Consider the following 72,089-nt stretch of genomic DNA (forward strand, 5'->3'; position numbering starts at 1 on the left):
CCAAGCCTTTAATGCAGCCATCTTCAGCTCCTGCTCGTTTCAGGGGATTGTCTCCTTAAGTTTTCTCTTCGGCATATGGAAGGTCTGCTCAATAGGATTTGACTGGCTTGGCCATTCAAGAATTTTAAATTGTTTAGCTTTGAAAAACTCCTGTGTGGCCTTAGTATATTTGAGATCATTATCTTGTTGTAGGATGCTTTCTTTCTCTTTAATTCGTGATTCAGGCCTTTAACATTCCAGCTCACAAAGTTAACTGTCCCATCATGGAGACATTGATTCTGAATTTTTGATGTCATTTTGTAGTCTTAACTGGAAGTGAGACAGCTTGAACCTTAATTTCCAATTTTCCCACGAGTTATTGCCATGCAGCCTACTGTTATGTTGGTAATTATAATTATAAGGATTCAAAGGATAGATTAGATATAGCTTCCCCTTATCCCCCCCCCCCATTTTGCCTCCCCACGTGAGGCTGGACCCCACTTCACAAAGTCCCATTCTTCTGACATACCTAGAGACAGAGCACATCCAAAACAAAAACAAGCCCCCTAGCAGTGGTGTTTGAGGATTAAAAAATAGAGATATCTATTGCCAATAAAGTCTAAATACTATAAGCATAAAATATATTCTTCAACAGTCTTGAAATATTAAGATAGTAAACCCAAGGAATGGTGTTTAAAAAATGGCCCTGGATAAGCATAGTAAACCCTAATGCAATAATAACAATAACAATAAACCAAGGGTATGATGTTAAACAGTCTCCTTTAGAATAGTAATAAAAAAAAAAACTACACTAATTTCTTCCACACATACGCATATAATTGTAATTATAACATAAACAGAAAGTGGCTGAGAAGAGAAAAGGATGTATAATTATGGTACCAGTATCATTGCAAGCAGATCAGACAGCAGGTAATATCTTCTTGCCTTGCCATGACAGGATGCGACTCATGATTGTATTTCAAAAAAGTGTTGGGATCAGCTTTCTTAACTCCTTTTCTGCTTCCTCTCTAGTGGTGAAGATGTAATATTTGTCTTGACTATCCACTTTCAGTTTGACAGGATACAAGAGGCTGTATCTGATATCGGCTTTCCGTAACCGCTGTTATATGTTGTAAAAAGCGGCACATTTAGCAGCTGTTGAGGGTGAGAAATTAGGGAAAATACGAATGTGGTTATTTTCTTTTTTTTTTTTAATATTTTTATTTTATTAATTTTCATTGTAATCATTCCATACAAACAGATCAATTTATAACCCAACAAATTTGAAGACTAATCAAACCCCACCCCTGAGAAGGAGAGCTTAGCTAAAGGAAAATTGCTTTAGGCTTTTTAATAAGGCAACATTAAACAAAAGAAAGGGAGAAGTAAATATCTATGTAAATAAGAGATGGAGAAGGGAGTTAAATGCAATAATAGTTATTTCTCTTATTCTAAAATAATATTGATTAAATCCTGCCATGTTTTGAAAAAATGTTGTACAGATCCTCTAACTGAAAATTTGATTTTTTCCAATTTCAAATAATATAAAACATCGGTTTCCCACTGACTTATAAGAGGAGAATTAGGATTCTTCCAATTTAACAAAATAAGTCTGAGTGCCAAAAGTGTAGTGAATGCAATCACAGTTTGCTTGTCCTTCTCCACTTCAAGTCCATCTGGAAGAACACCGAACACAGCTGTTAATGGGTTAGGAGGGAGTGTAATACCAAGGCTGTCTGAGAGGCACTTAAAAATTTTTGTCCAAAATGATGTTAGTTTAGTGCAGGCCCAAAACATGTGACCCAGTGAGGCAGGAGCTTGGTTGCAGCGCTCGCAGGTTGGATCCTGCCCTGGAAACATTTTGGACAGTTTTAAGCGAGACAGATGGGCTCGATATATAATTTTTAGTTGAATAATTCTATGCTTTGCGCATATAGAACTCGAGTGAATTCTCTGCTTTGCTACCTTCCACTCCTTTTCTGATATATTGATTAAGAGATCTTCTTCCCAATGTCCTCTTGGATCTTTGAAAGGTAGGGACTCTAATAAGATTTTATATATTGTGGAAATAGTGTTTGTTTCCTCGAAATTGAGCAGTATTTTTTCCAGCATTGTGGAGGGTGCAAGGTGGGGGAAATCGGGCAATTTCTGTTTAACAAAATTTCTAATTTGAAGATAGTAAAAGAAATGTGTAGCTGGGAGGTTGAATTTTGAACGTAATTGTTCAAAAGATGTAAATATGTTGTCTATATAAAGATCTTAGAGCATTTTAATCCCAAAACTTTTCCAGGTATTAAAAACTGGATATACTTGCGAAGGTTGAAAGAGGTGGTTCTCTTGCTGAGGTGCCACTGATAAAAGATTTTCCATCTTAAAATGCTTCCTAATTTGGTTCCATATTCTGAGTGAGTAAAGCACAATTGGGTTATTAGTATATTTACGATAACTTTCATTTATTGGAGAGCAGAGCAGGGAATATAAAGAAGTACTACAGGATTTTACTTCTATTGCGGACCAAGCCTGTGTATGTTCATTTACTTGTGTCCAGGTTTTTATGGCTTGTATGTTTGCTGCCCAGTAATAAAACTGAAAATTAGGTAAAGCCATGCCACCTTCTGCCTGAGGTCTTTGTAGAGTCGCTCTTCGGATACGTGGGTGTTTTGAGTTCCAAATGAATGAGGTTATTATTGAATCTAACTGTTTAAAAAATGATTTATTGATATATATTGAAATGTTTTGAAATAAAAAGAGAAGTTTAGGAAGGATATTCATCTTAACAATGTTAATTCTTCCGGCTAGAGTGAGATGAAGGGTTGACCATCTATGCAAGTCTTGCTTAATTTTTTCCATACAGACGCCAAAATTTTGTTGATAAAGAGCTTTATGTTTACTTGTGATATTTACCCCTAGGTATTTAAACTGATCTGCTATGGTAAAAGGTAGGGTGTCTAATCCAATATTATATGCTTGTGAATTCACTGGAAACAGTATACTTTTATTCAGATTAATTCTAAGACCAGATATCTTTTGAAATTCTGTTAGTGCTGTTAAAACAGCGGGGACAGTGTTTTCTGGGTCTGTGGAATGTGGTTATTTTCAAATATAATCTCTTGTTTCTGTCTGAGAAGTGACATTATGTTAAGCTTAAATTGTATCTCTCGAAGCAAACAATTAGAGTCCTAGGTTTAGAGGTATTTGATCCACGTATGCGATAAGCTGCTGCTATCTTGGTATCTGATTTAAAGTCCTCTCCAATTGTATTTGAGAATAGTTCAGCTGCGAATTTCACTGGGTTTGGACTTTCACGATTCTCAGGTAGACCTTCGATTCTAATATTATTCCTTCTGCATCCATCTTCCAGAGCAGCAAGTCTGTCTCCGAGTTTTTTGCATTCGGAATTCGCAGCTGTAGTTTTTCCATCAGCGGTAGATGCCAAATATACAGCTGTTTCAATTCGAGTCATGAATGTCTGCTTAACGTCTCTCAGCTGATCGGCAAGTGCTGTCAGTTTGGACGCATTTTCCTGAATGTGTTCCTCAATTTTTCCCAGCATACCTTTAAAGGCTGCATCAAAGCAATTATATACACGTTTTTCCAAGTCTTTATTATCCTGCTGCAGCTCCTGGATCTCCATCTGCAGCTTCTTGTTTGTCTTCTCGCTTTCTTTCTTTATATTTTTCTGAATGTCTTTCTTGAGCTCTTTTATGGTCGTGACCATTGTTGCGATCATTACCTTCAGTTCAGACAGATCATTTCAGCTTTCGTGCACCGGGGGTGAAGTGACAATCCCCGTTACAGCCAATGTTCCTGGCTCTCGAGGAGTAGGTGAAAACGCGGACTGCAAGGCCTTTTCCAGTTTCAAGTGATTTTATCAAATTGGCGAGCTAAAGTGACCTGCATCACTTGCACATTCGCTCCCATTTTTGCTCTCAACTGGAGACGATGCAGCGGACCGTGGTCCTGAGGAGTCTGGGCTTTCGCCTGTCTGTTCCAGGTCGGTCTCTGAAAGGCCTTACCTTAAACTTGAACTTGGACTTGCCTGTCTAGGCTTGGATGTAGCTTTAGGTTTCTTTTCCGTTTCTGTCTGAGCCCCTTCCTTTCCGCTCATGTTTATATATGCTTGCATATACTGTAATAGAACCCTCTGGTTGGGTAAATGCAGGATACCTCGGGATAATAAGAAATAATAGAAAAATTAACAACGCTGCTAACAGAGCTCCGCTTCAGACATCCATCTCCCGCAACAGAGGAGACCACTCCCATTTTGTTGTAAGATGAAGCACAGTCCAATGAGTTTGGAGGCACTTACTGGAACTTGAGCAGATCAGATGTTTCTATACACCTCAGACTTCATTGTGCATCTGCTGTCAGTAGTCCCAGCATTGATGAATATAAGTGTTCCAGGACCTGTGGCAGCCATACATGCCCACGCATAACACCCCCACCACCATGTTTAACAGATGAGGTGGTTCCTTCTTGTCTCCAAACTTTGCTTTTGCCATCACTCTGATGCAGGTTCATCTTTGATCTGTCAATAAGACCTTTTTCCAGAATTCTGCAAGCTCTTCTAAGTATTTTTTTCACAAACTATAATCTGCCCATCCTGTTTTTGTGGCTAACTAGTGGTTTGCATCTGCAGGGTGGCCTCTGTATTTCTGGTCATGAAGTCTCTGCTGATAGTCGACACTTTCACATCTGCTTCCTGAAGAATGTTTCTGATCTCTCGGATAGGCTTTTGGGGCCTTTTCTTATCCTTAGTGAGGATTTTTCTGTCATGAGCAGCGGAGGTCTTCCTTGGCCTACCAGTCTCTTTGTTCTTAATGATATTCCAGATAATTGATTAAGGTAATTCTAAGATTCTACTGATGTGTTAAATCATTTTATTCTTGTTTTTCAGTCTCATAATAGCTTCTTTAACTTTCATAGGCACAGCCCTTGTGCTCATGTTGTGCTCAACAATGGCAACTACAGATTCCAAAGGGGGTACAAAGTAGAAAAAGTGTTGTCATTTCTATTGAAATGAAAATCTGCAATGTGTACTTTAATCACATCTGAATTGTTTGATTTGTAATTTTTAAACTGTGGAGACGAAAGAACCAAGGAAAAATGCACCCCAAACATTATGGAGAGCAAAGATACATTTTTTTACAATTTTTTTTCCTGTACATTGATAAGAAAATTTTACTATGATATTATACACTCATAATAACTTTGTAAAATTGTGATGGTGAAAACTGTGAATAAGACAATAAAAATAGATTTGTTCACATTTTAAAGATGAGTTGTAACTATTAACCCTCTGTTCAGTTATTTGATTTAGTAATATGTCTATCAATCAATCCATATTCATTATGTGAAAGAGCCAATTATAATTTCAACACAAAGAGCTTTTGAAGACCAACTATATTAAAATACACAGCAAAAGAAGATCACAAGATAATGTGATTAAAGAAGAATGAATAAATGATTGATCAAACAAGTGTGTGAGTCATGTAATTTTTATTACAGGTAGAGGCGAACAGAGTGAGCACAAAGCAATTACATTATGATTATAGTACAACATGAAACAATAAATTGCATAGACTTAATTGCAGAATGTAAAAGGAACAGGACACTCACTACAAGAGCAAGGATAAGGACAGCCGAGAAAAATGAGGCTCCACAAGTTAAACAATGTCATTTTCAGAAGTTAGGCATGAAATCAGATTAGTGAACAAATAGTGTTAGCAATTATTCTCTAATTAACCGGAACAGTTTTATTTAATTAATATGCCACAAACCACAGTGTCATGTAGTTGATGTGGAAGCTGTGACCGTTTTTAAAATGATCTGGCAAAGCTACTGGTCCAACTTAGCTGTAAGTTAACCTAATGACATTGATGGATGAAATGGTCTCTCATTCTTATCTTCTCCCTGTGTGTGCCAAAGAACTGATTGAAGAGAGTTGAAAATGATTTAAATACAGTATTTAGAAATTGACTAAATAAAGAGCAGAGAGTTCATGTTTGACTTCTCTTTTGTCTTATGGAACAGTTTAAAAAGCTATTGGTTATCATTTCGCTTCCTTGATATGACATTTTTGCTAAAGAATATTCGATAGGTTTTTAAAGATATAGAAGCATTGGCATCCGCTTCTCCAAATAAATCAATATGTTATTCAGTCAAAATGGAGAAGATCCTATCCAATCACACTACTCTATACATTAATCTGTCAGTTCTGTGTATTTCCATTGCTTGATATCCTTAGAACTTGAAGAAAAGATCTGACGATTTCTCTTTTGAAGACTCTTGGAATACATTCGATCTAATTAAATTTATTCTTGTATGGGGCTCATCATAGACTACAGGCATAGAGCACTCATGCTTAATTACAACTATAAAACAATAGCAATACATTTTAAAATTATATGGTATTTACTGTACATACATAAATATATAAATTGGGTTAGGCAAACAGTGAAATAGCAATGAATCCTGAAACCAAAATTAATTCTCATATGAACTGATATAAAATAATGGATTAAATAAATCTGATTCATTCTTCACTTTTTCTAGCTGAAATGTACCCTTGAATCAGTTGGAAGAAGAACTAGACCTCCAGTCCTCGTCCACGTTTTTTTTTCATTACAAGCAAGAATGCAAAAAGGGGGATTACTTGTACAATAATCACATTAAATATAAGTAACAGACATTTCCATACTAACCCACATTTAAGGTACAAAGGAAATTGCAGCAGTGCTAGTTTTCTTGTTTCATCCTCCGTCTTCCATGTTTGCCTCATTGCACTCTTAAAAAATTCTTTACTGAGTTGTGTAGTTTCTTGTAGAACAATTACTTGACAATGCCACATTTCATTATGGATTGAGGATTACTTGTGTTCTGTTCTGTGTATTGTATTGTATTTATCCCCTTTTTTTTTGTTTTGACACCCACTGCATGCCCGACCTACCTGGAAAGGGGACTCTCTTTGAACTGCCTTTTCCAAGGTTTCTTCCATTTTTTGTTCCCTACAAGGGTTTTTTTGGGGAGTTTTTCCTTCTCTTCTTAGAGAGTCAAGGCTGGGGGTTGTCAAGAGGCAGGGCCTGTTAAAGCCCATTGTGGCACTTCTTGTGTAATTTTGGGCTATACAAAAATAAATTGTATTGTGGGAAGGCTTCTTTGCATATGAAGTTGGCTCTTTGTGCTTTGAAATACCTCTTAATATGTACTGTAGAAAAAAACAAAAACACTGAAATCTAGTGTTTCATAGTTGTTGAGTCCACTGTGTTCCTGGGAACTCTCAAAGCTTCAGAAATAGTTTATCCCCCTGCCCAAATCTATGCCTCATTATAAGTTGATCACAAAGGTCTACTAAAGTTCCTTGGACTTCTTAGTTTTTGTCCCGAAATGCAGTGTGATTTGTAGGACCTTATATAGGGTGGCTCATGAAAAACTGTCCCACTTCCACCGAGACAACCGCATTACGTGGTGAAGAGAAAAATTATCAAATTTGGTACTCACATTTACTGGAGATGCTGAAAGTGATCTTGTGCATCAATACATCTCTATGCCCGTTTCTGGTGGCAGACAAGACGGGAGTCATTTTGGCAGAGATGGGCCACTTTTTTGTGGCCCACCCTGTATATGCAGCTGTGTGTCTTTCAACACTTTGTCCAATCAATTCAGTTTGTCACAGGTGGACTCCAATCACGTTCTAGACAAGTCTCAAGGAGATCCATCTGACCACAATTTGCACTGATACAGCAAAATGTCTGAATACTTTTATGAATGAGAGAAACACAAAATACAACAAGTGCAATGGTCCTCAATTCAATGAGGAGTATGCAAAATTAAAACAGTCAGGAACTCCGGAGAAATTAAATGTAAAATAACACCAACATCACTTTTCTTCTTCCATATGTGCACATAGAAACTTCTTTTGGTTTCTGTTAAGGGTTCCTTGCCATTCTATTCTTTTTTTTTTCCTTTGTAAAGTGGAAAGAACTAATGCTGCGTTCACATGCTATTGGACTTTACTCTGTATAGAACTTACTATTTTTCATATTTAGAAAACTGTATATGTATTTAATTCAAAGTGTAGAAAAGGAAAACCAGCAAGGAACATTAGACCCCTGACTGTACATTTATGTCGGCCATACCATTTTAACAATGGACTTGCCACCATGCAGGCAACAGAATAATTAAGTAATATTTGCTATCAATTGTTGTGTGTACCTTCAGCCCTTTCCTCTGTATTTGCGTGTGTGTGAACGTCTCTTCTCTGCTGTTCAGGTTCCCATAAAGCTTGCTTCTCAGATTCTCATTATTTTCGAGGTATCTTCCTTGCCTCCTATCCAGTTTTATCCTTTCAGTGTTTGAAGGCGGCTTTCTCTGTGTGCCTCTTACACCTTTACTAACGTCTCTTCACTGACACCATCTCTCTCAAGCGTGTTGTTATAAAGTCTACTTCTCAGACTCTGTTATTATTATCGAGGCCTCTTTCTCACATCCTGTGCGGTTTTATAATTACTGTCTTTGAAGACAATGCTCTCAGCGTGCCTCTTATGCCTTTATTCCTTTTCATGCACTTCCTCTTTTGATTGCGTCACCAAAGCCAAACTAACCAATCACACCAACACCAAACTGACCAATCAGATTGCTCAGAGGGACTTCATATACAAGCCTTAGTGTTTTATTATAGAGTAGATAATATGTAACTGATTTCACAACTATATACGTTTTACATAAGGTTATTATCATTGCAGTTCATTTTCTATGAAATCTGCAATGTTTATCTCTTTTTTTGTACTTGTTAAATAGCACAAAATTATCGCTGAAGAAATTCCCTTTTCTTTGGTCTTTCTCGCAAATCTCTTTATAAGTTTCAACTGGTCCAGAATTCAGCTGCCCCCATCATTACTAGAACCTCCTCTATTCACCATATCACTCTCGTCTTGCAGCAGCTTCATTGGCTTCCAGTTAAGTTCCGCATTAAATTCAAAATTCTTCTGTTAACTTTTAAGGCTATCCACAACCTTGCCCCTCCATATCTGTCTGACCTCCTCCATGTTGCCATTCCCTCCCGCACCCTTAGATCCTCTTCCTCCATCCACTTGACTGTCTTCTTCGTCCATCTTACCACTATGGGGAGCAGAGCATTCAGTTGCTCTGCTCCCCAGCTCTGGAACTCACTACCATCTGAGCTTAGAAATATTGAATCATTTTCACATCTAAACTTAAAACTCGTTTGTTTAAGACTGCTTTATCTCTTTGATTACAATTGCTCTGTCTGATTTTAATTTTTGTATTTTAGTTTTGTTTATAATCTGTGTTTTATCTATTGTTCATTGTCCTTGAGTGTTTAGAAAGGTGCCTACAAATAAATAAAATGTATTGTTATTATTATTATTAAATGCCTGTCTCACATCTCTAGTGTCCTGGATATAAATCCTAGTCCTGTTCACCATCTGTGTGGGGTGTGCAATGTCTGGCCATGTCTACATGGGTTTACCCACCACAACCTCAACAACATGAATGTTCAGAGAAAGTAATAATTCCAAAATGGTGCAGAGTGGAAGTGTATGTGAGCGGACCCTGCAAGGCACTGCTGCCCTCTCTAGAGTTGGCTTGTTTCTTGCACCGCAGTATAGCCAGGATTGGCTCCCACAACACTGAAGCAGATCTGAAAATAATACATAAAATACCAATGCATCTTTAAACAATTTGAGCATATTGGCTTTCAAAATAAGCTGGCGCCTCATTTCTAACATAAATTAACATTAATGTGAAAGGCTTTAAAAGCTTGAGCAGACAGCCTCAAAATCCCATCATGTTGTTCTTAAGAATGAAAGGAAGGCATATTTTGTTATTGTTATGCCAAAGCATTTTTAGTTATATCAATAAATCAATGTGCACTTTATGTACAGTAATATCCAAATGATTTCTATATAATGTGGAATTTATAACCAGCCAGAACACTATTACAAATGCAATAGCAACCCAAAAGCAGGAGTGTATTCATGTGGGTCACCATCTTAATACATGGGCAGGTGTAGCAGATGGATTCATACACCATTGATAATTAGCACGCAGCTGCTGCTCCGCCACTGTGTCTCATGCAATGTTTGTTCAAATCTGATAGCATCTCCCTGGTGTTTAGTTGCGTGTTAATGTGACTGATGTCCTTTTTCATGTGCAGAATATGAGCATTGTATCAGGATATTAGATGTCGGCTCAGTTTCTTTTCAGAATAATATCATTCATTCTTTTTACATTTATCATTGCCAAGGATGTTTACGATATTGTCTTTAATATAATATGCACTTTTAAAAAATTATTTTTAACACAATAAGTAGCCAAAACGGGAATGTGATGCTGCCTAAGTGGAGAAATCCACATTATAAACTGAAATGTGATTATAAAAGCAGCAAAAATAAAGTCAAACATCACATTTAAAACCTGATATTCTAAAGCAGGGATGTCAGTCTCCAGGCCTGGTGGGCAGCAGTGGCTGCAGGTTTTCATTCTAACCCTTTTCCTAATCTGTGGCCAGATTTCACTGCTAATAAACATTCTTTTCCTTTCATTTTCTTAGGATTTAGTCCTCTGAACTGATTATTTTCTTCATTAAATGACAGCCAAACAAAACTGGCACATGAAACGAGTCGACAGATCCAGCTAAACTGGTGGCTTCAAACTTCAACCAGTTTCTTAATGAGAAGCCCACTCTTGCTGTTAATTAAAGAGAGGTTAATAGTACGTGCTAATACAGCGCATTGCCGCACCCACCACATGACATACCAACTCAGGATCCCAGATTAGGACCCGAGTGCAGCCGTGCAGTGGGTGACACCTCTACACCCCACTAGTTCAGATGGAATGGAACCAGGTTTATGGTGGCTGGAGTGCCAATTCTGCCACCAATCCCCAGGTGTTTCCCTGCAGTTTGGAGGGCCTATATGCAGGGCTGGATGCAGATTAACGTCATACCCAAGACGGAGCAATTGCAGGTTAAGAGCATTACTCAAGGGCCCAATGAAGTAGAGTCACTTTTGCCGTTTGTGGGATTTGAACCGGCAACCTTCCGATTGCCAGTGCAGATTCCAAGCCTTAGATCCACCACTCCATCATGTTAGTTAAACCCGTTATTTAATTCCATGGCTTGTTGTTGCTCTCATTCAGCCACAGCATACAATTCCAAAACTATTGATTTTCTGTTTTTTCTAAGAACACCATCAAAATGTTTCGGTGACCTGAGAGATTGACTTTTCTTTATTTTCAGATACTGTGTGATGGGCACAGATGAGCTGGTGATGTGGCAGCTTGTTTTGTGACTCATTATTGTTTGGCTCAGTCAAGTTAATTAAAGCTAAGGCAAAAGAAGTTAATTACCAGGAAAAAAAACTGGTCACTAATTAAGAAGATGGTCACAATAAAAACCTGCAGCCACTGTGGCCCTCCAGGACCAAAGTTCAACACCACTGCTCTAAAGTGTTCCTTAATGAACCTAAAACAGGTTTGACTAAACTTCCATCCATCCATCCATTTTCCAACCCGCTGAATCCGAACACAGGGTCACGGGGTTGACTAAACTTGCAGTTCTTTTTATATTCTTTCATTTTCATGAATTCTGTTGCAATTACACCATAAGACATCGTACATCCCCAGCCCTGGCCAATCCATTTTCTGCGTCATGTGGAAGGCATGGAGCCTATCCTGTCAGCATCAGGCACAGGCAACTGTGTTCATGATACTTGTCAATGGATGGGCCCACTTGTGAACAAACCCACGATAACACGGACACAGGGCCGTTTTAGAGTTAATAAATAGTTTAAGCAGCATGTCTTTGGGGATGGCAGAGGAAACCTGGAGCAGTGTTTCATAACCAATGGGTCACAACCCAAATGTGGGTCACTGGGCATCCTAGGTGGGTCATCAGCTTAAGTATAAAAACAAATAATAATAAAGCAGCCATCACTTTAATGTTCAGTTCTGGACCCAGTTAAAGGGATATATTACTCCTGCTTACTGAGGAATTGAAAGCCAGTGACAAGGAAAGTTTCTGAAATGCCCAATAGCATTTACTCTGAACTCTGCCAGTTCCATATGAACAATACAACATTTATCCCAAAAACTTAAACCAAACTGAAATGCTAAAACAACACAAACAACATTGTATGTCTGGTATAGTCAAAAATCATACAAGGAATGCCTAAATGGTTTTTTCTAAGCCCTGTCTTTTGACTTCAACTACTACTGCTTCTACTACTACTGATTCTACTACTATTACTACTATTTACCTCTGCTACTACTACTTCAACTACTACTACTGCTGCTAAAACTTCCACTACTACTACTACTTTTACTACTACTACTTCTACTACTACTGCTACTACTACCACTAAATTTGAACTTTAGCCCACTTTGTTTAAGGTTACAGAATGGTATAGTAAGGCCAGTTTCAACCCTGTTTTTAGCCAATGGAGGGCACTTGCAGATAATACAGGTGTTTTGTCTATGTAGAGTAATATATTACATTACTCTACTTTCTCTTTTTGTATTATTAATATGTAGCCTTTGTCAAAACACCTCAAATCTCACAGACTTACAACTGTTTATAAAGTATTATAGTATATAACTTCTCCCCACCTTCCCTTATACATTTATAACCTCAGGCAATTAGGTGTAGTAAAGACAAGCAGGAGTTAAGTTACAATTTAAACAATGTATTATTGATAATATTCAAAAATAATGACAATATGCAAAGTACATTTGAATATTGACAACCATACAACCTGATAAATGCTGATGTGTAGTTTCAGGTGGCACACAGACTTGTTAGTTACTTAAAATGTCTCTAGTTAAGGCATCATTTGTGTTCAGCTTTCTTCAGAACAGACCACATGCCTGTCTCAATATGACTGCCTTGCTGTGCTCTTCATTGTGTTGTGCTTTTCTGTTCATGGAGTGACAGAGAGATGCTTCTTCATTGATGTTTGTAAAAGGGTGGGGGGGGGGGGTGGGGGGGTTAAAAGCAAGCAAATTTATAGATTTTATTTCCAACCCCTAGAGCCAATATGGTGTCATGGTACTTAAAGGCTTCTGATACAAGCCAATTCCAAACAGCCAAACTTTAGACCAATGGGGCACAGTATACCTTCACACCTGCCCCCAAAACCATTTGTTAAGATGAAGCTTGCCAGCTAGGCAGTCTGGCTTTCCTGTGGGGGTTGACTGAGAGAGTCCTGCAGAGAATCACTTGCCAAACTTGTCTGAGGCACTTCCCCAAGCCCTGTCATTAAAATTACAAATAGACTCAGTCCTAAAAGGGGGTACGGGTTCTTAACCATCTAACCATTGCTGTTCTTATCAATGACATACATTAGTCTTATAAGTTACAAATAAAGATATACAAAATATTTATCAACTTATATGCAAAATATGACAACACAACAACAGGGCTGCACAAGCCTTGAATTTAAGTAAGCAGTAGTAAGAAGGAACTACTGTTAATATTGAGCAAAGAATAGTATGTTGGATTCCATGGGATGGGCGGCTTTTCTGGACTCCTTCTGTTGTACAAGTACCTGGGGCGAACAGACAGAGTGCAACTCCAGATCTTTGACAGCTGTTCTTGTGGTTTACCAAGTTATTGCCCATAACTTGACCTGGAATAGTGTTGAGTATGGAGTGGGTCAGGAAGTGAGGGTTTGGTGAAAGCTAATCTGTCAGGAGGCGGTAAGAGGCCAGAATGTGGAGAGAAGTGTGTGTACTTGATATTGTGGGACTTGGATCTGCCATTCCACATAATAGTTAAAACCAATAACTGTACAGGTAGAGCATGTGGGGACACTGGTTGTTTAACCTTGTCTGCTGTAGTTTGTGTTCAGCCTTTTCTGTTTAACATTACCTTTATTAAATCCCTCATATTTCTGTACTTTCCATCTCTTTGGCACTGCTTAGAAGTGTTTGCCATTGTCGATAAGAGGCACACACAGAGGTACCCCCTGGATTTTCAAAATCCAACTTACCTTTATTGAAATCAGACCTTCTTCACCTCTATAAGACCTTATGACTAAAAATATTTAAGTCAAAAACAAATGGCCCAGTTTGCTTTCTGAAACAAAACATGATCAAGGAATAAATGAAACTGGGCACCTCCTCAAAGATCACAGCTAACACCACAATCTGAGTGTACACTCTGATGAACTTTAAGCTGTCCCACATAACTAAGGCATAGGCAGTGTTACCTTTGACAATAAGAACAGTTGCCTTCAGTGCAAGAAGATCATTAATCTTCTTCATGCCTTCCTTCCATCATAAAATTTAGCTCCTCATGGATAAAGTGAATCTCATTTTTTTATACTCTAATCATTATAGCATTTTGGCTCCTTATTTTCACTTAATTTGCTATGGTAGTCATTATTTGAAGAAAAAGTTTAACGGTGTCTTTTGCAAGGTTAATGGGATATTGAAGTAATTGGGTTGTCCCGGAACAAAATTAGTGTTATTTGCTTTTCTGGTCACAATAATATGGTAAAGTCAATCACAAGAGTCTGAAGTAAGAATGTATTGATCTTAATATATTCTGAAGGCGACAAACTAACGTATAACAGGAAAGCCTGCTATAATTATTGACTTCTTGCTATCCCATCATAGGCTCAGCTGTCTGCTTATAAGCCTAAGGTCACTGCAGAAGAATATGAAATACTGTTCAGTGCCTGCAGAGTGAAATAAAAATAATAAATGACTGGATCATCGTTAATCCTCCAGTCAGGAAGTGCTGTACAATAAAAGTAATGTTATTTGGTTTCAACTTCTGGCAATATGGTGCAGATGTGTCCAAATTCTTAACCGGTAATAGAAAAGAAAGATAAAACAAACATTCCATCATTTTATGGAAACTCCAAAAAGTTAAGTGACACGCCAGTAGGGGCTCTACCTGCAATGTTGTAGTTTGTTGTACAACAAATTAACTGCTAGATCACAGTGTTGATGATAACAATTTAACTCAGTTTCTGATTTGAACACAAAGTGGACAGACATGTTATTGCAGGATGCATGTCTGTGTGTCGTTAAGGGAGTATTAGGCTAAAACCAGGCGCCATCTTAACATTATAATAGGCTCCTGAGCAAAGAAGTGTGCTGGGGTCCTTGTTTTCATAGCAAAACAGAACCATGCATAGACATCAGAAACATCTTGGGCCCCTGTGCTCCTGAAGCCCCCACCAGCACCCATTGAGTCCATACATTAAGACATCCATCCATCCATTGTCTCCCGCTTATCCGAGGTCGGGTCGCGGGGGCAGCAGCTTGAGCAGAGATGCCCAGACTTCCCTCTCCCCGGCCACTTCTTCTAGCTCTTCCGGGAGAATCCCAAGGCGTTCCCAGGCCAGTCGAGAGACATAGTCCCTCCAACGTGTCCTGGGTCTTCCCTGGGGCCTCCTCCCGGTTGGACGTGCCCGGAACACTTCACCAGGGAGGCGTCCAGGAGGCATCCTGATCAGATGCCCAAGCCACCTCATCTGACTCCTCTCGATGCGGAGGAGCAGCGGCTCTACTCTGAACCCCTCCCGGATGACTGAGCTTCTCACCCTATCTTTAAGGGAAAGCCCAGACACCCTGCGGAGGAAACTCATTTCAGCCGCTTGTATTCGCGATCTCGTTCTTTCGGTCACTACCCATAGTTCATGACCATAGGTGAGGGTAGGAACATAGATCGACTGGTAAATTGAGAGCTTCGCCTTGCAGCTCAGCTCCTTTTTCACCACGACAGACCGATGCAGCGCCCGCATTACTGCGGATGCCGCACCGATCCGCCTGTCGATCTCACGCTCCATTCTTCCCTCACTCGTGAACAAGATCCTGAGATACTTGAACTCCTCCACTTGAGGCAGGATCTCGCTACCAACCCTGAGAGGGCACTCCACCCTTTTCCGGCTGAGGACCATGGTCTCGGATTTGGAGGTGCTGATTCTCATCCCAGCCGCTTCACACTCGGCTGCGAACCGATCCAGAGAGAGCTGAAGATCACGGCCTGATGAAGCAAACAGGACAACATCATCTGCAAAAAGCAGTGACCCAATCCTGAGCCCACCAAACCGGACCCCCTCAACTCCCTGGCTGCGCCTAGAAATTCTGTCCATAAAAGTTATGAACAGAATCGGTGACAAAGGGCAGCCCTGGCGGAGTCCAACTCTCACTGGAAACGGGTTCGACTTACTGCCGGCAATGCAGACCAAGCTCTGGCACCGATCGTACAGGGACCGAACAGCCCTTATCAGGGGGGCCGGTACCCCATACTCTCGGAGTACCCCCCACAGGATTCCCCGAGGGACACGGTCGAATGCCTTTTCCAAGTCCACAAAACACATGTAGACTGGTTGGGCAAACTCCCATGCACCCTCCAGTACCCTGCTAAGGGTATAGAGCTGGTCCACTGTTCCGTGACCAGGACGAAAACCACACTGTTCCTCCTGAATCCGAGGCTCGACTATCCGACGGACCCTCCTCTCCAGGACCCCTGAATAGACTTTTCCAGGGAGGCTGAGGAGTGTGATCCCTCTGTAGTTGGAACACACCCTCCGATCCCCCTTCTTAAAGAGGGGGATCACCACCCCGGTCTGCCAATCCAGAGGCACTGTCCCTGATGTCCATGCGATGTTGCAGAGGCGTGTCAACCAAGACAGTCCTACAACATCCAGAGCCTTGAGGAACTCCGGGCGTATCTCATCCACCCCCGGGGCCCTGCCACCAAGGAGTTTTTTGACCACCTCGGTGACCTCAGTCCCAGAGATGGGGGAGCCCACCTCTGAGTCCCCAGGCTCTGCTTCCTCATTGGAAGGCATGTTAATGGGATTGAGGAGGTCTTCGAAGTACTCCCCCCACCGACCCACAACGTCCCGAGTCGAGGTCAGCAGCACACCATCCCCACCATATACAGTGTTGACACTGCACTGCTTCCCCTTCCTGAGACGCCGGATGGTGGACCAGAATCTTCTCGAAGCCGTCCGAAAGTCGTTCTTCATGGCCTCCCCAAACTCCTCCCACGCCCGAGTTTTTGCCTCAGCAACCACCAAAGCCGCATTCCGCTTGGCCTGCCGGTACCTATCAGCTGCCTCCAGGGTCCCACAGGACAAAAGGGTCCTGTAGGACTCCTTCTTCAGCTTGACGGCATCCTTCACCACCGGTGTCCACCAACGGGTTCGGGGATTGCCGCCACGACAGGCACCGACCACCTTACGGCCACAGCTCCGGTCAGCCGCCTCAACAATAGAGGCACGGAACATGGCCCATTCGGACTCAATGTCCCCCACCTCCCTCGGGACATGGTCGAAGTTCTGCCGGAGGTGGGAGTTGAAGCTACTTCTGACAGGGGGCTCTGCCAGACGTTCCCAGCAGACCCTCACAACACGTTTGGGCCTACCAGGCCTGACCGGCATCCTCCCCCACCATCGAAGCCAACTCACCACCAGGTGGTGATCAGTTGACAGCTCCGCCCCTCTCTTCACCCGAGTGTCCAAGACATGTGGCCGCAAGTCCGACGACACGACCACAAAGTCGATCATCGAACTGAGGCCTAGGGTGTCCTGGTGCCAAGTGCACATATGAACACCCCTATGCTTGAACATGGTGTTTGTTATGGACAATCCGTGACGAGCACAGACGTCCAATAACAAAACACCGCTCGGGTTCAGATCGGGGGGGCCATTCCTCCCAATCACGACCTTCCAGGTCTCACTGTCATTGCCCACGTGAGCATTGAAGTCTCCCAGCAGAACGAGGGAGTCCCCAGAAGGTATGCCCTCTAGCACCCCCTCCAGGGACTCCAAAAAGGGTGGGTACTCCGAACTGCTGTTCGGTGCATACGCACAAACAACAGTTAGGACCCGTCCCCCCACCCGAAGGCGAAGGGAGGCTACCCTCTCGTCCACTGGGGTAAACCCCAATGTACAGGCTCCAAGTCGGGGGGCAATAAGTATACCCACACCCGCTCGGCGCCTCTCACCGGGGGCAACTCCAGAGTGGTACAGAGTCCAGCCCCTCTCAAGGAGATTGGTTCCAGAGTCCAAGCTGTGCGTCGAGGTGAGTCCGACTATATCTAGCCGGAACCTCTCAACTTCGCGCACTAGCTCAGGCTCCTTCCCCTTCAGAGAGGTGACATTCCACGTCCCAAGAGCCACGTCCCATTAAGACAGCCCCGGCTAAAACAATTAATAAACAGGTGGAAGATTGTAAAGTCAGGTATAATTAAATACAGTGTGTGACCAGCAGAAGAGAACCAGTTCAGAACTGACAGAATTGTTGGGGTACTAATTCGGTAATCCCCGTTTAATATTAACAACTAAAAACAAAAAGGGTACAACAAAAGAAATGGTGATGAGTAAATCAGCCAATACAGATTTCTTGTCACTTCCTTAGTCTCGAATGAAAGTTCCTTTCAGTAGTAAATCCAGATCGCAAATGGACACCACCTTTAGAGGCTGCCACCTTTTATAGTGTCTTGACTGGAAGGGACGGGGCTTATTCAGGACATCACATTGGGGCTGAGTGTCCTCTCTGGGTGCCTTTTCTAGGCTGTGAGTAAAGGAGAAGATACCATACCAGACAGTGCCCCCTCTCACCCCAGAGTGGTACTGCTTACCAGGATCTCTGGTCACAGAAATGTCTGTTCAGTGCTCTTGTAACATAATTAATGTTTAAGATTTTCCAGGATCTCACCCTACATGTGACAAAAACACACTATTCAGCCTATAACACGTTTTTGAGATGTGACGTTTATACTGTAGTACACAGAATAAAAACAAATATGTATATGCAATACAATACCAATATAATTTATTTTTCTATAGCCCAAACTCACACAAGGAGTGCCACAATGGGCTTTAACAGGCCCTGCCTTTTGACAGACCCCCAGCCTTGACTCTCTAAGAAGACAAGGGAAAACTTCCAAAAAAAAACCCTAGTAGGGAAAAAAAATGGAAGAAATGTTCGCAAAGGCAGTTTAGGTAGTTTGGGCATGCAGTGGGTCCAAAAAAAAAAGGGGTAATTACAATACAATACACAAAACAGAACACAAGTAATCGTCAATATGAGAAGAACATGTAAAGTCTATGCATAAAATTATTGGAGCAGGAATCAAACCCAAGTCTCTGGAGATGTGGGGAAAATGCATTAACCACTGAGAGGCAATTGTAATATTTTTCTAACTTATTTGTAGTATTGGGGCGGCACGGTGGCGCAGTGGGTAGCGCTGCTGCCTCGCAGTTGGGAGACCTGGGGACCTGGGTTCGCTTCCCGGGTCCTCCCTGTGTGGAGTTTGCATGTTCTCCCCGTGTCTGCGTGGGTTTCCTCCGGGCGCTCTGGTTTCCTCCCACAGTCCAAAGACATGCAGGTTAGGTGGATTGGCGATCCTAAATTGGCCCTAGTGTGTGCTTGGTGTGTTTGTGTGTGTCCTGCGGTGGGTTGGCACCCTGCCCAGGATTGGTTCCTGCCTTGTGCCCTGTGTTGGCTGGGATTGGCTCCAGCAGACCCCCGTGAGCCTGTGTTTGGATTCAGCGGGATGGATTTGTAGTACTGAAATTAAGCAATTAATTCAAGTGTATAGGGAGCTTCTAGCAAGATGTTTCTTATACAGACGTAGGCAGCATGGAGACAGGGTGATTAGCACTGCCTCATCTCAGATCAGGCATTCCGGGCATGCGGTCTGTTTGGATGGAGTTCTCACTTTCTCTCCATGTCTGTAGGGTTGTTACTTTGGGCTCCATTTTCCTCCCATATTCCAAAACATATGCAGGTTGAGGCCATGACAGATTAGCCGACTTTCCCAGTGGTTTTCAGACATAGCCTTCATTTATATAATCTTAGCAAGTTGGAGGCAGTTGGTGGCATGCTCCTCTGAAAGTCAGTCGCACAGTCTGACCTACCCAAAAACTCACTCCAACAAGTCCATGACTCACCCTGACAAAATTAAACAGTTTTTATGTTATGGTGAGTCATGTGACATCAGCTTCATGTTAATTGGTGATTGTACACTGGAAGAGTGTGAGTGTGGGTGTGTTCGAGTGTGTAGTGGGACCTAAGGGCTTTGTGCCCAGTGCTACCATGATAGGCTCCAGCTGCTGCAACCCTGAAATATATTAAGCAGTTTGGAGAATGTTAGGTTAAATTTGTTGAAAAGCTCTCAGAAAATGTGAAATCCTCTTAATTACACAGCTGACACCTTAATTTATTTCAAATCCTTCTGTAAATTTTCAGATTGCTTAAGATAAAAAAGAAATGCAAACTTTTTCTGTATGCTTGCTTTTTTTAAATCTTTCAAATAACGTGCTGATGAATATGATAAACTACTACTGTTGAAGAGATAAAAAAATTGTTATAACTGTAGATAGTGAATCACTGAAGTGTAACCAGTAGGGGGCACTACCAAGCCCCAAACTTCAAAGCACTCAAACTCAACACAGTCACAGGTTTAAATATAGTTCCTTTTATTAGTCACGGCACCTTATTGAAGAGACAGGAACAGTCAAAGTACCAATATTATTTCTTCTCTAATTTCTTTTCACTCCTCCATATGTTTTGACCTTTGCTTCCAATGCTCACTCTTTGCGCAAGGCAGAGTGGCTCCTTTTATCTTAGGCCTTGAGTACTTCTGGTACTAGGACCAGGTCTGCCAGAAGCACTTCTGGATCAGAGGAAAGTCCCATAAAATAGAAATTTTACATCTCTGCAGTGCCCCCTGGCAGCACCCAAGGACACCAACAGGTCTGCATCCTGGAATTCCAATTCCAAGTATGCCCTGTGGGCCCAGGGATGCTGCCACCTAGCATATCGAGTGGGAAAAAATTTTCATACATACTGGTTCCTGCCCGTCCATCTGTTTTTATTAATTATGGCATCCCAGCCGGGCAAGGAGTCATCCTCCATCCCTTTTGGGATACCTGTTGAACCACTGTGATACTCACAAAAGTTAAGCTATGTTATGGTCCAGGATGCACCAATGGACATGTCTAAATAAAGTGACTTTGATGTTTGCAATAAAAATATATTAATACTACTACAAGAAATAAATAACATACAAAAAATGTATAGTGAAATGCATGTTTAATTGGCAAGTATGAACAAACAAAAAATGGATAAAAATATATACTGTATGCAGTGTGAGCAAAAGGGGGCACTCTAGGGCTGATCTCCAGATTGAACACTAAGGAGGTGAAAGACATGTTATTTTTATTACAAATAAAAATTTAAGAAAGGGAATTAACATGATGAGTAACACAAAATACAAATAAGAAAAGTGAAAATCCAAAGGGGCCTAGCCGAACTTTCCTAATACCTGGTGATTTCCCTTGTGTATGCTGTGTGGAGGCTGATATGCTTCCTGCTACAGTAGATACATTACATAGATAGATATGAGAGGCATTATGCCTGTATGACAGACAGATAGATATGAAGGGCACCATATGATAGATAGATAGATAGATAGTGTGGCAAGTGGCTGGGGTGGTACCCAGCCGGGATGCCTGGGAGGACCGGAGGAGGGCTTACACCTCCTCCAGACCACCAGGGGGCGACCACCCTGGTTGCTTTGGGGACCACGGGAACTGAGCTTGGGAGCTCAACCCTATAGGGGCCCGTGGTCACCGCCAGGGGGCGCCCCAATGCCTGAGGAGCCCTGTCCCTCAGCACTTCCATCATACCCAGAAGTGCTGGGGGGAAGAAGACCAGGGAAACCCAGAGTGCTTCCGGGTGCGCAGCCAGTACTTCCGCCACACTGGGGAATGCCCGCGGAAGATTATCAGGAGATTCCTGGAGCACATCCGGGTGATTATAAAAAGGACCACCTCCCTCCATTCAGTGGCTGGAGTCGGTAGGACAAGAGACAAAGTCTTGGAGGAGAGGAGTGGAGGCGGACCTGAAGAAGGCATCATTGAGAAGGCCTGGACTTTGGGGGACTTTTGGGGGTTGTGTGTGGCACTTTATTTGTAAATATTAATTATAATAAACGTGTGGTGGTGCTTATTACAATGTCTGCCTGTCTGTGTCCGGGCCGCATTCCACAATAGATAGTGTGGTGGATGGCCGGAGCCCCTACCTGGCTGGGACGCACTGACTACGGAAGAGCAGGGGGAGAGAGTATTTCCAAAACCGTTTCTCCCCCACACCAACAGAGGGCACCCCTTTGGTTTCCAGCGGGGCCACGGGTCATTAGCATAGAAACTCAATCCTGTTGGGGCCCATGGCCACAGCCAGGGGGTGCATGGATATTTTCAGGGTCATATTTTCGCAGCACTTCTGCCACTAGTAGTGCTGCCGGAAGAAGCTTGTTGGGCACCTGGAGTTCTTATGGGTGCCCTATAAAAAGGGGCCAGTCTCCAGGAGTCGACGGACAGAGTCAGGAGGAAGAGGACAAAGCCTGTGTGGAGGACTGAAGATGGCGGAAAGGGGACTGTGTTGGCACTTTATGTACTGTGCTGTGGGGAGCAGAGACAAGTGCTCCCCAGCTGTAAATAAAAGTGTGTATTCTGTGATAAACCTGTGTCCTGCCTGTCGGTGTCAGGGTTAGGGCAGCTGTACCCACCTGGGTTTCACAATAGATAGATAGATAGATAGATAGATAGATAGATAGATAGATAGATAGATAGATAGATAGATAGATAGATAGATAGATAGATAGATAGATAGATAGAATAGTTAGAATATACATTACAACTGACTATAAATAAAGAAAACTAAAAAGAAAGAAAAACTTCTGTTTTGGCAGTCACAGTCACAGTGAGGCTTTATACAGGCTTATAGCTGATGGTATAAAAGAGCCCCAGTAGCGTTTCTTGACACATTTCCGCTGAATTATTTGTTGTCTAAATGTCCTCAAGTGCTATTGTGTCAGGGGTGGATGTCCCTCATTGTTTATAATGGTGGTCACTTTTGTCTTCATTCTCTCCTCTACTACTACCTCCAGTAAGTCACAAGTGCTTCCAGTAGTTAAGCCTGACTTTTTATTTAACATGTTGATTCAGTGGGCCTCACTTGAAGTGATATGTCTAACCTTGAACACCACTGGGTACAAAGTTGCAAAGGCAATCACAGAGTAGTACATATCAAAGATGTCATTACCACATCAAAGGAACACACTCTCCTAAAGAAAAGAATCTGCTCTGCCCTTTCTTATATAGTTCCTCTGTGTTACTAGACCAGTCCAACCTGTCATTACTGTGGACCCCCAAGTACTTGTAGTGGTACCTCAATTTCCACATTGGAAATGACTGGACATAAAGGCTCTTTAGTGCATAAATAATCAGTTCCTTGGTTTTGCTAAGGTTAAGCTACAGAAAATTCTCTTTGCACCAATAACAAACTTCTCCACATGACTCCTCTGTCTCATCCCCCTTATCAAAATACCCCAGAAGTGCAGAATCATCTGGGAATTTCTGCAACTGACATGACCTGGTGTTATATTTATAGTCAGAGGTGGGCAGGGCGAAGATAAAGGAGACAGGACTGTTCCTTGTGGTGCTCCAGTGTTGTTCACATACATATCAGACACACTTGAGTCTCACAAACTTTGGTCTGTCTGACAGATTGTCCATTATCCAGGACACCATAGGCTCATCCACCTGCATATCTCTGAGCTTACCCCTTAACAGGGATAGCTGAATGGTACTGAAGGCACTGGAGAAATAAAAAAATATAACCATCACAGTGCTGCCAGCTTTGTCCAGGTGACAATAGGCCTTGTGGAGCCGATGGATAATTGAATCCTCCACTCCAATCTTCTTTCCAAACAGGCAGTGGGTCCAGATGGTCTACCACAAGAAGACTCATACAGTCCAAGACCAGTCTGTCAAAGGTCTTCATGATGTGAGATGTAAGTGCCACTGGTCTGTAGTCATTAGGTGGACAGGCGCCTGCCTTCTTTGGAACAGGAACAATGCAGGATGTTTTCCACAGCAGCGGCACTTTCTGGAGCCTTAGGGGCAGACTAAACAGGTAACGGAGGATACCACAATACTTGTTTAGTTTTCACTAAAATCCTAAAACATGCCATTAAAGAAAACTGTAAAATTCAAAGAGTGCAATACCTACTTTATAAATCCTCTCTAACAGCCTTTATTGTTTGATAGATTTTGTGAATCAGCCACCCTACCAGACTAATAGTCCATTATCTATGACACTATAGGCTCATCCACCTGCATATCTCTGTGCTTAACCCTTGACAGGGATCAGTGGGTGGTATTGAAGGCACCGGAGAAATCAAAAAACAGAATTCTCACAGAATGTTCAAAGTAAGCCTTGTGTAGCAAGATAGGTAGTTGCATCTTCCACGCCAATCTTTGTCTGATAGGTAAACTACATTGGATTCAGGTGGTCTTTCACAAGGTACAAAAGTTAAACAATTAATCCTCATCATCCTGGACCTCTCTCTTCTACCAATTGCCCCACTTCTGCTTCTTAAAGCTTTGTCCTATTCAACTCCAAATATAACAGTTTCACATTCAGAAATGGCTTTTACTTGTCCTTCTAGGGTTACTGCATACCCACACCGATCTACACTTAGACCAAGGAGACTAGACTAGAGCTCCATCTTAAGGCTTTTGATCTTTCTCCAACCCTAGACCTAATTAGGGCATAAAAGCACAGAAACCCCAACTGGCTACTGTACATTGCAGTGTATAATCTGTGCTACAGTATAAGTCTTCGGGTACAACATGACTCTGAATGGCTTGTCCCTACTCCGTAGCACCCCCTGGTACTAACCTTGACCACAACAAATGTATGAAAAAGTAAGCACCCTATCTTTTAGTTCTGTAGCTTTACATATCAGGATGCAATTAACAATTATGTAGTCCTCACCCAGCCCCAAAATTAGATAAAGCTAACCTTGGGTGAGAAATATATAACTTTCTCATTATTTCTTATGCAGGCAAATTAGCGCGCTGCCCAGCAATTCTGCTTCACAGATTGAATGTCCTTGATTCGAATCCTGTGTGAAGTTTGTATAATCTCCCTTTGTCTGTGTGTTTTTTTCTCACACATCCCCAAAGATGTGGCTGCATGGTTAATTGCTGATGCTTTAATCATCCTAAGTTTTCAGAGCTGGGGTTCCTACCTTGTGCCTAATGTCACTGCAATATTCTGTCATCACCTGAATTACATTAGGTGGGTTTCAGAAATGTGATGTTATAATAATACCTGAAACTAAAAATACTGGAATCACGCAGAACTCTTTTGTAAAAAAAAGTGCAACATCTTACCATGGGTTGGGGGATATGCATGGCTTCTTGATGAAAATATTTGTTGAATTTTTGAAAAACCAATAAAACTTACAGAGTCTCCTGTAACTACCATGAGACCTAACCCGGAAATAAGCCCTAGCAATATTTTTCAGGATGCTCGTAATATAAGCCCCTACTCCAAAAATAAGCTCTAGTTACAATCCTGCGCTGGCGCCTTTGGATGAGCGATAAACGCCTACTGCTACCATATGTTCACAGATGAACAGGAAATATTACCGGTATTTTGACCCCCCAACAAGATGAGTGCAAAAAGAAAGCTATTCTGTCGAGTACATGAAAGGAATTGTGGAGGAGTCCCAGGGCAAAAATCTTACTGCTTTCTGCAAAGAGAAGAAGTTGGATATCCGAATGCACTACGAGCAGGCTACTTGGACAAGAGGTGCTCATTTAAGGAAAGCTCTATTGCTAGACATGAGAGATTGGGGCCAATTGTTCTTAAGGAAGCGGAGTCGCAAGAAATTCATAATGGAATTTGGGGTTTAGAGAGTTATGATGATGTTCCAGAAGATGATGACATGACTGTATTTGAATAAATGTAGATTTTTGTTCCAGAATACTAGGGGGTTGTGCCCCTGGCTCACTTCACTCGCCCACCCCCCGTGGTGTGCTGCACGCCAGCCACTTTCCGTCTCTGCCGCTCGCGTTGTGAAGGGGGTGCTGAACGCACGCTAAGGAGAAGCGGTCGGATCAGCCGCTGTCTTACTGCTGTCGTGATGCGTGTAGATCATTTAAAAGCCTGTGCAGCAGCTGTCCTTTTGTCTCACTGCCTTGTCTTGTGGGTCATTAAAGTGTCTCAGAGAAAATCATGTATCGTCTCCTTCCAAGATTTTTTTTTTTACGATAGAGAGAAATGTAGATTTTTGTTCATGGAAAAACAAGACATCCCCTGAAAATAAGCCCTAGCACATCTTTTGGAGGAAAAAGTAATATAAGACCCTGTCTTATTTTCAGGGAAACACGGTAGTAGAGCATAGAATTTTGTTGATGTTGATTAAATGCCATACTCTTATTCAAACTCAGCTGTTAATCATAAAATAGTGCCTTCTTCTAAATTTTCTGAATGGATCAGAAACCTGGACCATACCCTATTCTGGATTAAGTGGGATAGAAAATGGCAAAACATGACTTGTTTATTTTTCTGATTGCAGTGTAAGCAACTCCTTTTGCCTCTTTTTTGGTATTTTGGTTATTTTTCTGCCTTCTGAAAATATTTTTTTAAAAAGACCTTGGTATCTGAACTATCTATCACCTAGAGTTTTTTTTTACGATGGTCTCTCTCTGATAAGACATATTTTGAAACATTTAAGTATAATTTTTAAGGCTGAAGCCCCTTTTTGGACTGGGGTAGCTCAGTAGAGCTGAGGTTTGGCCCATTGGGGTGAGGCCTGTTGCAGGTAGGCAGGAAGACCTGGCCAGGTATGTGGAGCCTTTTGGAGGGTTCACACTCTATTTCAAAACAGAGTCGACTTGAGCTTATGACAAAATCCCTGGACTGGGTAGCAGCCCATTGCAAGGAAAACACACACACACATGGACACACACCAGAGACCAGTTTAACAACGTCAATCCACCTAACCTGCATGTTTTTGGACTGTGGGAGGAAACCCACACGTGCACAGGGAGAATATGCAAAATCCACAGAGTGAGGAGCCCGGGCTGCATGACTTATTTTTTAAATAAAATATTTATGGGAAAAATACATTTTAACTCAATATGTGATTATAGAGTATGTATAATCTCTTTACTTAAGGAGACATTCACCCTCATATTTTCCAGTAAGCATTAGCTGATTCTTTCTTTACTTAATGTGATTTATAGGTTTTCATGAAAATATAAGGGTTTCGATTTAGGTCCGATTTTAAGATACATGAGAGAGGGCACTATAAATCACATTCGGTAAAGAAAGAATCAGCTAATGCTTACTGGAAAATATAAGGGTGAATGTCTCCTTAAGTAAAGAGATACAAATACTGTATGCAGCATATTAGGCAGTAAACCCTTTGTATTCTGCAGCTTCTTTTATAATTCATTACAATTAGCCCAAAGAGTTGCATGAGGCACTGTGTCTGTTTCAGCAAGATAGTACTTGACAGAACATTTATCAGCATACGCTGCTGCAACAATTAAACTTACAAGTCTTGGAAGTAGAGGGGAGGACACTGCCACATTTCCTACAGGTGAGTGAAAATATTTACTTTTAAATTTTTCACCCAATGAGTTTTTATTTCATGTTATTGTCTCTATACTCTTGATCATAAACATTAACTATATTGGAAAATTGAATTCTTATCACCATTCTTGTATCTCTTATCATGCATGCGTGTTCTTTGGATCACTCTCTGGGCATATCTGAGGTAAGTACTACCCCCCCCCCCAGAGTCAAGAGGGGGGCACCATGTCCGCTTCTGTTCCCTCCACAGTGCTGAGGAGATGTCCAGGGAGGGCATTTGACTCCGCCCCTTCCTGTCCCCCAGGCTGTATATCCTGTGGGAACCAAAACAAGGCATCAGTCGATAAAAGTGCACACCGTAGTACGGAACTCCTAGCCAAGTGACTGAGCAGGCATCCCAAGCCTAAGAGAAATTCCCAACTTTGTGGAATCCTTTGTCTGTTCCTTTGTGGAGCCATCAACCGCGTGTTTTGTTTATGATTTTTCGCTGATTAAAAGGGGGCAAATGGGTTGGCACCCCAAACATTTCTTCTTGTGGACCTGCAGTACTTCACTCTCTATGTGAAGTATTATGACAGCATGCTCATTCAATAGCTGACATTTCAGTAGCAGACAGTTACATTTATTGTCGACTGGTGCTTCAAGTTTGATACCGTAACCAAATGTTTAAAGCTTCTGATTATCATACATTTGATTGCTCTGACACCAAAATCTAAACATGAAAACTACATATTTAGATTAGTAAATCACAAATAAGCAGCTGAAGGCAAATTTCAAATGCACAGGATTTGTTATTTTTTCATTATGCCACAATAGTGAGACAAAAGCAAATTGAAAAACATCAAATAATCAGTATGTGTACATTTCTTGTCCCATGGGCTTTCATAACTATAACAGTATACAAATTTCAAAGATTTCTTTCATATCATTTCTTATGCTACAGTACGTAATAAATAATTCAATTAAATTTCCAACATGACTACTCTAACTATTGGTTTGAAGATGACAGGCGAAGCATGCAAAAGAAAATCTAACAAACTTCACTGACAACACATAGCCAGCTCCTCAGTGTTCTTCATGTGGGTCATAATTAAAGCATTCCGTACTGTTTCGGAGGTTTATTCAACTCTATTATTTCAAATAATTGAGTGAAATGAAAGATAAGAGAGCTTGGTCACTAAGCTAAGAATTATAATCAAAGTAGTTTTACTTCATGAATCTATGCACTCTGACAATAAAAATAAATAAGAATCAGCCCTCCAAGGCAAAACCAATGGATTTCAAACTGACATCCAGTATCTAATGAACTCTCAGGGCTGATAAATTTTTCTGTACAGCCACAGTGGCCACAATACGAGATTCAATTTATTCCTTCCCATACAAAAACAATTATATAGGCAAACTGCAATTAGCGACCACAATGGACCACTTGGTAATTGCGTATATTATTAATTGCCCTTACAGTGTAATAGTGCTGATAATGATTTTTTCATCTTCCACAAAGATATTTTATAATGCATTATAAAATATAAAAGAATATATTTTTAGTCTTGCTATCTGATGAAATTTTGATTTTTATTGTACCACACAAGCAGTCTTTTATGCTTCTTTTTACCCATTCAAAATATGCTTTTACATGTTTTCTGTTTGTAAATAAAGATGTGAAGTTGTTATTAACTCTTTAGGAATTATTAAGCAAGATAAAAGAAATAAAATACACTGTGCAATAAATTCAGATTTAATAATTCTCATGTCTCTTTTCATGTCTCAGTTGTTTGTATTTGTCTTTATGAGAGGTTGTGTGTTTTATCATTGTTTTGGCAAAGCTATGATTTGTCTTGTGATTGCTGGCATTTTATGAATGCCTTTGCATTAATCACAGCCATGTTTGCTAGCTTCTATTCCCCTATGCACTGTGTCAGCATTGATGTGGATTTGTTTTCATTTTTTTGCTATGTTTTCCCGTTTGTTCCTTCATTATTCTGAGTTTTGAAATAACCAGATTCTAAACCTGAGTTAGTTTTAGTTATGTAAAGTAGTTCAATTATTTAGTGTCTTTCCTGATGCCATTCTGTTTTTTTACAGATGCTGCCTTTTTGTTTCTTCGTTTCTGTGATGCAGCGACCCATTGTTAGGGGCATGTTTTCAGAGGTCGTGATGGGGCAATAGTTTAAAGGCCGGTGCAATTCATTGACTGGCATCTGAGATTAGGAAATCTCCCTCAATATGTAGTGCATGATTAATTTTGGTTAACATTTCCTGGTACAGCAAATTCATCTTCATCTTTGTCTTTTGACTTTGATTTTGGTGTTGCCACAATTACTATCAGTGCACATCCTAGGGCCTTGGCATATGCAAGAAAAAGAAGCATAACAACAGGAAAAGTCCAAGTACAGACACTCACATCAGATCCACTTAGATTTCGTAGTTATAAATCTTTCAAATCAAACCTAAATAAAATGCTTTTAAAAGAAAAAAACAGTGGATAGGGCACAATAAGAGCAGGTGTCTAATATGTCACTTTTATGAGATTGTACATTGGATGTGTTACTGTAGTGCCAAAGACAAAAAGACAAAATGGATGATCATTGAAAATGAGAGCCAAATGACGTAGCGAAAGGTAAAAATCAAAGATGACATTTCGGTAAAATCTATACCTTATACTGATGTTTGTGGCTTTTAAAACCAAATTAAATAAAGAAATACATTAAATAATATACAAATGATGATTTGAACAAGCTGTAAATGCCGCAGATGAGACCAATGATAACAGATAATCACGAAACTGTTAATATCACAACTCTCTTCCTGGTTTAGCATATCTTGCAGTGTGATATCACCAACACTGAAGTGAACAACAATAAGGAGAACAACAAGATGACCGCAGAATGAACAATGACATACCACAACAAAAGAATTCTTTTATTTTATTTGTTGCAAATATATAAAAACATGTAAACCCAAAATGCCCACTTGCATACCATTTTTTTTTACCACATACTGACATAGTCCTTTTAAAAATACTTAATTGATGTTCATTAATTGCACCATCAGAAGAAAGTTGATTTCCCATTGTGAAAATAATCAGTCTTGACACACAGAAAAAGGTTTGGGACAGCCACTCGTATACTTAATCCCTGGCTACAAAAAGGCAAATACAAGCAAAGTTGTGAACAGGTTTGAGTCCAAAACAGAACTGAATACATGTGGAGGTTGTCTTGCTTTTATAGTAGGTTGGCGGAAGTGACGTCATCTGGGGGCCGGAAGCAACACTGAGTTCTTGGGGCCGGGACCGGAAGTGAGGTTCTTGTAGCCAGACCCAGAAATGCCGTCTTCAGGGCTGGACTTGGGCAGAATTTCCCATATTGGATCTGCAGGAATATCAGAGGAAAGATTAGTCTACCCCAGTGCCCCCTGGCCTGGTGTGGAGTTACCTTTGATTGGTCCCTCTAGCTGTCTCCCATGCGCACGTGTGTGACACCATACATGTGATGCTGCACTCAGCAATTCATTTTCTATTTTTAATTTATTTTTTAAATTTAAAAAAATTGTAATTTAATTAATTTATTCTGATTAAGTTATTTTTTTTAAATCTTTTTGTTTTTCATTGTATGCACTAATAAGCACAAAAATGTGAAGCTGACCTGATATAAAGTGTTGGATTTTTTTTTTTTGCCTATTTCAGTACCTATACCTAATTTATTAATGTACTGTTAATAATGAATGTGCCTGGTGGGACTAGCGAGGTGATGGGAGGGCCTTTTGAATTCTGACACCTGGAGTCCATGGGTGTCTTAATCTCACCCTGGATCTACAATTCTGCTTGGATTTGTCCACAAAGCCTTTTGACTTTCTGGTTTAGATCATTGCCTGTTTATTTTGACTACATTTCATCTTCTGTTTCCTTCCTATTTAAAAACCTGCCATCTCGATCTACAGCAGTTTAATAAGATGGTAGCGTACATTAGTCTGCATCCAAGCTTTTGGATTTACCAGAAAGGCAAATGGTATGTTTAGTGATTGGTAGAGGCAAATAAAAATAAGATGACTTGCATCACTATTCTGTTACTCTTCTTGGTGTCCTCATGTGGCACTTGGTGCCACTGCTCTGCTGCCAGGTTGTTTACCTGCCTATCTAAAAGTCATCTCACATAAAGGAGCGCTGGAATCGTCGGGTAAAAGGGTCCTTTTATCAGACTGGCTGGCCCAGCACTGACCAGCTGTAGAATGGCCAAATTCAGCTTGTTGGCCAAAGTCACTGTCTCTGGCTTGTCTGACTCCTTTTCTACAATCTTGCTGCGGTTCCACAATTAGCTGTTGTTGTTTTTTGTTTATGTGAATTAGTTTGTACTTTGTTTTTGACGTATTTTAACAAATCTGTATCCTTATATGTGATAGTTCCGTATTTAGTTAGAGGTATAATCTATTCTTGCATTTTGCCTTGAGAGATGTTGTGGTGCTCTGTACCTGCACTTGGTAAGGAGCGCTGTGCAAGAACAAAGTATTTTGTACTATTGTATTGTGTTTCTTAGGTGGCCATGATAGATTAATCTTTTCTGTGAAGAAGATTACTTGTGTTCTGTTTTGTGTGTTGTATTTAACTCATTTTTTGACACCCACTGCATGCCCAGCCTACCTGGAAGGGGGTCTCTCTCTGAATTGTCTTTCCCAAGATTTCTTCCATTTTTATCCTGAGAAGGCTGGTTGCGTGTCAAAAACAGAACCTGTTAAAGCCATTGGAGGCATTCCTTGAGTGATTTGGAGCTACACAAGAAATAAATTGTTGTTGCTGTTATTCTGACTTTGACTTTTGGTTTCATGTTTCTTAATTTAGCATATGGTTCTTTCTGTCTCTATCAGTATTTTGAACCCTACCTGCTTAATGATTTAGATTTAGCCTACTGTAATTTGCTTTTGTTCATCTTTTGGTCATTTGGATACTAGGTTTCTCTCAAGGTTTCTTTAACATAAGGGATACATGAAGTTATTTCAAACCTGGGCCAAACTTGTGATGAGAAGAGTGACACAATGTATAAATTAAGTTTCTGGGTTTTCCACTCCACTCCATCTTTTGTTATGTTGTTTCATTATTTTAGATTTTGAGCATTTTCTGTCTTCTGTTTTGGTTTACATAATCACCACATTTCATTTTGATGATCAATTGTCATACCATATAGAGAAGCTTCCAGCACACTGCACATGTCAGCTTGTCTCTTTTAAATTCATAATGGCATTCAGATTGGTGCTTTAATGTGAAGTAACACACTGTATATTAAAATATATCTATATTAAAATACCTTTCTTTTTTCTTCATTTTGTTTTCATAATGTGGGATCTGCAAAATTAACTGCAAATGAGCTGAAGAAAAGAGCTGGTTGACTGTGATGCTGTTTTCAAAGAGCTCTTGAAGATCCCCATTTGCTGAGCAGCATTATAATATTTCATAGCCCCCATTAATTGTGTGTCTGAAATCTGGTGGTCAACCTGTTTTCAAATATACTTTACCTTCTTTCTTGTTACAGTGCTCAACAAGCATTTTGCTACTGGGATTCTTTCACCTGTACTTTAATAAATTTCACTTGCTGACTCCAATCTGAAAACTGTTTTTGTCCAGCACATCCCGTTTTTTAGTTATGATGTTCCAGGTCTTAGACAACTAGGTTGACTAGACAGTAAAAGTGATGCTTTTCATAATTTAAGAAATAAGTTTGGTCTCGAGAAAAGTAAATCCAAAATTAAGGAAGGTGTTTTTGTTGGCCCTGAAATCCGTGAACTGATGCTTGACGACGAGTTCAAAAGGAAACTGAAGCCAACTGAATCAGCATCCTCATTTGTGCAGGTTGTCCAGAATTTTCTTGACAGTCACAGAGCAGAGAATTATGCTGAGCTTGTGGAGAATATGCTGAAAGAATATTAGCTTACAGGAGCCAGAATGTCACTGAAGACACGTTTTTTACATTCTCATCTAGACTTATTTCCACCAAATCTAAGCGATGTCATAGATGAGTATGGGGAAAGATTTCATCAAGATACGAAGGTGATGTAAACTGATATCGGGGAAAATTTACTCAGAGCATGATGGGAGACTACTGTTGGTTCATGCAAAGAGAGAAGGATGTGCATTTACAAGCGCAAAAGCGAGTGCCTCAGACAATTTTGAGCACACTGACCTCACTTTTATATTGAGGTAAATTGACATAAACATGTTTTAAAGTGTCTTCTGGTTTGTTTTTAGAATAAACACATTCAAACAATTTTGGTGGGACATAGTCCAAACTCTAGATATTGTGTTTCTATATTATATTGATATTTAAAAGGGTCAAAACGGCAATGATGTGTATCTCAAATATCTAATGTGCTAGCTTAATTCCAATTTCATATATGAAATCTGTGTAAATAACTTAATAAAGAGCTGGGGCCTCATGTATAAATGGTGCATACGCACAGGAATGTTGCGTACGAACGTTTCCACGCTTAAATCGTGATGTATAAAACCTAAATTTGTCGTAAAGCCACGCACATTTCCATAGTACCTCATACCCTGGCGTACGCAATTTCTTCGCTCGGTTTTGCAGACTGGCAGCATCCAGTGTCAAAGTAGTGCTACTGTTCCTGTGTGGTCACCGTTTCTTTCTTAGACCCACATTCCTGACGCAGCTTTATAAATGCACCGAAATTAACTGCATATTGTTTATTAGAGTAATGCATCTAATTGTAATTAACCTGTGGCAATATAATGGTCCAGGGAATAGCCATAGTATTCTAAATACCCTAACTGCTTTAGCATTGTTACGCTCACTGCATCTTCTTCTTCTTTCAGCTGCTCCCGTTAAGGGTTGCCACAGCGGATCATCTTTTTCAATATTACTCTCACTGCACCACTCTGAGTATTTATATCACTGTATCTGAGTGGGGAATCACAGCAGCAGCTGATCGGAAAGAGAATTATCGGTATACAGTTTCAAGCACATGCTACCTCAGCCACGGCAAAACACGTCAAAGCCTTTCCTGTACGGACCTCGCGTTTCAGAAACAGTTTCATCCCAAGAACTATAAACACACTCAATCAGTCCATCAAGTGCTCCTTGTAGAACTGTTTGTACTTATAAGTACAATTACCCCAGTGTAAACTTGCACTACAGTTATAATATTGGACAACCTGCGCCACTTTATAAAGCGTGTATGATGACGATATCATTTTTAAGATGAAATGCAGCAAAATATGTTGCTTATAGTATACAGATAAAACTTTAACTTCATTTAAATAATCTGTATTGTTAATAATTAAACATGTGAGAACACAGTGCCGCAGCGCTAGCTAGTTCACGGATAGCTCCTGCCTTGCGCTGTATTATTGCTGGTGCTGACGCGACACTGGAAGTATAGACGGATAGATAGATAGATAGATAGATAGATAGATAGATAGATAGATAGATAGATAGATAGATAGATAGATAGATACTTTATTAATCCCAATGGGAAATTCACATTTTCCAGCAGCAGCATACTGATACAATAAATAATATTACATTAAAGAATGATAATAATGCAGGTGAAAAAAAGACAGTAACTTTGTAGTGGAATTAAACATGTACTACGAAGATATTTCAATGTTCCTTAAAAGTTTTGAAGAATCGGCGTTCTAAGCTTAACATCTATTACAGAGCTGATTGTGTGGCGATTGGGTATTTGGAGAAAGAAAAGTAAGGACAGGAATTGGAGGTTAGTACGTTTGAAAGAGACAGTACTTCTGTAATAAATTATTTCATCGAAGGTCGCACATGGCGCAGCAAGCCTCTTGCATGAAATATGAACAAGCACTGCACCACCGTGTTCCCATGTTTAATAACATGCTTTCATTCCTTTCATCAGGAAAACGATATCACGTATACTTCTCAGTATTTTAATTATTCAGAGAGCTGTAATATCACGAATGTAATGGATTCTGTGTCCTGTCGGTGAAAGAGAAAGAACGGAAGCACGTAGTGATTCTCACACATAGAGCACATAGAAGATCAAACACAGAACAAAGCATTTAACGTGCTACTTGAGAAACTAGTAAAATAAACGATTTTAAGATGAAGTTTATGATGTTCTACTTTAATGACAAAATAAACTACGTGATTAAAGTGGAAATTTCGAGATTAAAGTTGACATTTCGTGCTTTTTTCCCACTGTGTGCCTATTTTTTTCTCTGTACCCTAATAAGCTTTCATATGACACTCAGACGGTCCGCTATGAATCGCCTTTTCTCGCCGACTTTGATATGTGACAACTTCTTTTTTATTTCAGGCATTGTGCGACTTTGTGAACTTGAGTTGTCCAGTTTCTCCGACACTATGTCACTCGATCAGCTTTCTTTTGTTGATTATACCACTGTTTAAACCAACAAATAGTACATTTTTCCTTTGCCTCCACTTGGTATTCGCTGAAATTCTTATATTTTCCCCTGTGCTTTTCCCATTGTCTTTTCACAGAAGGCTATTTATATCGATTTGCATATTCAAAGAGGCATAATTCTGGGAGGAGTTGGGGCGGGACAGAAGGCACGTGCATGTGCACGTGTGTTACTTTTCATGCTGACCGAGATTTATGGACTGGAAGAACGTGGAAGTTGGTGAAAGCACAGATTTATGCATCTGGATTTTTTTGTGCATGCGCACATTTCCACTTTTGTCCTTACGCCATGTTTTAGTGTGAATTCTACGCACATTATGCATGAGGCCTCTGGTCTCGGGATTTATGTGGAAGAACGTGAAAGTTTGCGTACGCACAGATTCCTGCATCAGGATTTTTCTGTGCGTATGCACATTCCCGCTTTAGTGCTTACGCCATGTTATAGTGTGAGTTCTACGCACGGCGTTATACATGAGGCCCCTGCTCTGAAGTTCCCAGTAGCAAACAAAAAATATTTTTTTGTAGACCAGTGTTATTTCACCGTGTGACTGCTGATCAAATCAAATCAGCTGTCAGCATGTTTTAACTCTCTGCTCATTGTGGTGTTGTAAATTGGTGACACTAATATGCACAAAAATGGTGTGAGACCTCCAAAAAGTCACACAAAGCAGGCCAGGATCTTCACCAACTTGCCCAGATGTATCCTCACACCTAGGTACCCAACCCCTAGACTCCACATGCAGACTCTGGCCTACTAGGCCCAAAAATGTGGAGCTGGACTGTAAAGTTCAATATCTACTTTAAAATTAAAAAATATTAAAAAGCACAAAAAATGTCCTTCAATTGAAAGATACCGTCAAAACCTCTGTCATGGAATAATACATCAATATTAATTTGAAAAATCACAAAAAGAAGCACCAAATGGTGAAAGACAACAGTGTTAAAATTGCCTAAAGAGCTAACCCCCAGTAAACAAGTTCCACAATGTAATCCAAAAGTCACAGCCCACCAAACAGAGGCTAAATACAGAAATCAGAAAATCAATTACTTAAAATACTAAACTCTTGGAACATCAATGAAACACTGAGGAACTGATTCCCCTGCCTTAGAGTATGAAGGATGAGGGTGGTCCTTCAGTAGTGACATTGAGTTCCGCCCACAAAACACACAATAAATACTAATAAATAAAGAAACATACCAGAAGTTACACAGAAACATGTAAAAAAAAAAAAAAAAAAAGGAAAATACACATGTTATGGTCAAGCCAGCATTTCTCCATTGGTTCATGTTTAAAGTGCTTCTTTTTTTTTCTTCTTTGTTCTCATTTTATTATTCTTCATGGGTTTTTATTTGTTTTAAATGTTACATTTTTATAATTTCCTAGTCATATATTGTATGTTATTTTATTTTTTTGTTTATTTAGTTTCTGTATGTGAAGATGTTTTGTTATATTCCTTGTATTTTGGATCCCAAAGGGGTGGGGCCACTCGCCCATCATAGCTAACAGACCGCCCTAATCCATTAAACGGTGCAGGGAATTGAAGCCTAGGTGGTTCACTTTGAATGCACTCTGGTGTTTGGTGGAATTGGAAGTACGGTGCTCTTTGTTATTATGATTATTTTTTGATTTTTGACTTCTTGTGGCTCTGGAGTAAGGATACTTTTGCAAACTGTGTTTTGGGGATTTTGTTTACACAAATTGCTTTTGGCAACTTCTTTTTTTCTCATTAATGTCTTTTGTGTATTTTGCTTCTTTTTTTTACTAATAAACATAACCCTTTTTATAAGATATTGTAGACAACCAACAGGGTAAATAGAAAAAAAAGTGTAATTTTAAAAAATAAATGCAATTAATAAGTTAAAACACAAAAATATCCCACTGTGACATGCCCCACCACAGTAAGAGGATCTCAGTATTGAATTGTGAAGAGATAGCTGTATTTTTGAGGTTTTCTATTTGGTTACTTTCTGCTCTTGTTTTCCTTTCAGACTGTGTTTTTGGAGCTTATTCACTTAGTATTGCCCTTTAGGCAACTCTTTTTTGCTCTTTTAAACATTTTGATGTAATTTTTCTACTTTGCTAAATAAAAAATGTATTTATAAAGACCCTCTATTTGCCCCTATGTGTATAAGCCTGTAGTTTATGGTCTCCCTCCTCTAGCTGATCTTTTTGCAATTGTTTTGTTAAGCCAGGCCTCCTGCAGGTTATGTTTAACTTCCTTTTCTATGTGTTTTCAATCATTTTTCATTATATAATTGTTGTCATTTCTGTTAGTATTATAATTTATGTTTAATCTTTATATAACTATTTTTTGCCAGTTTTGTTTATTTATTTATTGGCAACTTCTGTAGTGATTCACTCACTTGAAATAGCCAAAGTTTTGGGCGGCCATTAAAGCAGCAATGAATCTCCATTGGTGTGCCCAGAGGGGGTGCACACAAGGCAGCCTCAGATCCACAACTGGCTGGCTTCAGCCTACACTGGCTCCAAAATGTGCTTATAAATCAAAGTTCAAAAACATTTTCTAAAATATCCTAGTCATTCCCAACTACAAAAGGGATGACTGTACAACTTTGGCTAGGAGATGAAAGAGACAAATGAGAAATCTTTATAAATAAAAGATTTATTTTAGAATTGCTCTGCATAACATATGAAAGCTCAAAGAACACAAAGACACAGAAACAGTTCCCTTAAAAAGCACACTCCAGTTACAGATAGAGACCCAAAACACAATCCAAATAAAGTGGTCAATAAACAAAGCAATAATGTTAAAAATCCAGTAATTCAATAATAAAAATAAGCAAAAGCAGAAGTCACCAACACCCAACACATATAACATATTGCTTTTAACTGCCTGCCTCCTCACACTTTAGACAGCTGGGGGCGGTCCCCAGAGAGAGATTGACAGGTGCCCTTGCCTCTTGGGGAACCACCCACAAAGACAAAAACTAAGTAGAACACATTTTCATGCATAGAAACTAAATAATGAGGAAGACTGAGCAAAATGCCTAATTATATAAACAATAAACATAAATAACAATAGTAACATAAACAATAAAAGAATTGAAAATGAACAGAAAACAGATTTAAAAGGAATTTAAATATAAACCAGTGTGGAGGGAACATGGCTTAAACATGATAAACTATATTATGGAATATTTCTTTACATATTGAACTATTAAGCCAGTTTTTCTCACTTTGGGCTATGCCAGGGTGAAACCTGGAGGTAAGTTTCTGGGCTAAGCTGGTCTGGAATGAGTCACTTGTTGGCTGACCAGTGAAGGTCCGGACTTACTTTATAGCTATTTGTGGAGGCCTCACACCATTATTATTATTTTTGTGACTTATATTCATAACACTTGCAGGGTCTGTGACCACATTCAGTCCATATTATGGTACATGATTCATATACATTTGTTGATCTCTGGTATTCCACCAGTCTGATATTTCTGGTATTCTGGACTCGTAATCTACCAGACCTCCATGATCTCTCTTTCAATTCAGTACCTTTAAAATATTTTTTTTTACAGAGCACCATTTAATAAATATTAGATGTTGCCCCCTGGAGGCTTTTACCAATGTGTCATGGGCAATCTTATCATTTGCTATTCATATGCTTCTTCTGCCCTGGCAGCTTCTTACTATAAATATGGATAAATGTAAATATTAAGGAATATTTTACTATATTTATGTAGCAATATTTTTATTTGAAAAAGAAAACAGTACGCATAAAGTTGGTCCTCTGTAGAGCTCTGGAGCTCTGTGGAATAAAACAGCTAGTGAAAATGCAAATTATAATATTGCGTTTGATAAAATTAAATTATACATTTGCAGCATTTTGCCTAAATCCCAAATGTATTGCTCTCTGCAGTCTTTTGTATGATCTTATCTTTTTAAAATATCAGACTAGCTCCTCATAGCCTTGCAACAGTATGCATTTAGCAATGCTGATCTGAATGACACACCTCAGGATATTTATTGACATATTAGTGCCATATTGCCATGTTGGGGATCTTAATCCAGAAGCATTAAGACCTCATGTTGTGCTCTCTGCCTGCCTCGAGGGGATATGCTAATACGCTATCATCATCATTATCATACAGAGCATTCCACAGCTACTGATTTTTAAAATATGTTTAAGTGTTTATTAGTTAAAATGTAACCAACTTGCTTTCCCAGAGGAACAAATTCAAAACATGCCTCTGCTAAAGTCTGCCACTTTTTTTTGTTCAATAACAAGCACAATGCATGTTTAAAATGGATTGGACAGTATCGCTCTGACATTATTTCTAGTTTATACAAAGCAAGTAAAGCAAATATTTTTCATTTTTCTCACACTGTACAACACTTTAGTATTGCTGACTACAGTGCTTTTGTCAATAAAGAAAGAAACTAAAATAAAAGTAAGATTACAGAGAAACTAAAAGAATAAATAGGAAGCAATATGTTTTGCACAATATGATAAACTGAATCAAACTGAATTAAACCAACCTATTATAATAATTAACAAGAACAGAACACCATGAGAATTTCTAAACAAATGACTTGAACACAAGGTGACAATGTAGTCATTGTGTGCAGGGTGATGGAGCCCATCCTGGTAACATTTGACACAGGGTAGGAATATGCCTTTTATGGGGTGGCAGTCCAGGGCAGAGCCAACTCAAGGACATAGTCACACCAAGTCAATTTGAAATTCTCTAAATGATCTATGTAAAGTAAAAAAAAACAGAGAACATCAGGGTGCTGGAGCACCAATGTGGAATCCCTATTTAATTGACAAAAATAAACCAAAAGTAAACAAGAAAAAAACAAGCTTGAGGACCACAGTCCTAAAAAATATTGGCTTTTCAGCCACCCAATATGGCGGTCTGTCCTTTTCAGTTTTAGAGTTCAAATCAACATTGGTATATGTACAGTATATGTGGGGGCTGGACAGGAAGTGGTGCAGTCGAGATGCGGAAGTGACATCAAAGTTCACCTGAATGTTCTTCTTTCAGTCTAGGGTAAAGAACACAGGGGTCTTTAAAGACCATGTTGCACCACCATCCTTACATATTTCTCACCTGCTCAAATCCAGAAAGCCATCCTCCCAGTTTTCATGTGTAAAACTGTTATACAGATTTTTGGGACATGGGAGGATTAAAAGATCACACAACAACAACAGGGAAAGAGTGCAAAAGTCATGGAATGAATGGGAAAGAAACTCAGGCACAGGACTCTGGACTAACCTCTGTGACAGCATGCCAACCACAATGCACTGCTTCTCAGATTTGCCTGATTCAAACAATACGAGACAAGATGGTTTCAACGAGAAGAATGTATGTGAAGATAAATGTTTTTCCAAGAGTTAACTTAGTAAACTCCTCAGCACCTTCCTCTTTCTTATTGGTCAGAGGATCATTCTGTGCTCTTCAGTTTTATTTGGTATGTTAGTAGACTCGGGCTAAAATGTAATGTTTTAATCTGGGATGAGTGTGATACATGTGTCCCTTCTAGATCTAGAATTATACGATTGGTTTTGTGTTAAATTGATTTTGAAGATGGTTAATCCCTTGGTATAAAATTGAAAGGGAGCTTGGCAATGTAACAAAATAGCATCTTTAATTATCAAGTTTTGCTATCTGGAAGATGCATGGTATGGATACGTCAGGTGGTGTATTTGGGGATTCTTGTCTTGCTTTGTATTTTTTTCCTGCACCTTTTTCTAACTCCCTGCAGCTTCATCCAAGGTGCACGAGTGTTTGTGCATGCATTGCTCCAAGGTTGATTGGGGTGCTTGGCTGTTCTCACATTCACATGCAAATGCAAGCGGGTCGGTCAAGTGCTTCATCCAGACCTTGGAGCCAAGTGGTGGGCAGCACCTGCACCCAAGTGGTTCTATAAAGGGAGCCTGCATTGTGAAATTGAGAGGGAAGAAAAAAGAGAAGGAAAGAAGAGAGACAGAGAGAGATGGAGGTTAAAGGAAAGGAAGATGGAGACGGTAGGATCAGGAGCCGCCAAGGCAGCCTTGTAGAGAGCCCTGTGAAGGAGTGAATGGCCGACTCTTGAGGGGACTGAGGAGGGTCACTTCGGCTAAGCATCTTGTCATAGCTGGAGTGATCAGTTGCACAGGAGGGCTTCCTCATAAGGCCGAGGAATGGCAGCAAGAGTTGGAAGAGTGTGGCACGGCATGCCGAAAGCCTGTGATGGCAGCAGGGGCCTGAATCCAATTAAAAGGTTGGCTTTGTTTGCTGGAAGGACCTCTCATCTGGCTGCAGGATACCATCTTGGATAAACAGAGGAGACATTGAGTTGTTAGAACTGTTGTTTGCCATGTATTTTAACCTTGTTTTAATGGATTATTTATTTGGACTTTTTAACTTCCACTTGCATTTGATTTTCATTGGATTATTTATTGATTGTTTGAGGCAGTGCACTTTAGGACACTGTTTTTAAACAAAAGCAGCAAAACACTTTACATCGCCCCTTGCTGACTGACTGTGTGTTTGCAAGTTCAATGCATTTTGTTACTAAAAATGTTTGTAATGAGCCATCTTTTGGAACGACAGAGACTTAGCAACCAGATGGACACACAGACACTTATAATTTAATTAAGGTGGAAAATTGATCACAAAAACATGTGAAGAATGTATGACCGGGAAGATTATGAAGGCAGCATTTCTGGGAATAGCATGTTTATTAGAGATGTTATGGTGGATAGAAAGAAACAACATTGTCTGAAATGTCACCATAGATACAGTATGCATCAATTAATATTGTTGAATGAAGATCAAATTCTTGTTGCAAGCAGCAGGCTAAGACTGATGGCTATTGAATGCAATTCCAGCCTGAAATAACATATACCTTTCAGAAAGTATGGTAACCAAGAACAATGTAGATAAGCAAAACTAAATGGACAGTGGGAGACAATTCATAAACAGGGAGGACTCTTGAAAGGATTGTAATTGTGTTAAATCTGTCACCAGATAGAACAAAGATGATATTTATTCTGTACAGGACTTGTTACTAGGTAAGCTTTATAGTTTTAATTAAAGCTTAAACAACATATTCCTTTTAAATATCAGTTAAACGGCTTGGACAAACGCATATGAAATTTGTAATGTATTAAATAAATAAATTATCTCGAAGGACAAATTCATCACTGCCAGATGCTTTGAATTTGGTGAAGGAATTCTCCTATGTTTCAAGATTCAAGATTAGCTTGAATAAGAACATTTTCTTCCCAGTGAACACATCATCTTAAATTGGATCAGTTCTTGTTAATGGTCTCAGAAGAGTTGAAAAACTCAGGAGTTATAGTTACAAAAAATGTGAAGACCTATTTGAATTCAGCCTTTGAAATTTGATGGAAAGTATCAAATAAGATGGTAACAGATTGTCACTTCTTCTACTTATATTAACTGGCAGAATTACCATTGCTAAAATGACAGACCTGCTTTATGATTTTTAAGGGTTTTCCTATATATATATTAACACATTCTTTTTTTAAGTTACAGTCGTAACCTTATTTACTTAGAATTAAAAAAGACCAAGTATAAAAACAGACAATGTTTTAAAGACCTAAAGCCAGAAGAGGTTATGGCACTACCTAACTTTCAGTTTTATTATTGAAATGTAAATATACTTACTTTGAGACTATTAAAGGTAGCAGGAAGTAATTACAGTATACTGCCATTAATGATAATGATACTGTCTATCATTTGAAATCATAAGTTTATGAATGCTGAGTGAGCAGTAGCAGAGTGAGACAGCAGTGAGTACAGGAGTGGGACATACTCAAGAAAGGCTGAACATGAATTGTTTGACTTCTGTCTTGGCCTCATCCACTTTATCTCCATCTTGGTTCACCTCATTACCCAATCATTCTCTGTCTTTCGCCCAAAGCACCCAAGCCACCTTAGTCTGTTTCACTCAGCACAACAATTACTGCCTGCACACCACGGCTTTTCTTACAACTCAGCATTCATCTTTCTCTCACTCTGTGACATTCCGCACATCCCCCTGATCATTCTCAGCTCTGTTCTTTTCATCTTTGCTTTATGTTCTGCTTTCAAACACTCTCACAACACACATTACTCTTCACATATCTTTTTATAAACTTCAAAACCAGAGAGACTCCTTTAGAATCAGATTCTGGGAAAGCTCCCAGCATTTCTTCCATACACTTCTCACTTTTGCTATCTCTGCAGTGGCACACATACATCTGACCTCAACATGTCACCTAGGTAATAATAATAATAATACTGTCCATTTTTATAGCACTTTTCTCACTACTCAAAGCACTCATGTAGCATAGCTTTGCTACTTCCACAAAAACAACAGTATTTTTCAGATATCTTAATTTATACTTGCTACATGACCATTCTGCGCCCTTCTCACACATTTTCTACAAAAGGCAGTTACCCTTGCCACCAGCATACTACCCTTCAAACCACTACATCTTTTATGTAACCACTTCCAACAAACCATGCATTGGATCGAGTTTCTCCCAACAGCTTTACCCCACACACTGCACAGCCGTGGATCCACCTCTTCCATGCCCCCTTCTCCTTCGGCCATTTACCTTGATGTGATCGCTATGTACAGTATATGTTTTGCTCCTGCCATTTGTAATTACTGTATCTCCAGTTATCCAGTAATCTTAGATGATTCCACATTCATTTAAAATATGGCACCAGTGTAGGAGATACTTTAAGGCTTGAAATGTTAGTGTGAAATAATCACTTAATCCTATCATCATTAACCTATACTGTAATTTATTCTTGAAAGGAACTTGATGTCTGAACCTCTGCAATGACAATTTTATGCATCTTTTGAATAATTACAAGTAAAAAACTATGTTAAAAGAAACCTACACAACTTTCCTAATATTCCATCAATGTATATGGATGAAGCTAAATTATCTAGTAATGGTAATAATATAGGTAGGATTTCCAGACAATTAATTTCCAATAGTGGACACCAAAATGATCTAAGACAATACTGAGAGAAGAACCTTCCAATCAGATAATGAATGGCATTCATCCATTAACAAGGTATCTCTTTCATTGTGTTGTTCAAGGTATGATTTAACTCAGTTAAAAATTTTAAATTACACACACATTTTACTCACATATACATATATACAGTACTTACTAGCCATGTTACCTGTTGAACATAGGTCATAGAATAAATTCAAAAATATCTCTTGCCCTATGTGTACCTTAAGCACCTTTCCTTGGTATCCTCATGTGTCTGAACCTCTCTTGACTGGCTTTCATTATGTCGAGTGTGTTCATGTATGGCCTGCTTCTCAGACTCTATCATTATTTTCAAGGTGCCTTTTTCACCTTCTGTCCGCTTTTATACCTCCTGTCTTTGAAGGCAACTCTCTATGTTACTCCTAAGGCTTTTACTCTTCTTGGTATGTTGCACACTCGCACTTTGTATTTTGATTGCATCACCAAGCCAAATTGACCAATCACACCAAAGTCAAACTGACCAATCAGATTACTCAAAGGGAATGGACACACAAACAGACCTTGATGTTTAATCATATAGCTCTGTAGATATCAATTAACCTTATATACTGTAGTGTATATCTGTAGTGAGCATCATTATGAGTGATATCATCAAGTTCCTTCCTCAGTAGGTTTTACATATTTGGAATTCTCTATGGTCAGATCATACTGGAATAAAATATTTTCTTATTTGTCAGATAGTTTTCGATTTACAATTAGTGCTAATTAGATCTAATAGCAATTGTGTTATCGTCTATTTACCCTTTTCTTTGTCAAGTTCATTATTGGATTGGTCTAATCCCGCACCCTAAATAATAACACACGCATACATAGATTCACACACACTCAGACCCTAACCACAACAGTGCCCTACAAATGACTCACACACAGTTGGCTAACTTTTAGCACTTAAAAACCACACAAATGCTTTAAGTATAACACGACTTGTTACTCTCTCAGCACATCAACAGACTTATTTATTATCAGCACGGACAACATATGATGTTTTAAATAGACCTCAGACCTAAATGTTACTTTTGGTCTCCAAGAAAATATTAAAACATACAAAGACTCAGTATCCTTGACTATAGGCAATTTATCAGCCAAGAATACCTTCTTCTCATACTGTCCCTAACTATTGAGTGGCGCCTCACTCTCAGCCTTAAAACCCCGCAGCACAGAGCTAATGGCAAAATCTCCAGCTACGCCAGGTGCTCTTAGAAATCTACCTTATTACTTCAATCACTCTAGACATTAAGACAAAGCATAGAAAGATGAAAACAAGTTACTATTTATTAAAGAACAATAATAAGTAATAGAAAATAAGATCGATAGTAAAGTCTGGATAAAATAGTCTTAAAAAAAGCTTACTGAAAGGAATCAGTGATGTCAAGGATGAAAGTCCCAGGGCGGCGTTTGATTTAGCAATCAATGTTCATGAGAATGCTGTTGACTGATGATCGGATGAAAACTGGTCACACGTCTTTGTTTTGTTCTCTGACGTCGCTCTTCCGTCGTCATGGTTTCTCTTCTTCTTCTGCTGATGTTTTTTTCAAAATGAGGCATATTTATTATAAAGTTTCATGCCATGGTTTCACAGCACATGAATGTTCCAAGCACCTGATTGGCTGGCTGTCAATATGATGGATGAATTTTGCTCCCCAGGTAATAAAGTTCTTTGATATTGCCTCAGCCTTCATTTCCCATGTCGTAAACCCAATTGATGTCCCAGATGTCCATCCATAAAGTAATCAATAGCCTGAGGTATCAATCCAGGCTTCCTTTCCCAGGCTGTAAACAAATTAGCACTATGCTATGAACAACTGTTATAAAAGTCAGGTATAAGGGAAGAGGATATGCCTTTTTTATTATAATGCCTCCTACATCTGAATTCATCTTGTTGGGATTGAACAAAATATAATACAGAATAAGATGTAGATTTTATACACCATAACAGCAATACTTGGAATAACACCAGATAAGGCAGCATTCTGTCACACAAATGTTATTTTACTCAGTTGTGTTTTGACTGACAAGAACTTTCCATTTAAGTCCTCTCAGACATATCAGAAAAGTTGCTCAGACTTGCTGTTAGTCTTACTTTTGGGGGCGTATCAGAATAATCTTCAGGATGTAGGACTGATCGGTACATAAGGAGTTGAGACAGGCTTGGATTAACCATTAAGCAAAATTAGCACATGCTAATGTCACCAATGGAAGAGGGGTGGTACCACAGAGTTTCTTTCCCCAAGCTATCATAACTTCCAGGCTTGATTTTGGTCAGTTTATTTCTAATTATCCTTATTTGCTATATTCAGCTTTAATCTGTTATATAAAAAAAAACATTTTCTTTATCATGGTGAGTGACTAACATTTACAAGTTTATTTTGAAGGTGGTGTGAGAGTTTTGCTTCCATTGAGTGTAAACACAGCTGGCTGAGTCTGGCTAGCACTTGACTCATCAGTTAATTTATGTAATGGACTCTTTTGATCTTCATGTTATTATTGCTTTTACTGATTTTTCACATAAACAAGGTAAGCATTAATCTCTTATTTCACCTCCAGCACATATTGAGTTTTAATGTCTTGTCCAGTTAGCAATTGAAGGGCTAAGAGGCCACCGATGTTGGGATGTGTTTAGGGCAACAGTTGGCTTTAATCTGACCATTAGATGAAAATACTTGACAAAAGTTCACAGGGCCATATTAAACTCAAAGGAGAAATGCAAAGATAAATCAAAACTAAAATCTGAACCTAAATGTATTTTACTTAAGCACAATTTCACTTATTTTAACAGTCTGCCAACGCTGCTTATACAGGATAGTCATCTATTACAGTATGGCAGCCATGAGGTCATGGGTCACATACATCCCAACCATACAAATCTATTGTAACCAGAAATGCAAATTGCCAGTGACCATGAAAAATAGAAATGCATAATGATGACCCCCTTGCAAGATAAATACACAAAATAAATACACTTTGTAGTCATACAAAGTGGTGCAGTAAAAAAGTAATAAACACATGCTAAACCAAAAATAAAATGTATTTACACATTTCTGATAGGTAAGTATTTCTAATTCAGAATCAATACCTGGCTGATAAAAATATTGAAGGTGAGTCCTGTTAATTGTTTTGATCATTCAGTATATGTGAGGGACCACCTCATATTGAGCTTTCTGTTCACATACTGCCACTTTCTGTGCTGCAGAGTTTGATATGAAACATAAACCTGAGAGACATACTGCTGATGGTATACTTGATTGATCAGTGTCTCATTTTGTGTAAGGTGATTAATAACATCAATAAACCAAAACCAATACATAAATAATGCATAAACTATGAAGAGAGAGTGTGGAATGGATTACAGTTATTTTAAAATCAATTCTTTAACAGGTGGAATATGTAGAAGATGTCGAATGGTAAATTTTGTATAAAAGTTAAAATGATTCACAGAGACAGCAAGGATACATAGAACAAGTTACTAAGTTCTGTGTTATAGTTGGAGCGGCAAATGGAAACCTTCAACTTTCAATTCAGTGGTATTTTAAAAACATGAGGAGAGTGAGAACAAACAAGCTAAGGTGAGCAAATGGCCTGTTTTCAGTAAAAAAAGTCATGTACTAATTAGTGAGAAAATAATTTGGCAATTAAGATCCATGGATGTAGATATTTTGTGTTATCTTCACCATTGAAAGGAACACAATCCACCAGAGCAGCATCTCCATCCTGGTGCAAGTATTCATCGCAGAAATAGTTTATTGTCTCTGACCTTGGCAACTGCATAGATGGACAGATTGAGACAGGGGTATGCCAGTTTGCAAGATTAGTATGATGTGCCCAATTGATAGAGGAAGAAGCCGAAGACAATCAATATGAAACAAAGGTCAAGTCTTTTTTTAAAAATGTCCAGCATGCACATTGCATTTTATATATACTAGCTATATGAAAGCAAATACCCTGATGTCTCTTTGACTTTTGTTAACAAAAATACAGATATGAATACAGGCTTGAAAATTTCCTGTTTATTAGATTAGATAGATAGATAGATAGATAGATAGATAGATAGATAGATAGATAGATAGATAGATAGATAGATAGATAGATAGATAGTTTTTTGTCCCAACAGATACATTTAGACCTTTATTCAGAAACTCAAGAAATAAAGAAATATTATAACATAAACAAGAACACCCAACCTCAAATACACACAAGAATTACAAAAAGAAGAAAACTGACTTGGTTAATATAAAAGAACAGCCACTGTCACAGTGAGGCATTATAAAGGTATTTATTCTATGGGTTTTAAAGAAGGAGCACAAGCACATCATCAGGCATGCCAGTTGCAATTACAGAGAAGTACTAAAACTTGCTTCCATTTGATCTAAAGACTCGAATGACCATGCTGGTGAGGGGAGGTAAATGGAGTCAGATTGTGGTCAATCATCTTCCTCCAGGTCAATGACTTGTGAACTTTGGGGAAAACAGACAGACACGTGACATCCCTGGTTCTTCCTCTGTTCCTCACAGGTGGCGCAGTGGTAGTGCTGCTGCTTTGCAGTAAGGAGACTGTGGAAGATTGTGGGTTCGCTTCCCGGTTCCTCCCTGTGTGGATAGCGCTTTGAGTACTGAGAAAAGCGCTATATAAATGTAATGAATTATTATTATTATTATTATTATTATTAGTAGCCACAGACATGGCTGACCAGATCACAATCCTGACACTTGAAAATATGAAATTGTCTTTTACCATGTATGGTAACAGTATAAAGTATAATTGACAGATGGTGCCAACTGTTTCATATTTAATGGCATTGGTATTTTTGCGCTGCACACTGAGTGCTTATTTTATTATTTGCTTTACATCTTTCACACAAATGGTGGATGTGCACTATTAGCAAAAATGTTTTTTTATTATTTCCAGTGTACTACTGCTTATTTAATAACCCGATGCTTCCAGTAATTTTTGTGCATGTTGGCATTAATCTTGTTCAATATCATATGTTAACAGTCTATAAAATCTTGTGCCTATCTGTTATAATGTACGTTCTGTCAGCACCCTGACATTCATTCATCCATTAGCACTCCATGTCAAACTAGTATATATTAAGCTTCTTGTAGTTATTCACTTTAAAGTGCAAAGAAAAAAGATTGATAGTTAACCTTCACGGGTCATTTTAAATTTGAAACTTTCCAGTGAGGCTAACTGTCTTTCCTTCCTAGCCATTTCAGGTATATTTTTCAAAATTATTGAATGCTGTTTTATTATTAATGCATTTTTATTCAGGATGTCCAGCTGCTCTTTTATCATTACTGGCCTTTAGAAACTTTCTTCTAACTATATACAAGTATATGATATTTATTGTTGTGTGCCATAATTTATCCAAAATACACAACATACAAATTCCAAAGAAACAAAGGTACCTACTAGGTTCATAGTAAGCAAAAAGTTTTAGCTTTTTTTAGCTGTTTCAAAATATTCCTTCACTGGCTGTGAGAAGATTGCGACTTCTTCCCAAATCTGAATGGCTAATGAATATGGACGACAAATCAACTTAGGTTGCAGTCTGTCATCCCTAAACTGATCCATCCCTACCAGACTGTCTTTATTAAAGCAAGTATGACCTCTGACAGTATCCAAAGACTTCTGCATCTTATTGATTTCTCTACCTCAATTTACATCCCATCAGTAGTCTTACCCTTTCATGCTGAGAAGGCATTTGATCGGTTGAACCGTTTTCAGTTATGGAAGGTATTTTTGAAAAAGGAGTCATAAGCATGGCTAAGACATTATATTCCAGACCCTAAGCTTTTGTTTTAACCAATTCAACTTATCCCTTCCTCATTTTAGATTACTAAAGGTACCAGGTAAGTAAGCCCACTGTCGCCATTATTTTTTGTGCAATCATAGGAGCACTTTGTTATTGCAACCTGGACTTCTGATCTCTTCATATCCATTTCTATAAAAAAATATCAATAAATGATCCTACATACCTTTCTAATATTTGAAATTTATTTCTCAGATTGATAATATATTTGTAGCAGTGCCACATTAGTGTTGTCTCCTATTCTTATGTCTCATTGTTTTAATGTGTTTATTTGTCCAAAGTTGAGGTGAGGACTGCACATTTAATACAGGGAAATATTTAGGAATGTTCAATGACCAAGAGCGGGTAGTGATTCATAAGGAAAAAGAAAGTTCAGAGCAAAGGAGGGATTTTCAAATCAGAGGATCACAGTGACTTTGTTGGAGTTGAGGAAGTGTTCCTACGGCAGAAGCAGTACTGGAACAGTGTACTACACTGCACTTTCTTTTATATGTACATTAATTAGCTTGACAGATACTTATATCCAAAGTGACTTACAGAAGAGGTCAACATAATTGAATGAACCTCAGTATGGGGGACTGTTTAGGAACAAGTGTTAAAGAACAAGGTTACAATATAGATCATCACAAGTGTAGAGCTCAGAACAAAAGCTAATTGCAATCCATAGACTACAAATTCCTAACAACTGATATCAGTTAAGCTGAAATTCACCAAACAAGACAGTCTGGAAACACTTCTTAAATACACTGAGGTAGTCAGAATTTCAAATGGAGGTGATCAGCTCATTTCACCAGGTGAGAGCTAAACAAGAAGAGAGTATGGATTGAGATTGGGTGGCATCACCATAAATCATTCATCAACAGATCTGAGTGGTCAAGGAGGAACATAAGACCTCACAAGTGTCTCCAAAGATATAGGTGCTGACCCACTGACTATTCTGTATGCAAGCAGAACTTAATACAGATCAGAAAAAGGATTGACATGTGCTCACCCTGGATGATTGAAAAAGATGCTACATCTTGAATTTTCTGCAGTAACATGGGGACACAAAGAGCAAAGAATTGAGTAGTGCAGATGTGACAAGACCAACAACAAGACCAGAGGCATCATGCATAATGTGCGTAGAATTCACACTAAAACATGGCGTAAGGACAAAAGCGGAAATGTGCGTATGCACAAAAAAATCCAGATGCATAAATCTGTGCTTTCACCAACTTCCACGTTCTTCCAGTCCATAAATCTCGGTCAGCATGAAAAGTAACGCACGTGCACATGCACGCGCCTGCTGCCCCACCCAAACTCCTCCCAGAATTACGCCTCTTTGAATATGAAAATCAATATTAATAGCTCTTAAGCTCAGCATTCTGTGAAAAGACAATGGCAAAAGCACGGGGGAAAATAGAAGAATTTCAGCGAATGCCAAGTGGAAGCAAGGATAAACGTACTATTTGTTGGTTTAAACAGTGATATAATCAACAAAAGGAAGTTGATCGAGTGACATAGAGTGTTGGAAAAATTCGAAAGCTCAAGTTCACAAAGTTGCACAGTGCCCGAAATAAAAAAGAAGTTGTCAGATATCAAAGTTGCAGTGAAAAGGTGAGTCGTAGCCCAACATCTGAGTGTCAAATGGAAGCTTATTAGGGTACAGAGAAAAAAAAAAATAGGCACACAGTGGGAAAAAAGCTCGAAATGTCAACTTTAATCTCAAACTTTCCACTTTAATCACGTAGTTTATTTTGTCATTAAAGCAGAACATGATAAACTTCATCTTAAAATCGTTTAATTTACTAGTTTCTCAAATCCCACCATAACTAAAGTAGCACATTAAATGCTTTGTTTTGTATATGTTGTGTAATATTATAACTGTATCACAAGTTTACAGTGAGGTAATTGTACTTATAAGTACAAACAGTTCTACAAGGAGCACTTGATGGACTGATTGAGTGCGTTTAAAGTTTTTGGGATGAAACTGTTTCTGAACTGCGAGGTCAGTACAGGAAAGGCTCCGAAATGTTTGTCGTATGAGAGCAGTTCAAATAGACAAGCAGCGATGCTGTATACCGATAATTCTCTTTCCAATCAACGGTTGTAGATCTGTGATTCCACACTCAGATGCAATGATATTAATACTCCGAGTGGTGCAGTGAGAGTAATATGGAAAAAGATGATCCACAGTGGCAACCCCTAACGGGAGCAACTGAAAGAACAAAAAGAAGGTGCAGTGAGAGTAAAAACGCTAAAGCAGCTATGGTATTTGGAATACTTTGCCTATTCCGTGGACCATTATATTTTGTTTCAGGTTAATTACAATCAGATGCCTTAAACTAATAAACAATATGCGGTTAATTTCTGTGTATTTATAAAGCCGCATCAGGGATGTGGATGTAAAAAAGAAAGGAAAACCACACTGGAAAAAAGCACTGCTTTGATGCGATTTGAGCGTGCCAAGTTGTTAGCCTGCCTAAGGAAAAGTAATTTCTGATGGAGGAACACTGGAATCATCAGGTAGAGGGGTCCTTTCAGCAGAATGGAATGGCCAATAGGGGGAGGCAGCTTGATGTCCCAGGTCTCCAGGACTCTGAACAAATCTGAATCATAGTATGTGATATCATCTACTCTTGCATTTTGCTCTGTACTTACTATTACTATCGTATTGTATTGAGGATTAAGGTTTTCTGTTCTGCGTATTGTATTGTATTTATTCCTTTTTTTTTGACACCCACTGCACGTCCAACCTACCTGGAATGGAGTCCCACTCTGAATTGCATTTCCCAAAGTTTCTTCCATTTTTTTTTTTCCTCTACAAGGTTTTTTTTTGGGGATTTTTCTCTTGTCTTCTTAGGAAGTCAAGTCTGGGGGGCTGTCAAAAGGCAGGGCCTGTTAAAATCCATTGCAGCACTCCTTGTGTGATTTTGAGCTATACAAAAATAAATTGTGTTGTATTGTATACAGTCAGATTTTGCAGATGTTGTTTAGAATCTTCAAGACCAAGAGATTGTTGAGACATGGTCAATGAATTTTCCAGAACTTTCTGGAGGTATGGGATCATTTAACATATTACTGGAGACGAGGTAAGACGAATATTCTGGAGAAGTGGGCGATGGATAGGCTTTGGAAGATGTAGTAGGAGTTAAATTGTGTTTTCATTCAGGGAAACAACTCCATCTTCTACATTACTGTTAACTGAGCTTCACCAGGTTATGGATTAGGATATCTTTAGGTCAGAATGCATTTTTTTAAACTGTTTATGTCAGTACCTTGTGTCATGCTCATTTAGTGTGTTGTGTATTGTGCACTGCGTTGCAATTTTGTATTTCTTGTTTGCTTTTTTTTCAATATAGTGGGCATTTTCAATGAGTTTAGTAGTGTAGTGTTCTGTTTTTATTAGGAAAGGATGAACAGAGCATCATATATGAAAAAATGTGCAGCTCTCAGTGGTAGCAGGTGTGATCCAACCAGTTTCACATCTTACTTAGAGAATTGGTGCAAATTTAATTTGACAACATCTCCCTCCTTCCATTAAGTTGGTTTATATAAGCTGCTAAATTCCAACAGGTATTCCGTTTTTAAAGAACCTAAGGAACAAGGCTTAGACTTAAACACTTCACCCTTACTTGTCTTAGGCATAGCTCTGAAATGTCTTTTCCACACCTACAATTTTATCATTGGGCTTATGTTGTTCAGTCCATTGGTGATGTAATCCAATGCCCTGCTTGGCGAGCCATGACAGGTGTCCTTGTTGCTTCCTACTATTTAGCTTCACTCCCCTTTGCTAATATTAAGGTACAATCAATGAAACTCTTCTTTGCCTCACAATTTGGTACTCAGTGGAGAAACATCACTATGTGATTCCAGCGTATCCATAAACAGACACCCAAATTTAGATAATGGGTGGATAGGTTTGTTGTGTCCGTGTCTGATGAAGTGACATTAAAACCCTATGCCAAACTATGTGACACTTATTATGTTCACTCTGCCACCTTCTTTCTTTTATCTGTATTTCTGTTCACTTTTAAAGATGTGTGAGGTTTACTTTCAGGCCCAGCTACCTACACATCCTCCTTAACTTTACCTTCTCCCATTAACAAACCTGTCTCTGCATTGTACTCTTTTCTGTGAAAATTATCTTGTCAAACTCTCCCCTGGGCTTGTGATATATATTCCCCTTCCTCTCATCTACTGTATGTTGGAAAACTATTTCAAGAAACGTCAAGCTATGCTCGAGAAAGCCCAATTATCAATTTACGTAATTGTTCACAGATTATATCTAACACCCCCATCATCAATTTGTAAAAAGAATTGCGTCTAACCCACTCTGCTGCTTTTGTCCAATAATGAACCTGAAATATTTTGAAGTACAGTATGTACTGGTCCTTTCCAAAAGTCTTTTCCCTGTGGTCTGCTCATCTATCTGTCATCTATCCTTAATCCCCTGTGTCCTTGTGTCTTCATCTTGCTAGATGCAGCCACTTTATCCATAACCACCTTCCAAATGAAAGTTTTGGCTTTCTGTAGCATAGCATCTAAACTTTTAGTTTTAAGATGGAAGCATTCAAAGCTAATTAACTCTGATCATTAGCTAACGTCTTTTTATAAATATCTTCTGGAAATATCCGCAGTCTGTACCAATTTCCTTTCACTAAAAACTTTAACTGGGAACAAATTGCTTCAGTGGTTAAAGTGCTTTTTTAAATGACGGCTTGGCATGATATTTGCTAGAAAGGAGAGCTGTGATATTTTACCTCACACTTAGTCTGCAGGACCCAGGAGTGAGGGGATGAAGACATTTTTAGGGATATTATAGGTTTCGCTCTATTGTAATTAAACTCGTTTTTCTTTCAACTATTATTTTGACATTGAATATTCACTACTCTATTCAGGCAGGGGAGGCTTAGCTACTTTTGTATTATTGGCTGACAAATGTGTCAAGTTTGCATGTTCTCCCCTCGTCCGTACAAGTTTCCTCCTGATGCGCTGGCTGCCTTTCACAGTCTAAAGATATGCAATTTAGGTGAATTGGTAATCTGTAGATGGAGGTATAAATCATGACTGATGAATGTTTGGTTCCGTTATTTATTACTGAAAAAAATATCACAAAAAAAAATCTGAACCTTTTTCTCTGAGTATCCCTGTATTATTCCCTCATTCCAAAGATGTGCGTTAGGATATGGGGCATCTCCGATTAAGCTGGTAACTGTAAGGGTATATGATTGTGTCTTGTAAAAAGAGGTTCCTCGCTAGAGTTTGTTTCTAATTGTACATTATTCTACCAGGATAGGCTATGGCTTCTCGGAAGACTAAAATTTGATTGTTGGTTTTTCAAATAAATTGATTGATCTGCTTTTTACAGATGACATGGTCTGGTTGGCTTCATCAAGCTGTAAACTCCAGCATGCATTAGAATGGCTAGTGACCTAATATGAAGCGGCAGGGATGAGGATCAGCACCTCCAAATCTAAGCCCTGGTCCTTAGTAGGAAAAAGGTGGACTGACCTCTCCGAGTGTGAAATGAATTACTGCCTCAAGTGGAGGAGTTAAGAACCTCGGAGTGTTGTTCATGAGTGTGGGAAAAAGGGATGGTGAGATCGACAGGTGGATTTGGGCGGTGAGCACAGTTATGTGGTTGCTATATCTATCTGTAGTGGTGAAGAAGGAGCTGAGTCAGAAGGTGAAGCTCTCGATTTGTCAATCGACCTACATCCTTACCCTCACCTGTGGTCATGAACTTTGGGTAATGACTAAAAGAACAACAATCAACCGAAATGAGCTTTTTCTGCAGGGTGGCTGGGTTCTTCCTTAAAGAAGGGGTGAGAAGCACACACATCCGGGAGTGGCTCGGACTAGAGCCACAGACTCTCCACTTCGAGAGGAGCCAGTTGAGGTGGTTTGGGCATTTGATACAAATATTTTCCAGATGCCTCCCTATGGAGGTTTCACAGGCATGACCAGCTGGGACATGACCTGGGGGTAAGGTTTGCTGGGAGGACTATATCTCCCAGATGGCATAGGAATGCTTAGGGGTCCCCTAGTATGAGTTGGCAAGTGTGGCTGGGGAAAGGGATGTATGGGCCTCACTGGTAAGACTATCGTCCCTGTGACCCAGCTTCGGATAAGCACTGGAAAATGAATGAATGAAATTGTTTGAAAATGTTTAAGAATACAATATGTACTACATATACAGTGTTTTTAATTTTTTATCAGTATGTTTTTTATTGTAGAAGCTCTCAGGATCTAATGCATCGGCTTGAGGATGTCAGATTGTAACATGTTTGGTGCACTTAGCTAGCCTGGAGAGCATCACTGATTCACACAAAGGACAATTAATGCTGATATACATAAACTATCTGCGAACTGAGAACAAATATTAAGCCCTAAATTACTCAGTACACTACACCCGAGAAAGATAACACATTCACTACAATCTCTTCCAAAAAACAATAATGTATTAAGGGATGCCAATTCAATATTCTTGCAAGACAACACAATAATGCATACCCTCCCCCTGGAAATTACATTATAGACTGAAACATGAGAATCAGAAATAACAATAACCAGTATATAAAAAACTCAGTCCTTCTCCTCAATGAATTGGAAGTGTTCTGGTGTAGCAAATCCAAAGCAAAACAATAAAGGTACTGTATTAACCTACCAGAGAATCTGACACTGGCTTTTGTACAAGCATCTAAAGAGGTATGTGCTTTAAAAGTAAAGATAGTAATAATTCCTCTTCTTCCACTTTCCTCAACTTTTAATAAAGGTGATTGTCCCATTTCCTCAGGCCAGTTTGATTCTACAGGATAGACTTATATATCACCCAGGTCCTCGATGAGTTCCTTACTTTTTTTTCCCTCTTCTCCACTAACCATTTCCATGTTGGTATTAGTTTTCCCACCAATCCGCACATACAGGACATTTCCCATATAATGCTTAAGGTCATATAGGTATTGTGATGGGCCGGGATAGCTCCACACTCCCTATGTTTCCTGGGAGCCTCTGGAACCCGACACCATTGATAGTCATGATCAGGATGAGCTTGGCAGATGAGGACAAAATTTACACATAGCATGGGGTAAGTGTGGTGCTCGAGTGCTTTTATTAAAAACATTCAAACAGTGTCCCAAAGTAGAGGGCCACAAAATGTCCAATGAAAAATATTCCAATAAAAAGAAAGGTGCCCATGTGGAGGTTACAACCAAGCAATTAAACACTCCATTAAAACAAGGTTAAAATGCGGCAGGAAACTGTCCCCAAAAATATGACCCCTGGTGCAGGCCTTTAAAACGGATGTTTCCTTAGCTTATCCCTATACAGGGTCTTGCAGCCAAGGAGGTGCCTGTACGGCAGTTTAACCCACCTACAGTGCTGCTCCTAGGCTGGGGCCCCTGCTGCCATCTGTGGTCCCAACAGGGGACTACAACAGAGCCTCCGACTCCCGCTACCAGGCTCACACCCCTGTGGTCCATGTCACCACTCGCAGGACCCCTCTCTGAGCCTCTAACTCCCATGCAGCCACACAACCTCTCTTCGGCGAGTCACTCCAAAAAAGCAAATCTTCAGCCACTCCACTCCATGGTCACTCAGCTGTAGTGGCCATCAGTCCCTGAGTGCTGCTCACACGCTTCCTCCCGGCTGTCTGCCTTCTCTCTCTCTCATCTGCTGGCACTGGCTCTCTCCCCTTCCTTCCTTTTTGCACCACCTGGGTGTTCTGACTGCAGCTACTTTTGCGCCAGTACACTCACCACACATTAGTTGTTAGGGGGTGAAGTGGTGAGAGAGAGAGCCAATTAAAGACAGGGGGTATTTAGTTGGCCAAAATAAGTAGGCTGTGGTGGGTGGGTTTAGCCTGGACACCAAGATACACCCTACTCTTTACGAAGTATGACTCATCCGAAGGACAATGCCATTTTTACAGAACAGTTTTCCCATCGCTGTACTGGGGCATTTAGATCCATATTCAGACCACAGGGTAAGTGCTTCCTGCTGGTCTCACCAACACCTCTTCATGCAGCAACCCAAGATTTCTTAGATGGTCCCCTCCCACCCCACCCCAAGTACTGGCTGGGCCCAAACATGCTGCACTTCAGAACAGGTCATCCACCTGAAGCTAATAAGTTGTGACCACTGCCGCTAGCAGATGTGCCAGCCCTTCAGAAACCCCCTCTTAAACAGTATTTCAATGGAAAAGAAACACACTCTTTTAGTACCTCTTTGCGGGATCAGCTGCCGGCTTGCCACACGACATGCTCTTCACATGGGGCTACAAACATTTAAAGGATCAAGCCGCGGCCATCCTGGGGTCTCTCACTGTCCTGTCTCTTTTCCCCCAGACTTCCTCTGCTCTGGCTGTTGCCGCCGGCCCACTGGATTCCCTTGATGAAGAAGATTTTGTGTTCTTTTGAACAAGAGTCTGGGCCGGTGCGTTATGCTTGACAGCTCTTCCCTGTGAGGCTGGCTCACCTCTGTAAGAGACTTGTGTTTGAAACTGGTAGAACAGCAATAAAGTTTCTACTCCTTTGACTCTTCTGTGCAACTTTGTGGCCCAAGCTTGACAATGTATGGCTGCTGGCTATCCATTCCCATGAACCTTCATTTTATTAAGCACACCTCCTTTACATTTTCATTGACATTTATTTACTTCGCAGACATTTTTATCCAAAGCGATTTACAATGGAGATCAGCAAAATCAAATAAACATCAGTTTCCAACTCTGTCCCGATGTTCTTGATGAACCCATTTTTACAGTCTTGATCCAATGTACTAATTTCCTTCATAATTTTAAACACTTCAATCACGTCTCCTCTTAATCTTCTTTTGCTTAAAATGAAAAGGCTCAGCTCTTTTAATCTTTCCTCATAAGGAGCTTAGGACCTCACTGAGTGTCTCCATATATAGAAGCGCTGACCCATTGACTACACTGTAGACAAGCATTAAGGATCTGAACTCAATATGTTCTGCCGCAGAAAGTCAGTGTAGTGAACTGCAGGGAGAAACAACTTTCAGAAAAATACACAAAATTTCATTCAGTTTTAACATCGGCAGATTTCACAAACGGAAAAAGTGGGCTTTGAATACAAAAGTCAAGACTGAAGATATATGTTGTGAACTTTGATTGACGGGCAGCACTTGACATACAGATATCCATTTACTCACTTTATCTAGTCTTTACACTGAAACATATGCTTTTGTCTTAATTTCTGTCATATTTTTTTCATTTCTCATTAAAGCTATATACTAGCCTTTGAATGCTGTACTGCTCAGTCTCTCATGAATTACTATTTTTTAAAAGGTATTCTAAAAATCAAGCTAGGGCTAAGCATTATTACTCTGAATCACCAAGGACAAATGTCTTCTCATACTTGAGGCAACATTCAGGCTTGCAGACAGAATCCAGGAATGGAGTTGTAAAATGATCTAATTTAATTAGGCAGAGCAAACTAGACAGATTTAAATCAACACTCAGTCAGGCCATTAAATATGAACTTTAAAAAAGTAACCTTTGAAAATATAAGAGCTTAGTCACTAACATTCAAAATGTTGTACAGTAAATAATGCACAACCACACACACACACAGACAAATGCACTGAATTTCCAATTTATAAGGATGGAATGAACCAAATCAAGACACACTGAAAATTATAAAAGAAGTAATTAATAAGAAATAAAACGTAGAGTCTGTCTATGTGCTTTGTTGACCCCCCCCCCCCCCCCCCCATTTGGTGGATTGGCTTACTCAGTTTCCCTGTGCCACCTACTTCTGGTCTCTATAGCTCTTCTCTTGCTTCTCACCTTCCTTGTCAGGGCATCATGCCCCAGCTCTAGATCCGTTGTAGCTCTGAGTAATACCTGCCATGTCTAAACCTCCAGGGCCACTAATCCACGGTGAAAAACTACTCTCAAAAGTTCACATCTTATAAAGACCTTGAACTGGCATGCAGCGTCTGGGCTGCCTGCCATCCATTATGAGGTCCTACTGTTATATGATTAAAATCCTTTAGTAACTCCCTGTTGGCTAGGAGTCCCTCACAATACCTTTGTAGGCATCTTTTTTAGGACAGATACACTAAACAGCCGGGTGTGATTATCTTTGTTGCTTAGTGTGCAAGGCATGGCTTATTTTTAATGATCAACAATACAACATATATATAATCACCTCCAGTCTATGGTATAGTCACAGAGCCAGGATAGTGGTGGGGTATGCAAGTAGGCAGGCCAGGAAACTGGCAGACAGGGGCTCAATAACATGGAGTTTAGAGGTGTGGCACAGGTCTTTTTGCTTGTTGTCCTCTGTGCTATGTTTTTCCCTATTGATTCTTTCCTTGTGTCTTTTCTTATCCTTATAAGTAAAATTGTAATTGTTTATTTGTCTGATTGTTCACCAGTCACACTAACACATCTGATTCGATTTTCACAAAATTTTGTATTTACGTTGCTGCTGGTCCTGCTTGAAATGTAGGCTATATGGTATAAAATGATGGAGTGGTGCTGATACAGGGACTATAATTCCCAACAGGCGGGAGGAGTGTGCTGGAGCTAATTGGGAGACACCTTTATCGGCATGCACAAAGATGGCAGCCATACTGTTTTCTTTTCAACTATTTTTGATAGAAACATCTTTGCCTGACTGGATTATATCGTTTGTGTAAGTGGCAATACAGACAATAAAATATCAGCTGTTCTAAACTTGTATTTATCTGAGCTGTTCAAATGTGTGGAAGTAGATAACCTCCCAGTGGTAAAATGAACTACTAAGGAGGTACTGAGTGATTTGGAAATTGCAAGGAGAGAAGTGCTGCTTAGATTAAACAGGCTGAAATCAAACAAATCACCAGGGCCAGATAATATTTATCCAAGGACCAGAAAACGGGGCAAATATTACCCTGTTATATAAAAAGGGTGATCAGGCAAATTCAAGTAGCTACAGACCAGTAAGCTTAGCATGCAACACAGGTAAATTAATGGAAGGAATTATTGAGGATAAGATTGAGCAGCACATGGCAACAACAGGAGTTTTTCTGAGCAGTCAGTACAGGTTCAGAAGAGGGAGGTCATGTTTTACCAACATGCTGGAATTCTATGAGGAAGCAGCAAAAGGATATTTACAAAGTGGAGCATACAATATTATTTATCTCGACTTTCAGAAAGCATTTGATAAGGTGCCACATGAGAAGTTGGGCATCAAACTGAAAGAACTGGGAGTTCAGGGTGTTGTTTGTAGATGAGTGCAAAATTGGCTCAGACACAGGAAGCAGAGGGTGATGGTGTAGAACTGCATGACGTTAAGAGTGGTGTTCTACAGGGGTCAGTGCTTGGGCTGCTGCTATTTTTGATATATATAAATGATTTAGACACAAATATAATTAAGAAGCTGGTTAATTTTGCAGATAATACCATCCATCCATCCATCCATTTTCCAACCCGCTGAATCCGAACACAGGGTCACGGGGGTCTGCTGGAGCCAATCCCAGCCAACACAGGGCACAAGGCAGGAACCAATCCCGGGCAGGGTGCCAACCCACCGTAGGCAGATAATACCAAGATTGTTGGATTGGCAGATAATCTGGAATCTGTTGAATCATTACTGAGGGACTTGGACAGCATACAGGCTTGGGCAGATTTGTATCAGATGAAATTTATGTAAGCAAATGTAAAGAATTACACATTGGCAGTAAAAATATTAGGTTTGAATACACAATGGGTTGTCTGAAAAGATCAAAAGTACACCTTATGAGAAGGATCTAGGAGTCGTAGTGGACGTGACTCTATCAACTGCCAGGCAGTGTTCAGAAGCCATTCAGAAGATTAACAGAATGTGAGGTTATATAGCACCCTGCTGTGTCCAAGGAGGTTATACTGAAGCTTTATAATGCACTGGTGAGGCCTCATCTGGAGTACTGTGTGCAACTCCCCTGACCTTAATCCCACTGAGAACTTGTGGTCAATCCTCAAGAGGCAGGTGGACAAACAAAAACCCACAAATTCTGACAAACTCCAAGCACTGATTAATAATAATAATTCTTTGCATTTATATAGCACTTTTCTCACTACTCAAAGCGCTCAGCAATTGCAGGTTAAGGGCCTCGCTCAAGGGCCCAACAGAGCAGAGTCCCTATTGGCATTTACGGGATTTGAACCGGCAACTTTCCGATTGCCAGTGCAGATCCCTAGCCTCAGAGCCACCACTCCGCTATTATGCTAGAATGGGCTGCCATCAGTCAGAATTTGGCCCAGAAGTTGATTGACAGCATGCCAGGGTGAATTGTAGATGTCTTGAAAAAGAAAGAATGGGGCAAGACTGCAAATATTGACTCTTTGCATAAACTTAATGTAATTGTCAATAAAAACCTTTGAAACTTATGAAACACTTGTAATTATACTTTGGTATACCATAGAAACATCTGACAAAAAGATCTAAAAACACTGAGGCAGCAAACTTTGTGAAAACCAATACTTGTGTCATTGTCAAAACGTTTGGCCATGACTGTACAAAGAAGTAGCATTCATGGTTCCAACACAGCAAGGACTAACAGCAAATATGGAATTCAATCACACACAAAAAGAACAAATTACCAACTCATGAGCGCAGAGAGAGTGATGGAGAGGTAGCGTAGATGATGGATAGGTCACTTGCATTTCAGCCAGCAATGACAAAAGGATCAACATTTAAAAACACACAGAAATATTGCTTCTTAATTTCACCCATTATACAAATTTACCCAGTACTTTTCCTAATTTAAAATAAATGCTTATTATTCAATCTTTGGAGAGATGCCACAACGGCAAGGTCTCTTGTTACAGTAAGTACAACACAGAGGGGTTTGCCACCATGGGCAAACCTCTTGATATACTTTCTCTTCCTAATGCTTATCTTTCCCAGTGTACATTATTTATATGTGGTTGGGTAAATGAGAGGTAAATAAATAAAGCCTTTTAGAAAAGAGAACAGAGCTTTTATGTTCAAACTGGTATTGGTTGATGCTGAAAAACATTATTGATTTACGTCCAAATAATGCATGCTAAATTACATCTAACTTGCCCCTGAGATAAATCTGCTCTCAAACTTCAAAAGGAATTGTGTCAATATGTATAAGTGGGTGAAGGACTGACATGGAGATGCCAGTATTAAAATAAAGTGAATTATCTAATTAATCAAAAAATTACTTTATAGCCACAACAATGTCATTTGCATGGAATTCGATTTGGTGAAGCTCATACACATAAAACATCAATACAAGCATTCAGCATAAGTACAATAGTGATCATCAGTCCCCAACAGCCCAAAAGAAAAACAATTTAACAAAAACACACTTGAACATTTTCAGAAAATTACCATAAAACACTCTTAAGATCAATATTTAACTTTATGCATCTCACAGCTTGTGGCTAAGTACTGTTATGAAACCTGGTTGTCCTTGTCTTGATTAAAAATAAAAAAAGTATTCACAGTACACTTTATATTTATACTCTTAAGGGCCTACCTTATCATTTGTTACAATCAGCTGTCAAGCTGGCACCTTAGTTGCTTTTTGCAAATCTTTATATGTTCTTTCATGTGTCCATTGTCCCCCAATTCTAAGTACGATGCATGCAGCCATTTTGTGGTTAGTTACTTTGGTAGGCCATGTCACAAGGCTGAGTGAGGTTTGTAGATAAAACTGTAGACTATTTGTTTTTTTTTTGTTGTAAATTATTGAATTTGAATTTCCTTGGTTGCTTTGTAGTGGTACAGTGGAAGACATCAGGAAGAAATGGCTGGGCAGCTGCACAAGTTTTTTTTTGGTGGGAAGCAGTGCCCTTGAGTGATCATTCATGTCCAGGAGACTGACTTGGCCGCATGTACTTGTGACCAAAGCTGATGTGCTGAAACCACAGTGGGGTGCCAGCACTGCAAATAAAGAGTGACTGGTTAGTTGTCAGCAAAGTAAGGGAAAAGCCGTGAGGGAACTGAGGGCTCTGATGAAACACAGAAACAGTGGTTCAAAGTGAGTTGTTCATGTGAAGCTTAAGGTTGAATCACATATTCGAGGACAACAGTGGAAAGTAAGGAGAAGTGCATAACACGTAGTTGAAGCAGAAACCTTGATAACCTTTAAGAAAAATATGGATGAGATATTGAGACAGCTTAGCTACCAGCGGAACAAACAGACTTGGTGGACTGAATGGTCTCCTCTCCTAAGTCAAATTTCTTATGTTTTTCATGATTATGATGACATCTGTGAGTCTGAATCCCTGGTGTGGTGGCATGTGCTCCTCTAGATGGGAATTATGATGTTCAAGGGGATTGGCTTGAGGAATGCTGTGGGCATTTAAACAGTGCTACAGTCGCTACGCAGTCTTGGTGTCTGCTCATGTTAATGACCTTCTGATGTACAAGAAAGAGTGAAGGTTTTGCATTGTCCATAGTGGAACCTTCTGATTAATGCTTGCAGAGAAAGTTGTGTAGTGCCTGTCATAAAGACCTTCTGTAAAGTGAAGGTAGCTTCTGCAGTTGAGTGATGAGCTGTGAGAACCTTCTGATTAACTTTGGTAGAATAGTTTTGTAGGATTTGGTGAAAAGATTTTTGAAGAACCCTGGAGAATAAAGGTAGCATCTGGAGTCAAATAGTGAGCTGAGAGATCAGTGGATTATTTTTACTTTATATGAATTGTCTTTCATAGAAAATCTTTCAGGATGAAAGAATGAAAATAAATATGAGCAAAATGACTTTAGGATTTCTAAAATATATTAATTAATTCTTTTTTATTTGTGATTTTAAAGTGTCACTGCACATGAACTGTTTTTTTTTTCTGAAAGATTGCTTCCTCAACACAGAACTCGATAAAATAAAGTTTTTATATTTTTCTGCTATTTCTTTGTCTGTGATTCTGTATATTACCCTGGTTTATCCTCAGTGCATGAACTACAAGATGCCCAATTTCAGTCATGTTGAGGTCCTTGTAACATGGGACATCATAGTTACCACTAACCCCAAGGATTACTTTTATAGTATACTGATCGTCACTTCCTTGGTCCAATTCCTGTAAAACTGACTATTGTGATGGCATATTTCACATCATCTGTGCAGTGAGATTCACCCCACTGTTAAACACTTGCTCAGGCATGCACTTCATTTTACTGTGTAAACCCCACTTGACAATAACTCTGAAATTCTCAGCTTTGCATTTTAAAAAAGCCAACACTTCTTTGCTAAACAAAATCTGCCCAATTTTCCTCACCTCTTCTATTCCAGAAAAAATGTTGATCAGTCTTGAGAACTCAGACAGCATTTCTGTAATGTATCAAAACATTTTAAAGTCCCTCCCTTTCAAAGATCCCAGAGTACAATGTGAAAAGGAACTCTCAATTAACATCTCAGAAAAGGAGTGGAAGGCAGCCATGCACATAATTCACTTGAGCTGTATATGCGCAAAGCATTCAGTCATTCAACTTAAAATTATCTATCGAGCACATCTATCTCGTTTAAAATTGCTCAAAATGTATCCAGGGCAAGATCCAACCTGAGAACGTTGCAATCGAGCTCCAGCCTCACTGGGCCACGTGTTTTGGTTGTACACCGAGTTAACATCATTCTGGACCAAAATTTTTAAGAGCCTTTCAGACAGCCTTCTTGTCACAATCCCTCCTAACCCTTTAACAACTGTGTTTGGTGAACTTCCAGATGGGCTTAAAGTGGAGAAGAACAAACAAACTGTAATCGCCTTTACTACACTATTAGCACATAGACTTAAATTGCTCAACTGGAAGAATTCTAACTCACCTCTTTTAAGTCAGTGGGCAACTGATGTTATATACTATTTGAATTAGAACAACTCAAATTCTCACTTAGAGGATCTGTACAAAACTCTTTAAAAACCTGGCAGGATCTAACCAATATTATTTTAGAAAAAGCATTTCAATTGAGGCAGTGGATCTTCCTTTATTTATTTTAATTATTTTTATTTATTTATGTATGTATTTATTTACTTATTTTTCCTACTATTAAAGTCTTACTCTGTTGGCCCTTTCTCATGGGTGGCAGTTGATCTGATGTGAACTTAGTTTTGTAAAATTAGATTTGCTTGTATGGGATGCTTTTAATAAATTCAATAAAATGCTTTAAAAAAATCATATTTTAGATTAATGGTGGACTACCCCTCTTTCAATTGCCTTTTATTTAAAGAACGGAGGTCTGAGCATTCTTCTGTTTTGTTTTTTTTTTATATAAAAATTAAATAAATTATATCTATGTGCCCATATCACAGCAGTGCACAAAATATAAACTATAATTAGAAGCATTTGGATTTGGCTTCTGAACTACAGCTAATTCTAGAACTTGTGGGATATTATGTGGCATTCTTTTAACACGTCTGAGTAAGAACTGCACTTTTCACCGGTAACCAGATGTCTAAGAATGTCCCTTTCCTGCCTGGGCTTCATTTAATAACTTGGTGCAGCAGCACCCACACTTCCTTCAGCGACTGAAGAGGGCAAGCCTACCCCACCCCTCTTTCACCACATTCTTCAGAGGCAACAGATACTTTGGTTTGGGAACTGCAGTGTCTCTGACTGTAAGGTCCTACAATGGATAGTGCACAAAACAGAAAAGATCATTGGGACTTCTATGTCCTCCATTAAAGACATCTTTATAAAGCATTGCCTCTTCATAGCCCACAGCATTGTGAAGGACCTCTCTGTGCTGCCCCCCTGCCCTCAGATCTTCTCATAGCAGCTTATTTATATGCAGTACATTTGTTACACTTGTTACTACTGTTGTTTCTTAATATTAGTTGTTATTATTTGTTCATTACTGTCTAGTTCAAATTTTTACTATCAATGCACTTTTCTTTCTTTCTTTCTTTCTTTCTTTCTTTCTTTCTTTCTTTTCTTTTTTACCTGTCTTGTACTTGTCCTGTGTTTATGTGTGTGTTGCACTGTGGACCTGGAAAATATTATATTGTGTAGAGGTGGTATGACAATAAAGCCACTTGACTTGACTTGATTTAGTGTTCCAGAAAGAAGGTCCCTGTAAGAAACCCATAGTGCTCTTGTGCATGACAATACTTAGAAAGAAGCATTATGGTACTGTTGAGATTGAAGCAATTTCAGTTTGTGCTTTTCAGAGTGCTTTTCAATGTCATAAATATCATCTGCTCAAGTGGATTATGGATGGTTACTAACTGAGAGGTGAATCCTAGAGTTACTGGATGAATTCAGGCCTTCCATCATCATCAAGTGTGATCTCTATTATAGTAAAGATTCTACACACTTTCAAGTTCAACGTAGATTGGGATTGTTGGCGATTATAAATGCAAAGCACAAAATTTAAGGAAACACTAGAGTGGGCAGTCTAGAAATTTACCTAAACCTTTCTCAGTCCAATCTCATAGTTTAAAAAGGGAAGAGGGAAGAAATAGATAGATAGATAGATAGATAGATAGATAGATAGATAGATAGATAGATAGATAGATAGATAGATAGTATTTTTCTTTTTTTGCATTTTTTCCTTCACTTCTGCTTATGTTCTAAAAAATTATGTTTGTTAAATATGAACTTGGTTGAGAAATGTTTTGGTTATTTCAGTCTAAATTCATTGATTGCATATTGAACTAAGTGTTGTGTATTTATTTGTCTTTTAATAAAAGCTTGCAGAGTATGCATTTTTTCTCACATGTAATTAATGTCAAATAAATCAAATTCTTTTCTTTCTCTATACTTACCATGGCACTTTGGATCACAGGGACCCATAGCCTATCCCACCTGTACTGATCACAAGCGGGGAACAAACCTAGGACAGGGCGCAGAGAAATTAAATTTCAAAATGAAATTGATTGCTCCACTTAACTGAATAAATTCAATATCAGTAAGTGGCAACCAGAAAATATAATGCTTGAAATACATAAAATAAGCAGATACAGGCACATCCCTGGTCCATGATTGTAATGATTTTTTATAAGTATGGAGAAATAAATTTACTGCAGGAGCTTAAAATAATTAAAAATAAGACCTCTTGATAAATTATACTTTTCAGTGTATGTTATACTTTTTTAGTGTCCTTAGTTCAAGGTAAAACTCATTAATCTGCACAAACGAAAAGAATTTTTGATATCCCCTTTAACTCTGATAAAGTATCTATAGCTTCAAGCTGATTAACAATTAATCATTTTGCATTCCTGAAAACTCCAATGTGTGGCTTTAAAAAGTCACAGTGCAAGTGAGGATTGTATGTACGTCCATAAGATCTTCTAAAATACAGTGTGAGAAATATTTATTACTTTAAGAAAGATACCCTTAATGTTGTGCAATACTTCTTTTAAAATGTCCTTGTATTTGAAAGTACATTCTCCTTGTTTAATGCTTCAATATTAAGTATGTAACCCTCCTTCTGTGACATTTAACACACTATAAATTAAGTGAATTTCTTTATTTTGTTCTAGCTAGGAAATGTATGTCTAGGTGACCTTTTAAATTTTCTGTTAAATAAAATGTGACTACATTATCTTGCAATAATTTATACTGAAGAATCATTATTAAATATTGCAAACATTATTCATAATATGCCATATACTGTTCATTCACCAGCCATGGTGTACTATTAAAAGTAGCATTTACACTAAACAATACATTTTGACTGTTGCATGCCATCATTCTATCCATCTTTTTTTCCATTTCTTGAATCCACTTAATCCAGTTTAGCATTGCAGGAAGCCAAAGCCTATCTAAGTACTCTTAACCTGCTGTAACCCATCACAGGGCACATTCACTGATATGAATTTGAATTGTCAGTCTTTTTATCCATCATGTTTTTAGGGTGTGGAGTACGTGGGGACAATAAGCAAATTCCACACAGTATGTCATGAAAATGGGGAGTCCCGAGAGCACAGGAAAGAAGAACATTTTCAAAAGTTGCCCACTAGAAGGGGGGAAAATTCCATCAAAAATCCCAATTGGAAACCCAAAGGGCCAAGAACAAATCTTTATAAAAATAAAAGGTTCATTTTCAAAACGGCTCCACAATACACAAAGCTCCATAGAGCACAAGAAATAGCCTGAATAGGCAAAGCGATATATAGTGAACAAAGTCCCAATAAAGTATCCAAAAATCGAGGTCATAAAACAGCAGAGGTTCAAAAATTCAATAAACACAGTCTCTATACAAAAACCAAGGACATAGTCGAAAGACAGAGCACAGGGTTGAAAAGCCAGGAAATCACAAAGCAAAAGGCTCAGTAAACACAGGAAACACTCCACTTCCTAGAGCATTCGCAATGAACTGCCAGGAACTATGGGAGACCCTTCCTGAAATAGGGTGGAGGGTTTTCCTGCTTGTGAATGGCAGATGGCCCCACCCCTTGGAGAGAGAGAGAGAGAGAGAGAGGTTAGGGGCATGTGCTGATAGAGCACGTTGTCACACCCACCACATGGCAAACCACATTAGGATTCTAGATTAGGACCCGAATGCAGCCATTCAATGAGTGACATCTCAGCACCATGCCAGTTCAGATGAAATGAAACAGTGTGAGTTTTTTTTATGGTGGCTGGAGTGCCAACTCCCAAGTTTTCCCTGCAGGTTGTAGGACCTCCTTGCAGGGCTGGATGAAGGTTAACATCATATCCAGGACGGGGCAATTGCAGGTTAAGGGCCTTGCTCAAGGGAGCCACCCACAAAACACAAGGGTCATAACTTAGGCCATGTCCCTTTCCCAACACACACATAGAAAAATTTACTTTATAAACAAAAGAAACATTAATACAGATAAATGATACAAAATTAAACACAATATGAACATCAGCCAGGGGGAAAATGTTGACACAGTGGAGCTCTTCTTTGTATTGTAAAATATATCCAGAGCATCAGAGTTAAACTCTCCATTGGCAGTTCAAATTCTTCAGGTGTGTGAAAGAGTAAAGTCTATTAAAGATCAGCATAATAAATAGTTTCAAATATGTTGGAGGACAATGACCTGTGTCATAGAATTAGCAGCAGTTCTTTGGTGGGTTTCCCATATACACACCCACTGGGCTTCATGGGAATTGGAGTTCTAATGGTCAGCCCTGCTGGGTCTTGTGGGAGCTGCCAGAAGAAGCTGCAGGGAGTGAGGTTTCCTCCTTTTAGGGAGGTTCTGCATGACCTGGAAATGCTTCCTGGATGTAATGTGGTGGCACTTGAAGTACTCAAGGGTCTGGTATAAAAGAAGCCACTCCGCCTCACTCAGTGAGTTAGAGTCAGGTGGATGAGGACGAAGCTCACTGATAAGGAGTGGAGGGGAGGAAAGAGACAGAGACGAAGACTTTTTATTTTGCAGTTGTGCTTGTGCAACCTTTGAAGAAGCCTGTGAAAGGTAAATGTTCACAATAAATCATTTGTTTAAACCTGGGACTTGTGTAGTTGTAGTGGTGTTTGGAGATTGGGGTCACACCTGTTATTCTAATTTAATTTTATTTCCTGTATAAACAAAAAGTAGTTCTTCAATAGTGTAAAATAACTGCAAGGGAGAATTGAGCAAAGTAAGAAGCACAACAATACAATTTAAAACAAAGTTCTGCGTCTTCTCTGGGCCTGCCTACCTACCCAAGTGATTAACATATTTACTCACGTATAAGTTGAGTCTTGAAACCCGAAAAATCGATCATAAAATCAGACCACCACTTACAGTATACACCCGTTCAAAAATGCAACAAATGCATCTCTCTGATCTTGTCTTCTCTTCCTTGTAATCATTCAGTCTTCACCCCAACTGACCTCCCTACTTCACATTCATTAAGCCTCTGCCTTCCTGAGTCATTGTTCAACTGCACACAAGTCTCCCATCTCATGTTAAAGCCAAACATACCATACCTCTACACATGGGACATCAGACTAGAACTCCTGAGGAGTTTCTTGTATCTCTGCACCCCTGACTACTCAGTTGTCTATATGGTACTGGGTTTCCCTGGCTGCCTTTTGTAAATAAGAAACACAGTCACAATGTGTACAGTCTGGGAAAGAAATACTTTCACATGCCAGATTAGAGGTTTGTGAATGACAGTCCTCAACACCCCCTGTGGAATGTGTGCTACACTCTTTAGTCTGTAGGCATCCCAGCCAACATTTTGCTATGGCCCCCTTACTAATAAACAAGAATTAGGTGTCATTACCAGTTGCTTAGTGGCCTACCACCTTGTGTCATGAGGGCACATTACAAATCACCACCCGGTTTGCTGTGTTCTCTTCTTTGTATACGTGCACCTGTCTATTTCTACTCCTAGACAAGTCACGTAGATACAGGACATTCTACCCTTAAGTGCTGTCTTCTGTCTTCTTACACAGGCATGAAAAAATGCATAGCCACTAAGTTTATTAGCTTTCCCTCATCTTCTATAACAGTGATATCCCCTAACTTGTGCTTTACAGTCATCTTTTCAAGCAGTTGCTTGGTCTGCTATTTTGTCATCATTCTGCCACCATACTGACTCCCCTGGA

The sequence above is a fragment of the Erpetoichthys calabaricus genome, chromosome 2, assembly GCF_900747795.2.
Source record: "Erpetoichthys calabaricus chromosome 2, fErpCal1.3, whole genome shotgun sequence".
Taxonomy (NCBI): Eukaryota; Metazoa; Chordata; class Cladistia; order Polypteriformes; family Polypteridae; genus Erpetoichthys; species Erpetoichthys calabaricus.